The sequence below is a fragment of the Nicotiana attenuata genome, unplaced genomic scaffold, assembly GCF_001879085.1.
Source record: "Nicotiana attenuata strain UT unplaced genomic scaffold, NIATTr2, whole genome shotgun sequence".
Lineage (NCBI taxonomy): Eukaryota > Viridiplantae > Streptophyta > Magnoliopsida > Solanales > Solanaceae > Nicotiana > Nicotiana attenuata.
This window is the reverse complement of record NW_017672999.1, coordinates 41,192-113,280: the sequence shown is the minus strand read 5'-3', so window position 1 is coordinate 113,280 and position 72,089 is coordinate 41,192. Positions and strand designations below refer to the sequence as shown.

Sequence of the window (72,089 nt, the reverse complement as noted above, 5' to 3'; positions counted from 1 at the left end):
ATTATTCCCATCCCCTAAGGTTCGTTCGTGCATACTGGCATCATCAGCCATACCAGATCAAGAGGTCCTCCACCTCCTCCTCCTCTAGATGATCCTAAAGGCAAAGGAAAAGCCAGAATAGATAATACAAGCGATGACATGGACTGTAATGCAATAGTTGAGGAGGATGAGGAAGAAGACCTCACCATTCAGACCATGGAGAAGGGAGTTGTTCTCAAGAATTGGACTGATGCACCATCCCGGGCCCGTCGAGTTCCTGGGTAGCCTGGCAATTAGCATGATATGTTTTTAAAAGCCATTTTAAGCATTTAAGATATTTCCAGTATTTTTTTTAAGACGCATTTTGTTTTGAAATAATTGCTCGAGTCATCGAGTCGTACCTGTTTTGATGTTTTCGAGATTTAATTAATGCATTGTTATTTTAGTATTTATTATTATCCATAAGTTGCCTACCAACCCAATGTGTCCGCCGGTGAAGCAGAAACTCAGAAAGTTCAAGCCAGACATGAGGCTAAAAATCAAGGAGGAAGTCACTAAGCAGACCAAAGCCAAAGTCCTCAGGGTAGTTGAATACCCAACCTGGTTAGCCAACATCGTACCGGTTCCAAAGAAGGATGGGAAAGTCAAGGTGTGTGTTTACTATCAGGATCTAAACAGAGCAAGTCCCAAGGACGATTTCCCACTACCAAACATACACATTCTGATTGACAATTGCGCTAAGCATGAACTCCAATCATCTGTAGATTGCCTCGCGGGTTATCATCAGATTTGGACGGATGAAAAAGACGTAGAGAAAGCAGCTTTCATTACACCATGGGGGGTGTACTGCTACAAAATGATGCCATTCGGTCTGAAGAATGCTGGGGCCACCTATATGAGGGCCATGACGACCATCTTCCATGATATGATACACAAGGAAATAGAGGTATATGTTGATGATGTCATCATCAAATCCAAGAAAGCCACAGATCACATAGCAGACTTGAGGAAGTTCTTTGACCGGCTACGGAAGTACAATTTAAAACTGAACCCCGCAAAATGTGCATTCGGGGTTCCTGCTGGAAAATTATTGGGATTCATCGTCAGCCGCCGAGGAATCGAGTTGGACCCGTCAAAGGTTAAAGCTATCCAAGAATTGCCACCACCAAAGAACAAGAAGTATGTGATGAGTTTTCTAGGACGCCTCAATTACATCAGCCGCTTCATAGCACAGTCCACAGTGATATGTGAACCAATTTTCAAAATGCTGAAGAAAGATGCTGCGACCAGTTGGACTGAAGATTGTCAAAAGGCTTTTGACAAAATTAGGGAATACCTGTCCATGCCACCAGTCCTAGTCTCGCCGGAGCCTGGGAGATCTTTACTACTCTATTTGTCCGTACTAGATGGGGCTTTCGGCTGTGTTTTGGGACAACATGTCGAGACGGGAAGAAAGGAAGCCATATATCACTTGAGTAAGAAGTTCACACCTTACGAAGCACGGTACTCCCTGCTAGAACGCACTTGCTGTGCTTTGACATGGACAGCTCAGAAATTGAGGCATTACTTCTGTGCCTATACCACATACCCCATATCAAGGATGGATCATCTAAAGTACATCTTCCAGAAGCCTATGGCTACCGGGAAGTTGGCCAAGTGGCAGATATTGCTAAGTGAGTTCGATATCATCTATGTAACTCAGAAGGCAGCCAAAGGACAAGCGTTGGCAGTCCATCTTGCTGAAAATCCTGTAGGAGGAGAATACGAACCACTAAAAACGTATTTTCCTGACGAAGAAGTGTCATTCGTAGGAAAGGACATTGCTGAAGCCTACGACGGCTGGAGGACATTTTTCGACGGAGCTGCAAACTTCAAAGGAGTGGGTAGTGGAGCAGTCTTGGTGTCAGAGACAGGTCAATATTATCCAGTATCTGCAAAGCTTAGGTTTCCATGCACCAACAACATGGCAGAATATGAGGCTTGCATCATGGGGCTCAATTTGGCCATCGACATGAATATACAAGAGTTGCTGGTAATTGGTGATTCAGATCTTCTGGTACATCAGGTTCAAGGAGAATGGGCTACGAAAAACAACAAGATATTACCATACCTGTATCATGTGCAAGAACTGATGAAGAAGTTCACAAAGATACTATTCAAATATGTTCCAAGAATCCAGAACGAGTTCGCAGACGCACTGGCTACTTTGTTTTCCATGATACAACATCCGGATAAGAATTTCATCGATCCCATTCCAGTAAGGATCCATAGTCAGCTAGCTTATTGTGCTCACGTTGAAGAAGAAACGGACAGAAATCCATGGTTCCACGAAATCAAGGAATATTTAGCGAAAGGAGAATACCCAGAGCAGGCGAACCATACTCAGAAATGCACACTGCATAGGCTGTCCAATCATTTCTTCCAAAGCGGAGAAATTTTGTATAGGAGAACACTTGATCTAGGACTATTAAGGTGTGTCGACGCCAAAGAAGCTTCCAAATTGCTCGAGGAAATACATGCCGGAACAGACGGTCCACATATGAATAGTTTTGTTCTAGCCAAGAAGATACTCAGAGCTGGATACTTTTGGATGACTATGGAAACAGATTTCATCCGGTATGTCCAGAAATGCCACCAATGCCAGATACATGCAGATATGATACGAGTGCCACCGAACGAACTCAACGCAACAAGTGCACCTTGGCCTTTTGCTGCTTGGGGAATGGATGTCATTGGTCTAATCAAACCCACTGTATCAAACAGGCACAGGTTCATTTTAATGGCCATCGATTACTTCACAAAATGGGTAGAGGCTGCATCTTACAAAGCTGTAACCAAGAAAGTCATCACAGATTTTGTCAAGGATCGTATTGTTTGTCGATTCGGGGTTCCCGAGTCCATCATCACTGATAATGCTGCCAATCTCAACAGTGATCTGATGAAAGCCATGTGTGAAACTTTCAAAATCAAGCACAAAAACTCCACAACATACAGGCCTCAAATGAATGGAATCGTGGAAGCTGCCAACAAGAACATCAAGAAGATACTAAGGAAAATGGTAGAAAATCACAAGCAATGGCGCGAGATGTTACCATTCGCCTTATTGGGATACCATACCATAGTCCGCAGATCAACTGGGGAAACTCCTTATTTGCTGGTTTATGGTACCGAAGCTGTCATTCCCGCCGAGGTAGAAATTCCTTCTTTGAGGATCATACAAGAAGCCGAACTCAGTGATGCAGAATGGATAAAGAGCTGCTATGAGCAATTAGCCCTCATAGTTGGAAAAGGGATGAATGCAGTGTGTCATGGTCAGCTTTATCAGAACAGAATGTCCAGAGCTTTCAACAAAAGGGTCAATCCAAGATAATTCACACCGGGGCAGCTAGTGCTGAAGTGAATCGTCCCGCATCAAGATGAAGCCAAAGCGAAATTTTTACCGAACTGGCAAGGTTCTTACATGGTTCATAGGGTACTAACAGGAGGAGCGCTCATACTTGAAGAGATGGACGGAGAAGTCTGGCCAAAACCTATCAATTCAGACGCAGTCAAAAGATACTATGTTTAGATTGTTCATATTTCTTCATCTGATATAACTAAACTACGCTTGACCTGATTCCCGTTTAAGAGGGGATACGTAGGCAGCCCTGTGGGTTCGGTCACATCTTAATAAAATCATCATTTTCACAGACCAGAAACTGGGGCAGAATTTTGAGGAGGACCCTCAAAATTTCGGAGCAAGTCCACCCGACGTCATCATATGTAAGATAGTCAGAAAATCAATTAAGTAACTGGGGTGGAATTTTGAGAAGGATTCTCAAAATTCCGGAGCAGGTCCAACAAACTTCGTTACATGCAGAACGACTGAAGAATCACTTACTAAACTGGGGCAGAATTTTGAGGAGGACCCACAAAATTCTAACTCAAAGAAGCCGCAATGTCTCTAAAAGTGTCGCAATCAGTAGTTCATCTAATTTACTTGATATTATATACCACTATGTTTTCTAAAATAACTCTATTTCATCAAATAAGTGCATATTTTTCGAAAACTTTATTTCTATGGAGGTCAGGTGATACCCAGGGTAACTCGAACAGGATCTCCAGAGCAAAGCAAAGCAAAACAAGTAGACAAAGACATGAACCAACCTCCCCCGCAAAAACTCACAATTTTTCTTTGGGTGCAGGAACAAGGAATAGCCACAAGTACGTGCGCCTCGAAATCAATACCTTCATAAAAACCAGACCGCCAAGCGCAAATATATCTCCAGCTAAGAAATATTCTGCTGCTATTTGCTATTTGCCCATCGCATGAGACTAAGCCCAGTCTCACATCTTGCATGAGGCTAAGCCCTGCATCCCTATTCGCATAATGTTAAGCATTGCCTTCCATTGCATGAGACTAAGCATTGTCGCCCCTATTTGCATGAGGCTAAGCCCTGCCTCCTTATTCGCATAAGGCTAAGCATTGCCTTCTATTTGCATGATACTAAGCCCGGTCTCAAATCTTGCATGAGGCTAAGCCCTACCTCCCTATTCGCATAAGGCTAAGCACTGCCTTCCATTGCACGAGACTAAGCCATGTCTCAATTCTTGCATGAGGCCAAGCCCTGCCTCCCTATTTGCATAAGGCTAAGCACTTGTCACGCCCCAAAATCCGAGGAGCGCAACCGGCGCTCAACCGAGTAAACCCGACCGAGCAAGCCTGTTAGATCTCATTCTACCCAAACTAACTCATGAATAAATAGGAGATGGACTCCATTAATCAAATTCTATAAACATATTATTAACAATATCCATTTTGATTTTCATTAGCAACTTCATTCGCAATATTAAAGGTATTAGAAGTTTTATACATCATTGCCAAACATCAATATTTCAATTTTTAAATCCCCATGCGCGACACTACCCACAACCTGTCTACGGAGCATCTAAATACAATTGAAGAATAATATGGAAATGCCGGCAACAAGGCTCCGGCTATACCTTACACAAATACCAATATAAACTCCGGAGGAAAGGCGGCATGAGCCACGTAGGGCCCCGAGAGGAAAGGGGCTCACCAATACAGCTGATGGAAAGTGGAGGAGGTGCTACTGTCGGTGGACTAGAGTACCTGCTATAGAACCACCTACAATCATAACACGAATGTAGCGCCCCCGGCAAAAGGGACGTCAGTACATTTGAATTGTACTGGTATGCATAAACAAACTTCACCCCAAGTAAAATCAAATAACACACACAAGTAACAGACATCAATAGAATCAACGATCAAATGCACGTGAAAGAAACAATCAAAGCCAAACAAGTTTTACAATCTCTCATTTTCCCCTTCACCATCATCACATCAATGATATCACAAATTTCTCATACTTTCATTTCAATAGTGATTCGATCACTTTCCACCCTTATCACCTCGGCCACCCTTATCACCACAACCCACACCTTATTACTTCGTGTTGCGGCGCGCAACCCGATCCCACCGAACAATCACAATTCACAAACAACACACAACAACAACAATTCACAAGAACAACAACAACAATTCTCAAAGAACAACCACAACAATTCACAAGAATTTCCATAGCCATCAATACCACTTCATCATATTCAACAACTCATATGCAATTTAAGTCACCACAATAATTACCCACAACAAGCCAAATATGTTACTACCACAATTGTTCCAAGTGCATCATTTACGATTTCCTTCCATCATTTGTTTCTCAGTTCTTACCACATAACACTTTCACAATCACACACCCACGTTTGGTTTGTTTCCATTTACTTGAACCATCGTATCGTAAGACTTAACCAACAACGTTGAAGGCACATAAATCACAAGAATTCACAAATAGTTCACATAAGTAAACACATACTTCCATGTCGACATCCTCAAGCTTTTACAAACTTTGCACATAACAAGATAGGCACATCAAATCACTTCTCACAATCACATATAACTTGGTGGTATGGAAATCAACTAAGGCAATCAATTCACATATTCTCATACAAGGTACACATACCGTATGCTCGTCACAACAAGGGGGATTCTACAAGAGTTAAAGTTAGCCATACATACCTTTCTTGAGCTTTCCTTTAATTACTACGATATTCCGGAAATTCTAGCAACTTCAATATATTTTGGGAAATAGCAAAATTGAACACAAATTAGGAAGACATTCATAATTCTAGCTCATTTGAGCATTTTATCAAATACTAGTTGAGTATCTTGATTTCAAATCCCCTTTTCAAGATTTTCTTCATTCCCTAACCCAATCTTTACTTATTTATGTTAAACGGTCTTCCCATAAACCTAAGTTGTACATGCATGTATACATAATAGCATTACACCCAATAATCATACCTCAATACCCCATCTTATACTCCAAACTCGAAATTAAAACCTAGGGTATAGAATCTTACCTCTTAGATGAAGAACTTGTGATTGGGTTCTTTGATTCTTGAAGATTGATGCAAGGTTTGGATGATCTAAATGTTGGGTTCCTCCTTCTCTCTCTAAAATGCTCTCACCTCTCTCTAAAATCAGTAGAAAATGACCCCAAATGAAGCCCCAAAGGCTATATATTGAAATGGGGTCGGGTTATAAAAATTAGAAAATTAACCCTCCGATGTGAATTCTGCTATAGCAGAATGGACCGCAGAACGCGAATGCTGGCCGCATAATGCACCGCAAAATCGGCGCCCAAAACTGGGCTACACTGGCCCAGTCTGCGACAGAAATGCGACCGCAGAGTCAACAATGCGACAGGAATGCGGTCGCAGATTTGACACAGGATAGCATTTTCCAGCCTTTGGTAATTTGATCATAACTTTGCGTAGGAATGTCCAAATGATGAACGGTTTGAAGCGTTGGAAACTAGACTCAAATACCTTTCATTTGATAGGTTATTCATCACATAAAACATTATACATATTTAGATGTGCTTGTTCAAAGTAGGGACTAGTGCAAGATCGTTGGGAATTTTTGCCTATTATGGACTTTTCCAATTTTTCTTAGACTTTGGCCTTTCCTTGGACCCCAAATTACTTACTATAAGACTTATACACATATTTACCAAATCCAATGGATGTACACCATGTTAATAGCACATAAAAATGTTATAATAAGCCTACGTGACACCACGAAATCCTAAATTACTCAGCGAAAATTTCTAGGGCCTTACAGCACTACCTTCCATTACATGAGACTAAGCATTGTCTCCCCTATTTACATAAGGCTAAGCATTGCCTTCTATTTGCATGAGACTAAGACATGTCTCAATTCTTGCATGAGGGCATGCCCTGCCTCCTATTTGCATAAGGCTAAGCATTGCCCTCTACTTGCATGAGACTAAGCCCTGTCTTAAATCTTGCATGAGGCTAAGCTCTGCCTCCCCAATTGCATAAGGCTAAGCTCTGCCTTCCCATCGCATGAGACTAAGCATTGTCTCCCCTATTTGCATGAGGCTAAGCCTTGCCTCCTCAATTGTATAAGGCTAAGCACTGCCTTCCATTGCATGAGACTAAGCATTGTCTCCTCCTCTTTGCATAAGGCCAAGCATTGCCTCCCTATCTGCATAAGGCTAAGCTCTACCTTTCCTTGTCTAATGACTTACCCTATCTAAAACCTAGCACTATTTTTCCTTTTCCGGGGCTAAGCTCTGTCCCAATCCTATACAAGACTAAGCTATGTCTTGTTTTGCTCATATACATCACCATGTCTCTGTCCGAAGGCGTCATAGTCCGAAGGCATCATCCTCATAGCCTAAAGACACCATGTCATGGCTTGAGGATCTCTCAATATCGCACATCATTATTCAAAGGTGTCATAGTTCGGAGGAACCATTCTCATGGCCCGAGAACACCATTTCATGGCCTGCGAATCCTTTATCTCATGATTCATGGACCGGGACGTCATGGTCTAAGGACGTCATCCTCACTGTCCAAAGACAACCCTCATGGTCCAAAGGGAATCTGCATCATGTTTAAATTCTTGCAGTAATCCATATATATTTGTATGCTTTGTGTTTTAAGTTTTGTAGGTAATTTAGAAGTTAGCCGTTCTTCAACCAGGAGCAACCTTCGCTCCGGTTTCTGCTCATACCATTCACACCCGGCCACTATTTCAAACATAACCAACTCCCATCAATTACTTGCCCTTACTCTATGACCGTTCAGGTATCTGCCATGTAATACATCCGTTACGCTTCAAATTCACATTCATAACTCCGCATAAATCCATCCGATAATATCCTTCTCAAAAGAACCCTTTCCGAAACATACGACTACTCCTATAACAATTCTATCGGTTTCATTCACCATTGGGTCTAGAACTACACACGTCCTGATACCTGTAAAACCAGGGATATGTAAGCGGCTCAGAAACCAGGGTGCGGCCTATATTTTCAAAACACCCCATTCGGTCAAAATTGGTCATCATTTCTTTACCCGACAACTCTTTCATCCTTTTCGGGTAAAAAGGGGCAGCTGTTGATACCCAATTTTTCTCTCATCCATCTCAAATACACATATATACCTTCAGAATAGCACATGAGCATCACCAAGAATTTCTCCATGATTTTCTATAATTTTTAAAGCTTTTAATTAATTTATTCCTGTATTTTTATATAAATAATTATTAATTAAATCACAAATAATTTTATAATGATTCATTATTTAATTTCCCATCATTTATATCCATATTAAGCTTTAAATATTTTTATATATGCTTATTTTGCATCCTTAGGCTAAAATTGCATATTTTGCAATAATAACCCTTATATATGCATAATTACATTATTTACACAAAATATGACTTTTTATTTTAATATAATGTAAATCATTTTCATGCACAAGTGATATTTTTGATATTTATTAATCACTTTTATAAATTATTTATTTAATAAATGTTGGGTATTTAAAAACTAGCCCTAAATTACTCCTATTTTCAGACCTAAAACCACCCAATACTCTAAGCCCAACACCTTTACACCAGCCCAATAGTGCCTGAGCCCAAACCAAACAACCCTTTATTAAACCCGGTTGGTGCTCATTTTTATACGACCCGCCCTGTTTACCTTTAATCCTAGCCGTTGATCTCTCAAGATCAACGGCTCCCATTCACCCCACCTTTTTAAGCCTAACGAGACCCCTAACCCTAATCACTTTACACCCCCCGCCGTCCCAGAACACTCTCGTCTCTCACCTCTCAAAACCCTAGCGCCGTCACTCAAATCTCTCTGATTCCAACCCCAAAAATGGAATCAATCCATGATTCCTTACCTTATTTGGCCCCTTCTCCTTACTGGCTACCCGTTTTTGGTATTACACAATGGCTTGCCTAGAATGGCAAGCAAATCTGGCAAAAATCGAACCAAATTTGGTTTAAAATCTTTAACCTGTTGCTTATTCCGCCTGTGTTCATCATTTTTCTTATCTTTGAAAGTACGAATCTTTCTGTATCTCTCACTGATTCGACTTAACCCTAAGGTGAGGGTTTCAGATCTTCTTTACTTGAACCAAATCTGGTTCGATTTTATGTTTCTTCTAAATAACCTCCTGTCTATGTTCATTCTATTAAAATATATGACCCTTTGCCTTTATTTTTTATCGATTTTATGGTTTACCTAAAATAAGGGTTCAGATCTTTCTAGATCTAATCTGGTTCTTGATTTTTTAATTATTTTTCCCTTAATCTTTCCGTCTATATGTGTGTGTATCTTATTATAACTCTCTTCGTTAATTTTTGACTAATTTTTTCTTACCCTAAATTAGAGATTTTTGATTCTGCAAAATCAAACCAAATCTGTTTGATTCTTTAATTATTATGTTAAAATCTCTGTCTATATGTTTATACGCATCTCTTTGCTTGTTATTACTGCCTATTTTGTATATTTTACCTAAAACTAGGGTTTGAGACTTTTACTCTTTTCTTTCTCGTATGATACTGATACTTTCCTTATTCAAAGTCAATCTACCATGCTTCTATTATTGCTTACCTTATTTTCCGTGATATTTTCCTTTTCTAAGTGCTACTCGCCTGATTGCACGCTATTATGCTCTGTTAACTTACTGAACTCAATACAATTGATTCTGGGTTTAATTTCTTTCTTTATTTGTGTATGTTTGATTTCTTCCCTTATTTGTTTGCCTAATTGAATACTATTTAAACCCTTTCCCCTCTCCCCTTTGAACAAGACTCGACCTTTATAGACTAACACTAAAAACTTAAAGTTTCTGGTTCTATACTCTCTTTGTTCTCTCGCTTACTACTGGTCTTGGCCGGCTGAAAGCGAAGGCCAAATATTCTGGACTCTCAACTTTGTGGTATTATTCTGGTTTTGCTCGCTTAACTAGTGAGTGACTATCCTTTTTCATACCATTTTTTATATGTTCCTGATCTGTATTTATAACCCAGCATGTCTAAGATCCCTCTCAAAGCATGATTCTGCCTGTTTAAATGGTTTTCTTTTAACCCAATGGTTAACACTGTTAATTTAGATTAGTTGTTTTGAATAATATGAATCCTCTTAAAAACTAGCCTAATGTTTAACTTGTCCATGCACACTGCTTGCTAATCTTGCACCTGTTTTGAACTTTGCATTTTTAGGGTACTATCAACATGTAATTAGTTAATCTATCCTAACTTTACAGATTAGTTACTTAATTCATATGCCCTGTCAATTTGTTGCTAACATGTCCGGTATCCCTCTGAATTCATGTGATACCGTGACCGTTTTGCCTAATTGCTTCTGTGACAAAATAAGGTTATCCTAAATGCTAGTAGTGAATATCTAGCTTAAGTAGACTGCTAACCAAACTTCAACTCAATTGAACTGTGTGTTTGAGCATGAACCTTGTTTGTTTTCTAGGTGCAAATTCTGTCTATGTGACGACCCAGCCAGTCGTCTCATGAGTTACCGCTCCGTTTCCCCCTTTTCTGCTTCTTTATGCTCTGTTATCTGTGTTGTTATGTGATCAAGTTGATTAGTTTGCGTTCGGAGTGGTTTTGGTAAGAAATGAGGCACTTAGTCTCTTTTAAAAAGGTTTAAGTTGGAAAAAGTCAATCGAATTTTGACTTCTGTGTTAGAGGGCTTGGATGTGAGTTCCGATGGTTCGGTTAGCTTTGGGAGGTGATTTATGACTTAGGAGTGTGATCGAAATTGGTTTTGGAGGTCTGGTGTAGAATTAGGCTTGAATTGGCGAAGTAAGTATTTTGGCGATTTCTGGTTGGTAGGTGAGATTTTGATCCGGGGATCGAAATGGAATTCCGAGAGTTTCTGTAGCTTCGTTATGTCATTTGGGATGTGTGTGCAAAATTTCCGATCTTTCGGACGTGATTTGGTGAGGTTTTTTATCAAAAGCGTGTTTCGGAAGATTTTTAGAAACTTAGGCTTGAATTCGATGTAATTTGCTAGATTTGATATTGTTTGAGGTGTTATGATGATTAGAACAAGTTTGAATAAGGTATTGGGTCATGTTTGTGCTTTTGGTTGAGGTCCCGGGGGCTTCGGAGTGGTTTCGGATGGTTAACGGGAAGAGTTTGGACTTGTGTAATTGCAGAATTTTCTGCTACTTCTGGTGTTTTCGCACCTGCGGTTTGGGGATCGCAGGTGCGGCGTCGCAGGTGCAAGAGTGGAGGCCGCAGATGCGGAATTTTGGGCTGGAGAGCAGTTTACGCATAAGCGGTCAAGGTGGCCGCATCTGCGAAGCCGCAGATACGGAAAATCTATCGCAGATGCGGTTTGGTGCTTTAAGTGAAGAACCGCAGAAGCGGTTGTTTGGACCGCATATGCGGTACCGCAGAAGCGGGTTTTGGACCGCAGATGCGGAAAAGCCTGGGCAGAAGGTATATATTTCATCCTTCGCGATTTTTGAAGGGTTTAATCATTTTTAACTTCGGATTGAGGGCTTTTGGGCGATTTTGAAGGGAGATTTCAAGAGAACTTCAATAAGGTAAGGATTTTGGACTTAAAACACATTTCTATGGTGATATTTCATGGATTGGGACTGAAATTAAGGAATTAAAGGACTAAAAATGGAGGTTTAGGGCTTGAGTTTAAGAGAGCTTAAAATTAAGGATTTGAGGGGTCAATTGAACCCCGATTCTTGTGTTTTTGATATGTATGAACTCGTGGAGTGATAAGGAACCCGTTGATGTGAAAATTTTTGAGTTTCAAGAAGTGGGCCCGGGGCTCGGGTTTTGCTAATTTCGGGATTTTTGATACTTTTCGATTGTTTTCGCTTGGGCTTTGTTCCCTTAGCATATTGTGACGTATTCGTTCTGATTTTGGTTAGATTCGACGCGCGTGGAGGCCGATTCGAGAGGCAAAGGCGTCGCGAGCTAGAGATTTAGCCGGTTCGAGGTGAGTAATGATTTTAAATGATGTCCTGAGGGTTTGAAACCCCGGGTTTGCACATTGTAGTGCTATATTGAGGTAACTTGCGCGCCGGATAGCGAGCGTGGGGTAGAGCACCGCTGGGAATTGTGACTTGGTCCCGAATAATGATTTTACCGCGTATTAGACTGAAACTTATTTGTTATCATCATGATTTGGGAAGATTGCCATATTTGGGGCTTCGTGCCAACTATTTGAACCCTTCGGGGATGTTGGCTGATCTTTCCTCACTTTACTTGTTGAAAATCATATCCTCAGTCATGTTTCTATCTGTTTTAAACGATTTGAGCCGGTTTTATCATTTTATTTCTAAATAAGAGGAATGTGTGAGCTGAGATCCCTATCTTCTATTATTGTACCCGAGGGGCTGTGAGGTTAATGACTGAGAGGGGTTGAGGACCCCACGGTGAGGATATTATATATGTTATGGATCGGGCTGCATGCCGCAACAATACTTATATGGATCGAGCTGCGGGCCGCAGCAACATTGCGCTTGGGCTGTAGGAGCCCTCCGGAGTCTACACACCCTACGTGAGCGCAGTCGACTAATCTAAATAGATCAGGCTGACGCGCCGCAGCGAATGTACGGATCGGGCTGCACGCCGCAGCGGTTATTTTGATTTCTGCTATTGTGAGGGATATGAGTCGAGTGCTAAGAATGGGTACTAAGTGAGTAATACTGTGCCCGAGGAGCAGTATTTCTACTTGTTATTTACCTGTTAAATTACCGGTTTAGTTGTTTTAAAGAGATTTCATTCGACTTCTTCACTGGTTTACTGCTCTAAGTGATTTTACTGCTTTGATATAGAATTGCTTTGTGCCTTTACGTGTTTTCATTCTTTCAGCCATTATTTATAATTATTACTTACTGGGTCGGAGTATTCACATTACTCCCTGCACCTTGCGTGCCTAGATTCAAGTGTTCCAGAGGCTGAGTGAGAGCTTTCCCGTCGATCAGCATTTGCCGGAGTTATCGAGGTAGCTGCATGGCGTCCGCAGACCCGATTTCTCCTTTTATCTTATTATTTTTCGTATTCCTAGACATTTCTATATTAGGTTGTTCAGACTTGTGATAGAGGCTCTTGAGTTGTGACACCGGATCGGTGGGCTATGTAGTGGTATTATCTTTGACTTCCGCATATTTAACTTACTGTTTCAGACTTTTATTATGCTAAATTGGTATTTAAACTATGTTGGGTGGTAATGAACTTTATAAGAAATGGGTTGAGATTGATAGTTGGTCAGGCTTGCCTAGCAATGTGTTGGGCGCCATCACGACCNGGCCGCAGCTACTTCACAGACCGGGGGAGGGATTCAGACCCCCGTTGCTCGCACACCTGATCAGGTTGTGCAGGGACTCCAGACACCGGGGGCACCTCCAGCCCAGCCGGTTGCACCAGCTCAGGAGTTTGTAGTACCAGTGATGCCGGATGATGAGCAGTGTCGACTTGAGAGGTTTGGTAGACTCCAGCCTCCGACATTCAGCGGTGTAGAGGGCGAGGATGCCCAGGGGTTCTTGGATAAGTGCCAGAGGATGCTTCGTATAGCAGGGATTTAGAGACCAGTGGTGTGGCATTTACCACCTTTCAGTTTTTCGGGGCTGCCTTCACTTGGCGGGAGGCGTATGAGAGGCGTAGGCCTGCTGGAGCAGCGCCCCTTACATGGCAGCAGTTCTCTGTTCTCTTTCTAGAGAAGTATGTACCACAGTCGCGCTGAGAGGAGCTGCGTAGGCAGTTTGAGCAGCTGCGTCAGGGGGAGATGACGGTGATGCAGTATGAGATGCGATTCTCTGAGTTAGCCCGACATGCAGTTTGGTTGGTTCCCACAGATCGAGAGAGGATCAGGAGGTTTGTTGATGGCCTCAATATCAGCTCCGTATTCTCATGACCAGGGAGAGGGTTACTGGTGCTACATTCGAGGAGGTTGTGGATATTGCCAGGGAGATTGAGTCTGTCCGTCGCCAGGACCGAGAGGAGAGGGAGGCCAAGAGGCCTCGAGGATCTGGCAGCTACAGTGGTGCTCCTTCGAGGGGCCAGTTTCAGCACGGTAGAGGCCGATAGTTCCGACATGGACAGTCTGATCGCTAAGGTTATCGTGGAGCTTCGTCGGGTCAGGGTTCCCACAGTTCGCACCAGGTTCATTCATCACTTAGTGCCCCTGCCAGCTCAGAGCTCAGCCCGTGCCCATCTGTTCAGGGGCTCTTCTATGCCGAGTTCATCTGCCGGTCACTATGGTGCGAGGGGGTTCCCCTTCAGGTCCCCCATCTCCAGCACCGGGGAGTTGCTATGAGTGCGGGGAGTTTGGACATATGAGGAGGCAGTGTACCCGCCGTGTTGCTAGTTCATCCCAGCAGAGGGGCCAGTCATCAGCTTCAGCTCCAGTTGCTCCACCACCACCCGCCCAGCCAGCTAGGGGTGGGGATCAGTCAGCCAGGGGTCGCCCCAGAGGGGGAGGTCGATCAGGGGGCGGTCAGGCCCGTTTTTATGCTATGCCAGGCAGATCCGATGCCATTGCCTCTGATGCTGTCATTTCAGGTATTATTTTAGTCTGCCACAGAGATGCCTCTGTATTATTTGATCCCGGTTCCACCTATTATTATGTGTCTTCGTACTTTGCTCATTATTTGGGTACGCCAGGGAGTTTCTTGCTTTACCTGTTCATGTATCTACCCTGGTGGGCGATACTATTATCGTAGACCGTGTGTACCGATCCTGTGCGGTGATTATTGGGGGTCTGGAGACCCGAGTTGATCTTTTATTGCTGAGTATGGTGGATTTCAATGTCATTTTGGGCATGGATTGGTTGTCTCCGTGTCGTGCTATTCTAGACTATCATGCTAAGACAGTCACTTTGGCTATGCCGGGTGTACCGCGGATCAAGTGGCGTGGTGTGACTGATTATGTTCCTAGTAGAGTGATCTCTTTCTTGAAGGCCCAGCGTATGGTTGGGAAGGGTTTTCTTTCATATCTAGATTTCGTGCGGGATGTTGAAGTTGAGGCTCATAGTATTGATTCTGTTCCAGTTGTGAGGGATTTTGTCGATGTATTTCCTGCAGACCTGCCGGGCAAGCCACCGGACAGGGATATTGATTTTGGTGTTGACCTGGTGCCGGGCACTCAGCCCATTTCTATTCCACCATATCGTATGGAACCAGCGGAGTTGAAAGAATCGAAGGAGCAGCTTCAGGAACTCCTAGATAAGGGGTTCATTTGGCCTAGTGTGTCACCTTGGGGTGCGCCAGTTCTGTTTTTGAAGAAGAAGGATGGCACAATGAGAATGTGCATTGATTATAGGCAATTGAATCGGGTAACAATCAAAAACAAGTATCCCTTGCCTCGCATTGATGATTTATTTGACCAGCTTCAGTGAGCGAGGGTGTTCTCTAAGATTGATCTCCGTTTGGGCTATCACCAGTTGAAGATCAGGGATTCAGATATTCTTATGACTACTTTCAGGACTAGATATGGTCACTACGAGTTTCTTGTTATGTCTTTCGGGCTGACCAATGCCCCAGCAGCGTTCATGCACCTGATGAACAGCGTGTTCCGGCCTTATCTTGATTCGTTTGTTATAGTCTTCATTGATGATATTTTGGTATATTTGCGTAGTCAGGAGGAGCACGCGGAGCATTTGAGGCTCGTGTTGCAGCTTGAGGGAGTAAGAGCTTTATGCAAAGTTCTCCAAGTGCGAGTTTTGGCTCAGGTCAGTAGCATTCTTGGGACACGTGGTGTCCAGTGAGGGGATTCAGGTTGATCCAAAGAAGATAGAGGCAGTGCAGAGTTGGCCCAGACCGTCCTCAGCCACAGAGATTCGTAGTTTTCTTGGTTTGGCAGGCTATTATTGCCGGCTTGTTCAGGGATTTTCATCTATCGCATCGCCCCTGACCAAGTTGACTCCGAAGGGTGCTTCATTTGTATGGTCGGACGAGTGTGAGGAGAGCTTTCAGAAGCTCAAGACAGCTTTGACCACGACTCCAGTATTAGTTTTGCCATCAGCTTCAGGTTCATATACCGTGTATTGTGAAGTTGTGATCGGTTGTGTATTGATGCAGGAGGGTAGAGTTATTGCGTATGCTTCTTGCCAGTTGAAGCCCCATGAGAAGAACTACCCTGTTAATGATTTGGAGTTGGCTGCCATAGTTCATGCATTGAAGATTTGGAGGCATTACTTGTATGGCGTATCTTGTGAGGTATTCACCGATCATCGCAGTCTTCAGCATTTGTTCAAGCAAAAGGATCTTAATTGAGGCAGCGGAGATGGTTGGAGTTTCTTAAGGATTATGATATCACCATATTGTATCATCCGGGAAAGGACAATGTAGTGGCCGATGCTTTGAGCCGAAAGGCAGTGAGTATGGGGAGTCTGGCGTATATTCCACTTGGGGAGAGACCCCTTGCAGTTGATGTTCAATCCTTGGCCAATCGGCTTGTGAGGTTAGATATTTCGGAGCCTAGTCGGGTGTTGGCTTGTGTGGTTTCTCGGTCTTCTTTATATGATCGCATCAGAGAGCGCCAGTATGATGACCCGTATTTGCTTGTCCTTAAGGACGGAGTTCACATGATGATGCCAGAGATGTGACCATCGGTGATGAGGTGTGTTGAGGATGCAGGGCCGGATTTGTATGCCCAATGTGGATGGGCTTCGGGACTTGATATTGGAGGAGACCCATAGCTCGCGGTATTCCATTCATCCAGGTGCCGTGAAGATGTATCAGGATCTTAGGCAGCATTAATGGTGGCGGAGAATGAAGAAAGATATTGTGGGGTTTGTAGCTCGGTGTCTCAATTGTCAGCAGGTGAAATATGAGCATCAGAGACCCGGTGGATCGCTTTAGCAGATGGTTATTCCTGAGTGGAAGTGGGAGAGGATCACTATGGACTTTGTTACCGGACTTCCTCGGACTTTGAAGAAGTTCGATGCTATTTGGGTGATTGTAGACATGCTAACCAAGTCCGCGCACTTCATTCCTATCTGTACTACTTATTATTCAGAGCGGCTGGCAGAGATATATATATTCGGGAGATTGTTCGGTTGCATGGTGTCCCAGTTTCCATCATATCAGATCGGGGCACTTAGTTCACTTCCCAGTTTTTGAAGTCTGTTCAGCGAGAGTTGGGTACCCAGGTACAGTTGAGCACAGCTTTTCACCCTCAGACGGACGGGCAGTCCGAGCGCACCATTCAGATATTGGATGATATGCTACGCGCCTGTGTTATTATTTCGGAGGGTCATGGGATCGATTTCTATCGCTTGCACAGTTTGCCTACAACAACAGCTACCAGTCGAGTATTCAGATGGCTCCGTATGAGGCTTTGTATGGGAGGCGGTGTAGATCTCCAGTTGGTTGGTTCGAGCACGGTGAGGCTAGGCTATTGGGGACAAATTTGGTTCAGGATGCTTTAGATAAAGTGAAGGTAATTCAGGAGAGACTCCGTACGGCGCAGTCGAGGCAGAAGAGCTATGCGGACAGGAAGGTTCGAGATGTATCCTACATGGTTGGTGAGAAGGTCCAGTTGAAGGTTTGTCCTACGAAGGGTGTTATGAGATTCGAAAAGAAAGGGAAGTTGAGTCCGCGGTTCATTGGGCCTTTTGAGGTACTTCGGAGGATTGGGGAGGTGGCTTATGAGCTTGCCTTGCCACCCAGCTTGTCGAGTGTGCATCCGGTTTTCCATGTTTCTATGCTCCGGAAGTATATTGGAGACCCGTCCCATGTTCTGGATTTCAGTACGGTTCAGTTGGAGGGCGATTTGACTTATGATGTAGAGCCAGCAGCCATTTTGGAGCGTCAGGTTCGAAAGTTGAGGTCAAAGGATCTTGCTTCAGTGAAGGTGCAGTGGAGAGGTCGGCCCGTGGAGGAGGCTACCTGGGAGACCGAGCGGGAGATGCGGAGCGGATATCCTCACCTATTTGAGGCTTCAGGTATGTTTCTTGACTCGTTCGAGGACGAACGTTTGTTTAAGTTGGGGAGGATGTGACGACCCGGCCAGTCGTCTCATGAGTTACCGCTCCGTTTCCCCCATTTCTGCTTCTTTATGCTTTGTTATCTGTTTTGTTATGTGATCAAGTTGATTACTTTGCGTTCGGAGTGGTTTTGGTAAGAAATGAGGCACTTAGTCTCTTTTAAGAAGGTTTAAGTTGGAAAAAAGTCAACTGTATGTTGACTTATGTGTTAGAGGGCTCGGATGTGAGTTCCGATGGTTCGGTTAGCTTCGAGAGGTGATTTATGACTTAGGAGTGTGATCAGAATTGGTTTTGGAGGTCCGGTGTAGAATTAGGCTTGAATTGGCGAAGTTAGTATTTTGGCGATTTCCGGTTGGTAGTTGAGATTTTGATCCGGGGATCGGAATGCAATTCCGAGAGTTTCTGTAGCTTCGTTATGTCATTTGGGATGTGTGTGCAAAATTTCCGATCTTTCGGACGTGATTTGGTGAGGTTTTTTATCAAAAGCGTGTTTCGGAAGATTTTTAGAAACTTAGGCTTGAATTCGATGTAATTTGCTAGATTTGATATTGTTTGAGGTGTTATGATGATTAGAACAAGTTTGAATAAGGTATTGGGTCATGTTTGTGCTTTTGGTTGAGGTCCCGGGGGCTTCGGAGTGGTTTCGGATGGTTAACGGGAAGAGTTTGGACTTGTGTAATTGCAGAATTTTCTGCTGCTTCTGGTGTTTTCGCACCTGCGATTTGGGGACCGCAGGTACGGCGTCGCAGGTGCGAGAGTGGAGGCCGCAGATGCAGAATTTTGGGCTGGAGAGCAGTTTCCGCAGATGCGGTTTGGTGCTTTAAGTGAAGAACCGCAGAAGCGGTTGTTTTGACCGCATATGCGGTACTGCAGAAGCGGGTTTTGGACCGCAGATGCGGAAAAGCCTGGGCAGAAGGTATATATTTCATCCTTCGCGATTTTTGAAGGGTTTCATCATTTTTAACTTCGGATTGAGGGCTTTTGGGAGATTTTGAAAGGAGATTTCAAGAGAACTTCAATAAGGTAAGGATTTTGGACTGAGAACACATTTCACTGGTGGTATTTCATGGATTGGGACTGAAATTAAGGAATTAAAGGACTAAAAATGGAGGTTTAGGGCTTGAGTTTAAGAGAGCTTAAATTAAGGATTTGAGGGGTCAATTGAACCCCGATTCTTGTGTTTTTGATATATATGAACTCGTGGAGTGATAAGGAACCCATTGATGTGAAAATTTCTGAGTTTCGAGAAGTGGGCCCGGGGCTCGGGTTTTGCTAATTTCGGGATTTTTGATACTTTCGATTGTTTCGCTTGGGCTTTGTTCCCTTAGCATATTGTGACGTATTCGTTCTGATTTTGGTTAGATTCGACGCGCGTGGAGGCCGATTCGAGAGGCAAAGGCGTCGCGAGCTAGAGATTTAGCCGGTTCGAGGTGAGTAATGATTTTAAATGATGTCCTGAGGGTTTGAAACCCCGGGTTTGCACATTGTAGTGCTATATTGAGGTAACTTGCGCACCAGATAGCGAGCGTGGGGTAGAGCACCGCTGGGAATTGTGACTTGGTCCGTCCCGAATAATGATTTTACCGCGTATTAGACTGAAACTTATTTGTTATCATCATGATTTGGAAAAATTGCCATATTTGGCGCTTCGTGCCAACTATTTGAACCCTTCGGGGATGTTGGCTGATCTTTCCTCACTTTACTTGTTGAAAATCATATCCTCAGTCATGTTTCTATCTGTTTTAAACGATTTGAGCCGGTTTTATCATTTTATTTCTAAATAAGAGGAATGTGTGAGCTGAGATCCCTATCTTCTATTATTGTGCCCGAGGGGCTGTGAGGTTAATGACTGAGAGGGGTTGAGGACCCCACGGTGAGGATATTATATATGTTATGGATCGGGCTGCATGCCGCAGCAATACTTATATGGATCGGGCTGCGCGCCGCAGCAACATAGCGCTTGGGCTGTAGGAGCCCCTCCGGAGTCTACACACCCCTAGTGAGCGCAGTCGACTATTTAAATGGATCGGGCTGCGCGCCGCAGCGATGTACGGATCGGGTTGCACGCCGCAGCGGTTATTCTGATTTCTGCTATTGTGAGGGATATGAGTCGAGTGCTGAGAATGGGTACTAAGTGAGTAATACTGTGCCCGAGGAGCGGATTTCTACTTGTTGTTTACCTGTTAAATTACCGGTTTTACTTGTTTTAAAGAGATTTCATTCGACTTCTTCACTGGTTTACTGCTCTAAGTGATTTTACTATTTTGATATAGAATTGCTTTGTGCCTTTACGTGTTTCCATGCTTATTATTTATAATTATTACTCACTAGGTCGGAGTACTCACATACTCGCCGATGTGAATCACTTAGACAATATGCAAATAGGACTTGATAATAACACCTTTCCTTCAAGGTAATTTCGAGCCCTTACCCGATCTATGGTGACGCAAACTGGTATAACATGAGTTATCTGCTCTAGGTTCCCTAACGCACCTTAATCCGTTAGGTGGCAACTCTAACCAATTCCTTTTTCCCTACTCTCTCAAAGGAGTCATCAAAATGTCAAAATCCGATTTCGCGAGAAAAAGGGGGCGCGACAACACTGCTCTAGATACTTAATTTTTTATGCGTAAAATGGCCAAATATACCCCTATTGTCACGACCCAAATGTACCATGTCGTGATGGCATCTATCGGGGTACTAGGCAAGCCGACACATTACCAAAACCAATCAGTTTCATTTTTTTGATAAAATCAAAGCTATTTAACAATAAACCTTCATAATGTGTTTAAATCACTACAACAGTGCGAAAAGAAAGCCCGACATTGGGGTGTTACTAGTCATGAGCATCTACTAAGAACTGTCCGATAATACTAAGACCAATACAGTCTGGAAACCAGCTAATAACATCTGTAGGAGGATAGGAGGGAGAAGAGTAGGGCTGCGATCGCCATGCAGCTACCTTGCTAACTCCAACAGATCCGCGACAGATGAAGACAACACTCACAAGCATGTCCAGCAACCCCCTGGATCTGCACACAAGGTGCAGGGAGTAATGTGAGTACGCCAACTCAGTAAGTAATAAAAGTAAATAAAGACTGAGCAGTAGTGCGAGCAATAAAACATATACAGTTCATATCATGAAATCTCAGTAGGATACAGCAGGCTTTTAATTCAGGGTTTTGAATCAACTCAGCTCATTTATATCCATTTTAAGTAAAACCATTTAAAAAATCTTTCAACAATTTTCAAATAAAGTGATGAAACAGTGAGTAAAAAATGATGAAAACATAATCAGCCCCTCGGGCAAAACTCACTCGTATATAGCCCCTCAGGCAAACATGAATCACATACAACCCCTCAGGCAAACATCACTGTCACTCATATACAGCCCCTCGGGCATACCTCACAATCACTCGTAAACAGCCCCTCGGGCACAACATGAATCAAGAATAGCCTCTCGGGCAAAACATCATATCACTCACTCAGGGTACCCACGCTCACTGGGGGCCTGCAGACTCTGGAGGGCTCGTACAGCCCAAGCGCTATAACAAGCCACCTCGTGGCATAAATCAATCTGGCCCTCAGCCTCACATAATCATGAATCAGTACAAAATGCTGCGGCGCGCAGCCCGATCCTATAATATCCTCACAAGAACAGGCCCTCAGCCTCACTCAGTCATAAATCTCTCAAGCCACTCGGGCTATCAGTAAAAATCAGGGTTCTCAGCCCAAAATAACATTTTATATGCATCAAAACAGTGTAATAAAGACTGAGTTATGAAATCAGTAAACATAGCATGAATGGGTATAGATTTTCAATCAAAAAAGTGAGAGGATAATAAGAAAAGTCCCCTAAGGGTCCAAACAGCTTTGGCACGAGGCCCAAATATGGCATTCCGCCCAAATTTATAGGAATTCTTTCTAAAACACATAAGTATCATATAGTTTCAGTCAAATACGCAACTTAATAGTTGCTACGAGACGGACCAAGTCACATTTTCCAACGGTGCATGCCCACACGCCTGTCACCTAGCATGTACGTCACCTCAAAGTAGTAAAACGACGCAAAATCTGGGGTTTCATACCCTCAGGACTAGATTTACAATAATTACTTACCTCAAACCGGTCAAATCCCTACTCCACGATGCCCTTGCCTCTGGAATCGGCAAACGTCCCGAATCTAACTAAAAGCAATACAATGGAATCAATATAGGCCAAGGAACCAATTCCATACGAAAAACTATCAATTTAGACCAAAATCCCGAGATTCACTCAAACCTGGCCCACATCTCGGAATCCGACAAAAATCAAAAAACTAGAAAGCCCTTTCACTCACGAGTCTATCCATACCAAATTCATCAAAATCTGACATCAAATGGTCCCTCAAATCCCCAAATCAAACTCTCAAATTTCCAAGCCATAACTCCTCATTTTCACCCCTAATTTCTACTAATTACATGCTCAAACAACAAAAAATTACCATAATCACGAGTATTGAGCTCAAGTAACTTACCTCAATGAAAACCCCCTTGATTCCCTCTTCAAAACTCTCCAAAAAGTTCCAAGTCTGAATAAAAATGGTGGAAGATAACCCAAATTACGCGAAGCCCTCTATTTATACTTTCTGCCCAGCAAAACCGTACCTGCGGTACCAATTTTCGCATCTGCGGTCTGCACCTGAGGACAAATCTCCGCTTCTGCGGATTTTCATTAACCAGCCAAACTCCGCTTCTGCAATCGCCTAACCGCACCTGTAGTCACGCAGATCGGGGACCAAGCCGCACCTGCACCTCAAGACCGCTTTTGCAAAGCTTGCACCTGTGGTTCCCAATCTACAGGTGCGGAAACACCAGCAACAGTAGCTTCAGCTGCACTTTCCAAATTCCGAACTCCCCGATGACCATCCGAATTCATCCCGAGGCCCTCGGGACCTCAACCAAAAATACCAACAAGTCACATATCAACATAGAACTTAGACGAACTTTCGGAACACTCAAAACAACATCAAAACACCAAAACACCCTCGGATTCAAGCCTAAGAACTTCTAAACTTCCAAATTTCGCAAACGATGCCGAAACCTATCAAACCTCGTCCGAATGACCTCAAATTTTGCACACACGTCACAAATGGTACCGCAAACCTACCCCAACTTCCGAAATTCCATTCAGACCCTGATATCAAAATTTTCACTGCCGAGCGGAAATCGCCAAATTTCAAATTTCGCCAATTCAAGCCTAATTCCACCACGGACCTCCAAATCACATTCCGGACGCGCTCCCAAGTCCAAAGTCGCCTAACAGGGCTAACCAAATCATAAAACTCCAAATCCGAGACCGAATTCTAGAAAGTCAAAACTTGGTTAAACCTTTCAAATTTAAAGCTTCAAGTTGAGAATCATTCTTCCACATCTATTTCGATTAACCTGAAAACCAAACCCGACGATTTACATAAGTCATAATACATCATACGGGGCTAGTCATGTCCGAGAACGTGCGAGCCAAGTGCAAACGCTCAAAACGACCGGTCGGGTCGTTACACCTGTATTATGAGAAAATATTTAAATATACCCCTCGTTATACTTTCAGTTCAAATATATTCATGCCCTTATACTATTGGTTTAAATATATTCATCATCCGTTAAGGTTATCCAAGTTGGACATCTAATGCTACGTGACAATGACATTTAATAAGGTGAATGTCACATGGCATCTCAACTCAGTGCCCCTAACCCTTTTTACCCCTCACCGCCTCCGTGACCATCTCTATATCTGAAAAAGACGATTTCGTACAATTGAAACAAAGGGAAATTTAGTGCTACCTAAGATATTTAACGACTTCATCGTGTGAGTTAATTAAAACGAAGTCCTACAAATAATTCCTCAAAAAATTCACTGTTTGGATCAACTCATCATTAAGCTTTAAAATTCATTCGGCCATATTGGCATAATTTACCGTATCTTTTCTTTTTTTTTTTCCCTACAAACCTTTCTCCCACGTTGTCCCCAAAGAGCTTACTTTTCATTTTCTCGAACACAATTTCTTGATATGTAGGCTGAGGAAAAGCATATGTGTTTGAATCAATATTACAACAATTGGGTACACTGTTATAATTGGAAACCCATTTAGCTCATCACTTTTTTGCCTAAAAATCATCAGCTTTTCTGGAGTAAGCTTGCCCTATTTTTCTCACAGGTCAATCATAAAAACTACGTCATGGTGGCGGTATTGGTGGTGGAGTGGAACGAAATTTTAATAGTGGAAGAACAAATAGAGAGAAGGGATAAATGGGTTAGCGGCGTTCAGGTGGTATGTCACGTGACATCCACCTCATCAAATGTCAGTGTCAAGTAGGATTAAGTGTTCAATTTGGGCAACTTTAACGGAGGAGGGATATACTTGAATTAATAGTATAACGGCATCGATATATTTGGACTGATAGTATAATGAGGGGTATATTTAAATATTTTCTCATAGTACAAGGATATATTTGGCTTTCAGCCCTTTTTTATTTGATGTCATTACAATAATTGGCTCATTTGATCACATCTTTAAATGTCGACGCTGCTAACAAAAAATCTTGCATACGCTCCTGCTAGTATTTCTCAGACTTAATTGATATCTGAGTTCCGTTGTTTTTTTTTAATCTTAAATTGACATTGTGGGAAACTTCTCTCTTATGTAGAAAATCCTAACCGATCGAAGAAAACAACTGCAAACTAAACTTGAAAACCTCATAAGAGAATTTTATTTAGCAAAAAGTGAGCATGATATAAGGAAGAAGTCATACTTTTGTGTGACCTAGAAAAGATGGAAATGAAAAGTTGAATAATTTTCATAGGAAACATAAATAGTGAGTCTATTACTCAGATAGTCACTAAACTGTCTGAAATTATGGATAAAAATTACTTTTTTGTATTTGCAATAACAAAATCATTCAATTATTTTTATTGCACCCTGATAATCAGATTTTCCGATGAAAAATTGCTGACCTTGGCATCCACATAGATTTTATTTTTGGACCATTTAAAATATTTTATACCCAAACAAATCATAGAAATCCACCCATACACCCAATTTCTATAATTTGTTTGAGTATAAGTAATTTAAAATGGTCTAAAATATAAAAGTCTATGTGGTCTGTTAAGTCAGCAATTTTCCACCGAAGAAATCAATAAATCAGCTTGGGTGATCATCAAAGTGAGATAGGGACAATTGAGTAAGTTTGTTATTACAATGAAAGAAAAGTGATTTTCATCCATAATTTCATATAATTCGGTGACTATCTGAGTAATGGACTCCATAGATAATTGAGTGAAAATATCAGTAGGTTTGATGCAAAGAAAAACGTATTTTGCAATAGGAATAAAAAACTTATCGAAGTCGAAAATTAGATAAGAGAATTTCATGTCTCAAGGAGAAAAATAGCGGAAAATCATGTGAATGTTTTAGTTAATTCAAAAATATATGGTAAATTAATCAACTTCAAATTTATGATTTTTTAAGTTATATACGTTGTGTTTGAATTAAGTTTGTATTCTCTTTAAGCAATCAAAGGAGTTATCTGGAGAACTAGGAGACTCACACTAAGAAACAATTAATTGTGGATTGATTGTTTTAGTTATATAAGTTTGACTGACAGAGCTTGATTTTAATATACCCAAAAAAAAAATCTATGAGTTTCGTTGTTATTGTATCCATGCTTTATTTATTTGAATTGGTTGTTGGCTTGATAAATGAACATTTTATTTGCAGTAATTTTTGTACTTAGGATTATTTATATTGCATGTTGAATTGGTGGCTATTGGATTGATTGGTTGTCGAATTTGTGTTGGATTTCATTATGAGTATCGATTATTTGATTGGTTGCGAGATGGTTGTATATATCTGATTGTTTAAATTATGGTTGGGATTGGTAAAAGTCAGTAATTTCCTCAGTTATTGGCTTTCTTCTTTTGAGACTTGTTGAATTGGTTAATATGGCTGATCAGTTAGTATTTGTATGGGTAATCAAGTCTGGCATACGAAGATGGTTGTGCAGTTGTGCTATATAATTTAATTAGAAAAATATTGGATGGCACTGAAAAATGCAGAACTCCGGAGGCAGGTACCCGTACTAGTACATGTATACACTAAACCATACTAATATATTATGTGTTAAATTAAAGTGAGAATGCGTACAAATTAACTATGATTTATTGACAATCATGTTTGTACATATATCACATATTTAATAAATTAGTGTAAACACGCGAATAAGTATTTACCCAGATTCATTGCAGTTGAAGGGGCAATTGTATCGATTGCACCAAGATGCTGCGATTCTAAAAGAAAATGAAAGGTAAGAATTCTTTTGATTTCCCGTGTAATGATCTCATCAAACGTGGTAATTATTGTAGTAACACAAAAATATAAAAGGTTAAGGAAAACAGTTTTACAAAAAGAAAAAGAAATGGCAGTAAGGCTAACCCTTTGTATCTTGCAATATCTTGAATCATATTTTATATTTATCCATCTTTATGTGATTCAAGCTAGCAAGACAAAAACGTAGACGTGAATCTATTTTTTTCCACTTTGAGATAGTACAAAATGGGATCCAACATGGCAGTAAGACACACAAACTAGAGAATTCCATTTCCCTAATTCATTCAAACATTGTTGTATGGAAATTTGTCTTCACTTTTCTCAACATGACAGAAAAAATGAAAAAACATTCTCTTAATCAACTAAACAACATTTTCGTCCTATATATATATATATATATATGATGCTGGACTTCCTTCTAAATTATGAGTATACACAATTCTTGAAATTATGTTAAGGCTACTAATCAGTCTTGTCTTGCTTAATCAATTCTCAGTTCTATTTGTTGAATCCTACAACTTTTCATTTCCTTCATTTGATGTTGGAAGTTGCAATGACAGAAACTTAACATGTCGGGGATCTGAAATGAAACTCTTAACCTCAAAACTAATCAGCCAAAGAACAATTCCAACAAAGTTGGAAGAATCTTGTTTAGTCAGTCCATACCTATATGGCATGCTTCTTTTTCCACCATATTCACTATAAGGATTTTGACAAATCAATCAATTTTTGGTGATGGAATGACATTCCTCATTGCTCAAGATGATAAGCCTTCCCCACCGGATAGTTATGGCTCGTTTATTGGAATTCTTGATCCATCAACTCAAAGTCAGCTCCTAGTACATAACTTGACTTAAAGTTGGTTGTTTTTCAATTCTTGATCCATCACTTCTCAGACTTTCTACTTTTAATATGCAGGGCGCGGACTTCATCAGCTGGCTATGGAGTTTGATACATATAGAAATGAACGCAAAATTGATGGAAACCATGTTGCTATTGTGACTACAAATATGGAGAGTCCTGTAGCAGTTAAAAGTTTAAACGATATTGAGATTGATCTAAGGAGTGGAAGAAATATCACAATCAAGATTGATTATGATGGATGGACTAAAGTTCTTGATATTTCTGCAGCATATGCAAGACAAACTCCAGTGAAATTTCTAAGCCAAGAAATCATCATGCAAGAAACAGTTCCACAAAATGCTTATGTTGGATTTTTAGCTTCCACTGCTTATTTCTCAAAGTTCCATCAACTTCTTAACTGGAATTTCACATTGTATGAATTACCAGAAAGATCTCTAAAGTATGGGTCTGATCCAGAAAAGGAAAAGATAGCTCTACTGGTTGCTATTCCTATGGTAGTTGTCTCGTTAGCTTTGGCTGTGTCGTTTCCCATTTCAGCTCGTAAGGGTAGAAAAGAAAGACTTCAGAGGAAAGAGGACATCGAAATGCTAACAAGAACTGCAGCCAATGCTCCACAGGTTTTTTACTTACCGGAGACTTTCCAAGGGTAAAAACTTTAGCAAAGATAACCTATTGGGAACTGGAGGCTTTGGAAGTATTTACAAAGGGATGTTTTCTGATCCTCCTTCAACTACCGCTGTTAAACGAATCAACGCGACATCTAACCAATGTTTGTTTTGCATTAAGTTCCCCTAATGTGAGACACTATTATTAAAAATTTAACATTTACCTAGTAGTTATAAAATGTAATGGTTTTTATACTAGGTGAGAAGGAATATTTGGCTGAATATGTACAACTGGGCATCTAAGGCACAAAAACTTGGTGCAGTTACAGGGCCGGTGCCATGACCGCGAGAAACTTCTATTGGTCTATAAATACATGCCTAATGGAAGTCTTGATAAATACATAGGCAAAATCTTTCTTGATTGGGATACCAGATTCAAGATTTTTATCAGGATTGGCATCAGCACTAGTGTATATTCATGAAGAATGTGGGAATCCTATTGTACACCGAGATGTTAAGCCAAACAATGTGATGTTAGACTCCGAGTATAATGCTCACTTGGGTGATTTTGGGCTAGCAAGATTACTACAAAATGACAACTTTGTGACAACAATGGTGGTTGGCACTCCAGGATAGTTAGCCCCGAAAGTTAGGTACACGGGAAGGGCTACCCCGGAATCTGATGTCTATAGCTTTGCAATGGTTGTTTTAGAAGTGGTTTGTGTACGACGATCAAAAGAGATCATAAAAGAGAATAGTTTGGTGGTGTGTATGGAGTTCATATGAGAAAGGTGCATTATTGGAATGTATTGACCAAAAACTTGAAGGAAATTTTGATAATGCAGAAGCTATGAGGTGTTTGATCACTGGATTAGCATGTTTACACCCCGACAGAATTCTCCGACCTAAAATGAGAAAAGTGGTGCAAGTGTTCATGAACCCTGATGAGCCTTTGATGAAATTACCCGAGTCCCGGCCAAGTGTTGTTTGTGTTTCTTGGCATTCTTCACCGTGTTCAACAATGACGATGACAACAACAACAGATTTTGCTCCAGTTGGAGTTAACATGGAGATGGTTCCTGATGATGTGACAGTCTCATATGAATATGCTTGTGAAACAAAGAAGAAAAATTGGCATCCTATAACAACACATAATAGAAATTGATAATTTTTTAGCCTTATATTAGGTTTGGCAAAGATAGCCCCAAACAATTGGCATTATATATCCAAATCTTAAAAAAAAAAAAAAATCTCTTTTTTATATTCTCTCTAAAAAAAAAACTACACGCTTATTTCGGCTTCCTTCCCCCTTTCTCTCCTTGTATTTCTTCTTCTATCTCTTCTTTTTTGCTCTCATAGTTTAGCATCTTGCAAATTTGTACACAAAAAAAATCACTGGGATGAAAAGGTATGGTTGATCTCACATCAGAGAAAATTAGAAGCAAAAATTAAGAAAGAAAAAATATATTTCAACTTTGTTTTTCATCTCTCTTTTTTCTTTTGTTGGATTGAATGAGTGGGTGTGATTGAAATTGGTTGAAAATACCTAAACGAGGCTATATACAAAATTTGAGCAAGATTAGCAAAAACCAAGAGAGAAAAAATATATTTCAACTTTGTTTTTCTTCTCTCTTCCTTTTTTTGGTTGGATTAAATGAGTGAGTGTGATTGAAATTGGTTAAAAATACCAAAACGAGGCTATATACAAAATTTGAGAAAGATTAGAAGTGATTTAGACTGATTCAAGTGAAAAATCAGACCTAAAAATCCACCTACGACATGTGTATATCACGTTGTATATCGTGTACATCAGTGTATATCACACAGAAGTTATTAAGGACGTCTGTATATATCACTTTGTATATCGTGTATACAACACAATTTGTTATGGACGCCCGTGTATATCACATTGTATATCGTATATATAACCCAAATTTTCATGGTTATACACAGATACACATAATATACATGAGATATCACTGATGTGCATAGAGCTATACACGGGTTACAATAGAGGATACATATGTGGAGTTGTCTTGAACTTGAGTTTTCAATCTGAAATGTGTTATACAAAGAAGGAAAATAAAATTCAAATGACTTTTTTTTATATACACATTATTATTATGTTATACACTGTGATACACAAATAATATAATTATTAGTTTTTTAATCAAAAAAGGAAAATAAATTTTTGATATAGTATGTTTAAGCAAGTTCTAAAATATAAAAATAATAAATATAATTGTGGGAGTAAATAATATTTTGGTATGCAAAAAAAATTAATTTTTATATACACAAAGAAGAAAAATAAATTTATGATATCTATTTTGTTATACATGTGTCCGATGTGCGATACACTGTGATATACAAATAATATAATATTTTTATTGTGATATACATTGATATAAAGGCAGCAATAACTATATATATAATTTTATATTATTGATATACAAAGAATAATCTTATTTATATACAAAAAATAAAAATAACATTTTAATATACATGTTGATATAGAAAAAGAAGAAAAAAGAAGTTGTAATATACATATTATTATTTTGATATACATTTATTGGCTATTTGATGCCAATATTTATAACTAAGGCTATTTTCCGCCAATTATATGGGTATGTTGTTATACCATGCCAAAACCCCAAGAAAGCTTATGGCCCATGTTTACGTGAGTCAACACTTTATGGCCCATTATATATGAAAATTCCTTATTTTTATGAGACATAACTTCATGATTACTGGTCTCAAAGATCCAAGGAACATTGTAACTATGTTATGTAATATGGAAAAGCTGCTGATACAGAAAGTTGACAAGTTAAAAATTCAGCCAGATAACCATACCATAAAATTAAACAAAATGCGTTTGCCGGGAGTCGAACCCGGGTCTATTGCTTGGAAGGCAATTATCCTAACCGTTGGACTACAAACGCAGGGATATCAGTTAGGCTCCTAAGCGTTATTAATATTTAGTTATTTATCCGATTACATAAGATGATACACAGCTCGTTTTGCCGAGCTTCCAAAATCTATTATCTAATCACAAAAGGCACTTAGTCAAAGATTTTCAAAAAAATATTTAGGAAATTAGTCACATGTGTTGGACCAATTCATTTAAGAAATACTGTTTTCAGTATTAATAAATTTATGACAAAATAGTAAAATTACCTTTCTGTTTATTTTGAAAAAAATTCAAAATTACAATTTTATTTATATATGATTATTTCAATTATATGTAAAATTCATAATAAAAAAATTATTATAATATTACAGTAGAAAAAAATATACAAAGATGGAATAGAGATAATATGAGGATATTCAACATTGAATTAATTGAAAAAAATAAAATAAATTAAGTAGATAATGCAAAAATATTTTTTAAGAAGTAATAGTGGAAATGATATTAAGCCAAGTGATACGCTAATAAATTATTATATTAATTCTATAATAATATTAAATAACAAAATAATAATATAGAAAAACAAGAAACAAAAAAGTTATACGATGACTAAATAATTCATTTTCTTTAATTTCATATAGTTTAGTTAATGAAATATTGTATTGAGAAATAAGATGCAATTTAAATTGTATTAAACCAACAAAATATAATATACTAAAAAGACAAATTATAATTAATATTCTTTAATATTGACCGCACAATGCGTGGGGTTCCAATACTAGTTCATTTAAGAAACTGTTTTCGGTATTGGTCTATTAGAGAGACAATTTATATTTAACCAATCTTTCCAAAATAATAATTTTGAGAATTATTTAAATAGATAAATATGTTAAATATTTAGTGTGAAAGACTTTTATTAAGTTTTTCTAAGATTTCATCTAATTGTGAAAAGTAAAATCATAAAGTCATTAAAAATTTAATCAATATATGATATATCTATAATTACACCAAAATATTGGACATCTTAAAAATTACTTAATTATATGTGATTTTTTTTTTGGTCAAATATTAAAACTTTTATTTAACCAGTAATGAATTTACAGCACCTCTACCTCCTTTGGACTTAGGAGTTAGACTCAAATAACATCTAGAAACAAAAGACTATCAAAAAAAGACAGCTATCCTTTACATAATAATAGTTCCTCTACTTCTACATTTCATAGAGGGAAACTATCTACTCCTTCTAATATCTTCTTCCATTTTATCTTCTGTTGTCCTTTGGTATGTAGTTGAAGAACAATGTCACGTATAATCTTTTTTGTATTTGTCTGTTTCCCCTGAAACCTACGCATATTCCTTTCTATCCACGTATGGTATATCACTGCTGCATAGAGAAATGCCAAGATGCTATTCCGGGGTCTGCCATTTTTTGTTCTTTTCATCAACCATAATACTTCCTCATCCCAGGTACCAATTTGATGTCTTTCTCCCATCCAGTTTAGCAGTATGTTCCACATATTCCTTGAGAATTGGCAATCAAAGAATAAGTGAGACATTGTTTTTTCTTTTCCACTGTTGCATAATACACATCTCACATCAACCTGTATTCCCCATGCTGTCAACCTATCCACTGTGACCAGCCTGTGGTGAAGTGCTAGCCATAGAAAGAAGTTGTGTCTAGGTATGGTGGTGCATAACATTAAGGCTTTCCATCGAACCTTTGGAAACTGAGGTATCGATAAGGTGTACATCTTTTGAATATTGAATTACCCCTTCCTGCAGAATTTGTTCATGTTGGCAAATGAGTCTATAGTTAGGTACCATTCTCTAACATCAAACACCTTTCTTACTAGCCAACAGGCTTGATTAGGAGTACTCATTGTAAGGAAGTCCTGCCTTTTGATGTAGATAGAGTGAATCCATTTGATCCAGAGAGCATCCTTTTTTTGTATGTATTGCCCACATTAGTTTGCATACTGCTGCTTTGTTCCACCATGTAAAGTCCATGACATTTAGACCACCAGCTGAAGTTGGCATATAAATACTGTCCCAAGATATCAAGGCTCTCTTTGAAGGGATCTGGCTACCAGTCCATAGAAATGATCTGCACACAGCATTCACCAATTGTATAATCTTCTCTGGCAGCATAAACACTTGTCCCCAGTATGTTTGCATCTCAAATAGCATATTTTTTATCAGTTGAACTCTGCCACTATAAGATAGGAATTTTGAGGTCCAGCACTTTATTCTGTCGGTGATCTTCTCCACCAATGGCATGCATTGCTGTATTGATAGCTTCCTTAAGGATAAAGGGACTCCCAGGTATTTGAAAGGTAGAGCTTCCAGCTTGAACTGATAGTCAGTGTTGATCATGTCTTTGAAATCCTGAGTAACTCCAGCTACATAGATAGAACTTTTCTCCAAGTTAGCTATGACTCCTGTCACCTTTGAGAAATGATTGAATTTGTCCAGCATTAGTTGAATAGAGATTTTATCAGCTCTGCAACACATAATCAGATCATCTGCAAAACAGATATGAGTTAGGTTTAATGTGGCACATTTTTGGTGGAAGTTGAAGTCTGGGATGTCTTTACGAGTCTTCAATGTTCTACTCAGATACTCCATCACTAAGACAAACAGGTAAGGGGACATGGGATCCCCTTGCCTCAGTCCTTTCCTTGCTTGAAATCTATTGGTAAGCCACCATTTATCAGAATTGAGTAGTTCACATTGGTAACACACTCCATAATCCACCTTACCATCCTGTTTGGGAAACCATATTCCTGCAGAACCATTTCTAAGAAAGGCCATTCAACTGAGTCATAGGCCTTCCTTATGTCCACTTTTATAATGCACCTGGGAGAGACTCCCTTTTTGTTATATCCCTTAACCAATTCATGAGCAATAATCACATTATCCAGAATACTTCTTCCTTCTATAAAAGCTGACTGAGCAGGTCCAACTATGAGGTTCACCACTGTTTTTAATCTTGATGTGAGGATTCTTGCAATGAGCTTGTAGATAGCTGTGCAACATGCTATAGGTCGAAATTCCTTTACATATGAAGGGCTGGATACCTTTGGCACCAAAGTGAGAGTAGTACTGCTGATATTCTTCAGTAGCTTCCCAGATTCAAAGAACTCCTTGATTGCTTTTATAACTTCCTCTCCCACTATATGCCAGTATTTCTTAAAGAACTCAACTAGGAATCCATCAATGCCAGGAGCTTTATCATTTAGCATGCCTTTAAGTTCTTGCACAATCTCTGTATCAGTTACACTTTTGACAAGTTGTTGTTGTTGTTCTCTATTAAAACAAGATCCATTCCTGGCAATATTCACATCAAGGCAGGGTAATTCAGTAGCCCTTGTTCCTAGCAGGTTTTCAAAGAAAGCTATGAACTCCTGTTCAACCAGCCGGGGGTCAGTTAGCTTATTCCCAAGGTCATTACATATAGTAGAGACTCTATTTCTAGCCTGCCTTGCTTTTAAATGAGCATAGAAAAATCTTGTATTAGAGTCTCCTGCTGATATCCACATAGCCCTAGATTTCTGCCTGTACACCTTCTCTTGAATACCTTCCCATTTCTCTACTTGTAGTAATAGTTCTCTCTCCTTCAGGAATAGTGATCTACTGAATAAATCATCATCTATCTCCTTTTGAACTTGTTGCAGTTGATCCTTTAGGCTCTCAAGTCTTTTATCCACTGAGTTGAAAGCTTGATTCATCCCTTTTGCTTTGTGCCCTAGGTTCTGCAGCTTCTGCCATACTGAGTACATCGCATATCCACTGATTTTTTGGCTCCACACCTCTTGAACCATCTTGGTAAATTCATCCTCCTGCATAAGTACAGTAAGCAGCCTAAATGGTTTAGGCAAAGCGTTTCTTTTGACCTCAGTATACAATAAAATGGGTGAGTGATCAGAAACTCCATAATTCTCATAAATTACCTCTATGGTGTTATACTTCATGAACTAGTAGGGGTTCCCTAGGGACCAATCAATGTTGCTATATATTCTATCATCAGCATCTCTTTTATTACACCATGACCATTGGCACCCCTTTCTATTTAGCAGACCCAGGCTTGTATCCTCAACACAAGTTTGGAAGTCTATAACCTCACTTTGACTAATAGGATTTCCATTGAGTCTATCATTTACAGACAACATAGTATTGAAATCTCCTAGCACAATCCAAGCCTCCACCATATTACTGTTAATCTGTTTCCATATTTCCTGCCTTTCTGTGATGGTGTTGTATCCATAAATAAAAGTTAACCAACAGTGGAAAGTTGAGTTTTTGTCTCTAACTTCACAGTGTACCATTTGAGCTCCAGCTTGAATTATGGTTAGGTCTACTTGTTGTGCCTTCCATAGTATCCATATTCTCCCATTAGGGTCATATGAATAGTTTGAAAATATGTCCCACTCCCCAAACTTCCTTCTAATTTTCTCCTTATTCTTTATCTTAACTTTTGTCTTAAGGCATCCTAAGATGGTTATTTTATTTTTCAGCAGAAAGGCCTTGAGTTCTTTCTGCTTAAAGGGCTTATTTAGCCCTCTAATATTCCAAGAGCTAATGATCATGGGGGATGGGCAAGGGGTACTCTTCCTTCCTTAGATGTTTGGCTAACATCCTCCCCTTCTTGAATTCTTAGGGCCTTAAATCTGTTCTGATGTAGGAAACTTTCAATGGCCTCATCAGACATACATCTGATTGATGTTTCTGTTTCCCTTTTGATTTGGCTACCTGGAATTCTTCTTTTTCATTATGCTCACTCCCTATAGTAACTGCTTCTTGTATTGTTGTAGTCACTTGTTCTTTGTTCACTTCTTTTTCCTGTACTTCCACAGCTGGTTTAGGTTTGGCAATCCACTTAATCTGTGGTTTCTCTCCCCTTCTTTGCTGGATTTCTCTCTGACCTTTGGGTATAGGGCCAGGCTGCTTCATCACCTCTACTGGAGCTCTACATTCCCCTGTCCCATGACCAATCACTAAGCAATCTTGGCAAAAAGTAGGCTGTCACTCATAGCTTAGTCTTTGTTCCCAATTTTTTCACTCAGCCATTTCTATCAATATTGTCTCAGGTAATGGTTGAGACACATCCATTTCAATCAGCATGCGGGCATAAGATATCCTTGCTTCCTGAGCTGTCAATTTGTCAGTGCAGATAGGATTCCCAATTGAGCTTGCAATTCTTCCTAAATTCTCCACTGTCCAGTATTTTATAGGCAATCCAGGGAAATTAACCCATACTGGGATATTTTTTGTATTCTCCTTGCTCATTTGGAAATCTGGATCCCATTTCTTCAAGATCATTGGTCTATTATTGAAGGTATATGGTCCATTGTGAAGTATTGCATCTCTATCCTCATCAAATTCAAATTTGAAGATGAAATAACCTTCGTCATGGATTAATACCTGAGGGGTCGTAACAAATTGCCATACCCCATACACGAATTTCAACATCTCCTTGAATTGAGGGGATCCGCCTATGACATAGCCAATTAAACTTGTGCTCCATCTTCGACTCTATTCCTCCACTTCTACTTGGTATAGTCTGATAATTTTTCTTCCATCCTTGATAATAGGGGGGTAGTAATTCAACTTCAATCCTTGCTGAATAGATCTATTACCTTGGACTATCTCAGCTAACGTTGGTTTTGCCGTTGCTAGGCTTGACGAGAAGGTTAGCTTCCTTGCTGCTGTCGCCGTATCAGCTTCATTGAGTGCTAGATCTGCAGGTGACTCCTCAATCTGAGTTACCAGAGCTTGATTCTTCACCGGCTCCGTCAGATCCTTCTTGTCCTGTCTATGCATAATCGATGGTGCACTACCCATGCCTTTCATCCAATGGAACAGTTGCACCGACCCAAGTGTTTGGGGGATCCCTGTTTCTGGTGTAACCAACCTACCATCTTCTTCTTCGGCTTTCTCATCCTCTTTCGTGTTCTTCACCTTAGCTATGGAGTTCCTCTTCTTCTGTCTAGCCATCCCTAGCGGCGTAGGTTAGCAGTCCTTGCTTAACGTGCGCCCCACGAATGTCCAAATTGAAATATATCAAAGATCCCGAAGAGAGAAACGGGAGAAAAGACTGTTAGTTTGATAAATATAAAATTTATGGATATCTTTTTCTTGAAAAAATTAATTATTTGCTTCTGCTTTCAATGTAAATTTCTACTCAGAAAAATTATTTTTTCCCAGATATCGATCGTGCTAAGACTCTCCAAAATAAGTACTTTAAAAATATGCACTTTTAATTCTCTAAAAACAGGCTAATAGTTGAAAAGTGAAAACAAATTCACTTTGATTTGAAGCAGGACAGGAACCGACGAGTACTCCTCAATTTCTAATTAGTATTAGGTATTCTGCCTGACATTCAGCTCCCTTGACTCAAAATCTCTTTTATTTATAATATCTTTTTAATAAAAGAATTTAAAGAAAAGATTATGTGAAACAACAAAAAGATTTATAAATAAACTTATACGCTATTAATGCTTAAAGGACATGTCTCATCGACAAGTATTTTCCTCTTTCCAAGGTAATTTCAATTTAATTAGAGAAGTTTCCTTTCTTCTTCTATTTTTATTCCCCCTCTTTTCACCATTTTTATGCCAATCTGAAGAAATCAGCTAATTATGGAGCTCAGCCATGGACGTGAGCTCAAGGTCTATGCTAGCTGTGGAGAAGAGAGGAAATTCTGACGGAATGTTCTAGAAGAGTGGAAATGAAAAATGCAATCCATCAATTCTATTCTTACAAGTGTAACCATACACATATATATAGAAGAAGAAGAAGAAGAATTAAAAACTAGCTACTGCTAACTCAACTCTAATGTTAACTCTAGTTACACTAACTCTACTCTAGTGTAAGTTAATTATAACTAACTATAGGAACCTAACCACCACTAGCACTACTAGTCTCAGCACTCCCCCTCAAGCTGACGGGTAAGAATAGGTTTTCAACCCCTAGCTTGTTAAGCAAAGAGTAGTGCTGGACCTTGCCTAGTCCTTTAGTGAGCATATTTGATAACTGAGCTTTGGTGTTGATATGGTGAGTTTGAATGAGACCTTTCTGCAACTTTTCCCTCACAAAATGACAATCAATGTCAATATATTTTGTCCGCTCATGAAAAATAGGAATTGCAGCAATATGAATGGCTGCTTTACTGTCACAATGCAGGGCAATAGGCAGCTGAATGTGGACTCCCAACTCTTTGAACAACCCTACTAACCATGAAACCTCTGCCACTGTGGAAGCCATGCTTCTGAACTCTGCTTCAGCTAAGCTTCTGGAGAATGTGTTTTGCTTCTTAGATCACCATAAAATCAAAGAGTTTCCAAACTTGACTAGATAGCCTATAACAGACTTCCTGGACTGAGGACAAGAGGCTCAGTCTGAGTCACAAAAGGCTATCAAGTTATCAGATTGCTGTGAAGGTATTAATAAGCCTAATCCTGGTGCAATTTTGACATACTTAATCACCCTCAGAGCTGCATCCATATGAGACCTTTTAGGCTTATGCATGAACTAACTTAGAACCAGAACAACATAAGTTATATCAGGCATGGTCATAGTTAGATATAGTAGCCTGCCCACTAAACATTGATAAGGTTCAAGATCAGGCAACACACAGTCCTTGACCTTTGTACCTGTGCCATCATCAGAGCACAAGGCATCCTCATCAAACTCTGCTGTAGTTAGCCTTTGATTGCACTCTAATGGGATAGATACTGGCTTAGCTCCCCCTAGCCCAGAGTCAGCAATCACCTCAAGTGCATACTTTCTCTGATTCATTAAAATTCCAGACTTGTTGCGAGCAAACTCTATGCCCAAAAAGAATCTGAGTTCCCCCAAATCTTTCATTTTGAACTTCTTCTACAAATTGGCTCTAGTAGACTGAATTAGTTGAGGATCATTACATGTGACTAGGATATCATCTACATGGACCAAAATAACCACCAAGGCTGAACCTTTTGTTGTGTAAATAAGGAGTAATCAATATGACTTTTAACAATTCCTAGATCTCTAAGAGCTTCAGTCAATTTTAAGTTCCATTGTCTGGAGGCTTGCTTCAAACCATAAAGTGACTTCTTTAGCTTGCATACTTTGTTCTTGGATTCCCCCTTGATGTTGTATCCTTCTGGGAGGTGCATGTACACTTCCTCAAATAAGTCACCTTGCAGGAAAGCATTGTGCACATCCATTTGATAAATGTGCCAATTCTTAGAAGTTGCTACTACTATGACTGATCTAATAGTGACCATCTTGGCCACTAGGAAAATGTTTCTTTGTAGTCCAGGCCATCCTTCTGACCGAAACCTTTGGCCACTAACCTGGATTTAAACCTTTCTATGTCCCCATTAGCTTTGTATTTCACTTTATACATCCATTTGCACCCTATAGAAACCTTACCAGCAGGCAAATCAACAACATCCCAAGTGTTATTTTCTTCCAATGTTGTAACTTCTTGTTGCATAGCAGTTATCCACCTTGCATCTTTTGAAGCCTCATGACAATGCTTGGGCTCCACTATGGTGGATTGAGCTGATAGACACTTAACATAGGAAGGTGACAAACTATCATATCTTAGATAGTTTGACATAGGATATACACAAGATGTAGACAAAATCCTGCATCCACTTTGGTGGAGCTGTAGTTCTGGTTAGCTTTCTGACTGCAATGGGCAATGCATCGTCTATATCCTACAAATGTGAAGAATCATGTTGGATCTGTGGAGCAGCATTAACTTCATCATCAGCTGGTAATGGAGGAGCATCAATGAAGGCTTCTGTTGCCTCAGAAAATGCATTAGAACCCGGTACAACATCAGTGTCATGAGCTGCATCATGGTCTGCTACCTGATCTTGATACAATGCCCGTGTAGTATCTGGAAAATCAGTTGGCTCAAGTGCTAGAAAGACTAGAACGGATGACAACTTCATTTGTTTGAAAGGAAATACATGTTCCTTAAAGACTACATCCCTGCTGACAATGAACTGCTTAGTCTGCAAGTCCTATAGTCTATAGCCTTTCTTAGTTGGGGAGTATCCCATAAACACAACAGGTAATGCTCTAGCTGAGAACTTATCCTGCCTCATTACATTTACAGCATAACACAGACATCTAAAGACTCTCATGTGATATATGGAAGGTTGAGTGTTAAACAGCTTTTCATATGGACATTTTCCTTTTAAACTTGTGGATGGCAATCTGTTTATAATGTGTACTACAGTAAGAACACAGTCACCCCAAAATCTTAGAGGGACTGCAGGCTGAAACCTTAAAGCTCTTGCCACTTCTAATATGTATCTGTGCCGTCTCTCAACAACACCATTTTGTTGTGGACTATAAACGCATGTTGTTTGGTGAACAATTCCTTGTGACTCTAGAAATTGATTCATATCTGAGTTGAAAAATTCTGATCCATTGTCTGTTCTTATAGTTCTAATAAAACAATTAAACTATGTGTGGATCACGCAAGTTAGCCTTTTCATCAGCCAATAAGTCTCATATTTGGCATTCATCAAAAACAATCAAGTAATCCTAGAGAAGTCATCAACAACTGTAAGGAATAATCTTTTATTATCATGAGTAGACACCCTATAAGGCCCCCATACATCTGAATGTAAAAGATAAAAAGGAGCCTGAGCTCTGCTAGTACTAATAGGAAATCGCAGCTTGGTTTGCTAGCTAATAGACAAACAAGACAGTCTAGACATGCAGTCTGTGAGCTATCCTTCTTGAAATGCTGCTTGAGCTTGTCAATCCTCTTAATTGCTTCCATAGAAGATGTCCAAGCCTTTGTTGCCAAACTCTTAGATTTATTGAGCTTTGCTTATTTTGTGTTGAAGTCTGCATAGCTATGGTATTTACAACTGGTGTAGCTTATTGTTTCTTATGAAGACGGCTCCTAAGAATGTATAGCCCATTGGCTTAACTACCAATCCCTAACATCTTGCCAGTGTAGAGGTCCTGAAATACGCATAGATCAGGAAAGAATCGAACCATACACTGCAATTCCTTAGTAATATTTGAAACTGACAGTAGGTTATATTTAAAATTTGGAACATGAAGCACATCACTAATTTTGCAGTCCTTGAATATGTTAGTTGATCCACTTTGAGTGATCTTAGCTAAATCTCCATTTGGCAGGTGAACTGAACTACTACTGCCAAAGGGACTTGGATTATTGAGTAGTTCAATCTTTGAGGTCTTGTGATTGGAGGCTCCACTATCTATTATCCAAATTTCCTGATTCAGAAAGGTCATTAAGGATGTGATATTACGTGACTCCAGATCTGGTGCATTAGCTATAACTTTTGTGGGCTTACTATTTAGCAGCTGCAAAATCTACTGGTATTGTTCTGGCGTGAAGGTTGGTGCAGTGGCAGTGGAACTGAATGCTACAGGTGCAGTTTGCTCAATTGTCATATTAGCTGTTGTCTGAGTGTTATACTTCTTCTTGAACTTGTGATCATTTGGATATCCCACTATTTTGTAACATGTTTCCTTAGTGTGCCCCTTCATCTTGCAAAAGTCACAGAATAGGTTGTAGTTCTTCCTCATTTTCTGTTGATTTCTAGCTCTATTTGCCATCAAGGAATTCATTTCAGCATTATCCATCATTATCCATCATCTTCTGTTGATTTCCAATTCAATTTGCCATCAAAGCACTCATTTCAGCATTATCCATGTTAGCAGAAGCTTTGACATAGTCCTTTGGCTTTTACGTTCCATAAGCATAGAGTATGTTTTGTTTACAACGTTCCCAGAGATCAAGTAAATTTGTACCGTAATTCTCCCTTTTGCATGTGCCATAAATTAAACCTAGCTTATTTCGACCTAGGATTGCAATCCTCATTGCCCGGCTCCACACAAAGTAAGTTTTCGATCCTCTTAGTTGCAATGAAATAAACACAGCTCCTGAATTGTCATTTGAATTCAGGACAAGTGGATGTGATGGGTTTTCAATGTCTTTGCCTTATGCTTCTTATGTTTTGATGATCTAACAAACTTATAGTTAAGAACCAGATAAAGAACCTGACTCACTTGGTATACATTTCAAATGAACAATGTCCAGTCTGATCTCCAGCAAATGAGTGAACAACCACAAGGAGGAACACCACAGGACCTGGTCCCTATGGGTTCTCTGACAGAAGTACAAGTCAACTGTAAAGCTGGAACGTGACTACAGAAAGTGATTGTCCGCAACTGTTACGAAGAGGAACACAATAGGGACCTGGTCCCTTAGGGTTCTCTAACAGAAGTACAAGTCAATTATACAGCTGGAACACAACTGCAGAAAGTGAGTGTCCGCAACTGTACACGAGATAGTGCAGCAGTCACTTCTCATTGGGAAGAACCGTGTACCAAGAATGACATCACCATTGTGATGTCTTTTGTAGTATAACAACCTGGTGAAAGGCACAACATATTTACTTGTGCATTTAGTGACATTCTCTTAAGCATTAAAGTGTTCATCCGGCATTGAAGTCACTGGTGTGTCAAGAACAAGAAGACAACTCCACTAAAGGATCAGTTTCACAATGGCCTATGTGTATCCGTAGTTGAGTTGTAATCTTGTTATTTGTTCTTCATTGTAACTCCTATCTTGCTTTCTTAGAAGCTGTTTTTTAGGAAACCCAAAATTCGTAAACTCTCCGAGTTTATGTTATGACTAGGTTTAGTCATAAGTTAAAGTTTGTGTAACTAGAGGGTAACAAAGTGGGTTGTGGTAAGAGTATCACAAGTTAGTTAAGTTGAAGAGTTTGTAATAGAGTTATTACAAAGTGGCTTGTAACAGTGAGATTACAAGTAAGTGAAATTGAAATCCTACAAGTGTAGGTCGTGGTTTTTGTCCCCTTGAGTGGGATTTTCCATGTAAAAATCCCTTGTCTCTTTTACTTACTGCTTCATAAGTATTCTCAGCAGAAACCGATAGAGGATCAAGTGTTCTATAGTTTGGTGGACTCATATAAGCTATCAATTGGTATCAGAGCGGGTTCTTTCTAAAAGGTTAACACCTAGAAAGGATCTCAATGGCTGCTCCACCCAATTTTGAGGAAGGACAATCAACCTACAGACCTCCTAGATTCAATGGTCAGTACTACGGCTGGTGGAAGACTCGCATGCATGATTTTATAATGGCTGAAGATTAAGAACTGTGGGACATCATCTGTGATGGTCCACATGTTCCTATGAAGAAGCTTGAAGAAACTGGACCAATGGTGCTGATCGCTGCCAACTCCGCACTACTATAAAGTAGCGAGAGAGGGTCGCAATAGCTTTTACCCAATTTTAGGTCGGGATCGATATCCACAGAGAGCTAGAATTTGGAATCGAGTATCTATCTAGTGTAGAATTGTGTATGTGTTCTTAATTACACTTCTATTCATTTTTGGGATTTTTGTTTACTTCTACTATTATCAAACTACAAATGGTAATTGCAACTAAATTATGCTAAGAGTTATAATGCTACAAGTTGTTCAAATAGGTTTAAAAGGCACTAGGGTAGTGACTACCGCCTAGGTGGTCAATTGACGGGTACTTGAATCTAAGGCACGATTGACACATTTAGGGAGTATGTTATAACCATTGCACAAATTTACCCACTCTACACCTCTCGGTGGTTCGAGTGATTTTTCCCGAATTGGCTTTCTCAAGACCAATTGGGTATGCAATTTCGCTCAAGCAACTGGGGTTCAATTCGGATATTACTCTCTCGAGGTTTAACCCTTTAATTGGGGCTATCAATCTCTTGAGTACGCCCTAATTCATTGTTGGACCAATTTCGGAGACTTAGGCCTTCTTTCTTAAGAAGAGCTCAAGTCAACTCAACACAAACTAGTGTTTGCAACCACTAATTCAGAAATTAACCATGAAATTGGCCCAAATAACAAACACCCTTAGTCAAATTAGCGCTAGAATACAAGACCCATCAATTACCCACACTAGGGTTGAGCCACAACCCTAGCTATGGGGTCTAGCTACTCATATTCAAAGAAGAAAAACAAGAAATAGAAGAAGATAAACACATATTAATTAATTGCTAAGCTAAATACAAAGACTAAATGATGAAAAGTAAGTAAAAATGCCCAAAATGGCTAAGAAAAGTCGACCCACGAGCGCAGCTGATGTAATACAATATCTGATACCCTAAAAATGGAAAAAGAAGCTATTTATACTAGGCTGAAAAATCTGGACAAAAATGCCCCTACGGGGTTAGTGCGGACCGCAACAAAATGGACCGTGGTCCGCACTGGGCTCTTGACTTCAAAAATCTCATTCTCTGAACTTGGGCTCCGCGGACCGCACAAAATGGACTGCGGCCGCGGAGGCTTCTAGTGCGGTCCGCACAAACTTGACTGCGGACCGCATTGGCTTGAAAACTTCATTTTGCAGCTTCTCTGAATCTTGGCTCTGCAAACCGCATAGAATGGTAGTGCGGCCGCATTTTCTTCAGTGCGGACCGCGCAAAACCTAGTGCAGCCGCACTGCCTTAATGCCTGAAATACCAGTTCTCTGAATCTCCCAGTGCGGCCCGCACAAAGTGGTGTGCGGCCGCACTGGGCCTGTTCTGCCTGAGCTTGACTTGTCTTTGGCACTTGTGCAAGTTTCACTCCTTTTGAGCCGATCTTTGACATTTTGTCACTTTGTTGATCAAACCTGCAATCAAGTACAACTCGTGAGCCTTTTGGGACTATTTTGTATGAATTTCTAATCAAAGCATACGCAAGAAGGAGTATAAAATGCGTCAAAATCCTTAGTTATCAACTCCCCCAAACTTAAGCTTTTGCTTGTCCTCAAGCAAACAAAATAAGACCCACCATTTAAGAGAATGTCCAAGAAAAATTTCAGCTGTCCAAAAGTGACCTGAACTAGCCTCAATTGGGACTAACAATTGCCCTCAATACAAATGAATAATTAACAACATTTACTCTTTGAAAACACCATGGATCAAGTGCGACACAAGAGCATCAAGAATTGACTCAACACATCAAAGAACTCTTTTCTATTACTTTAGTCATTGTGGAACCCAAACTCACACATCCTCAACTCTCCCTAAGCAACCCTCACCTTTAAGATAGTGGCACTCAGAACGAGGATAATGGGAATTCACTCATCTCTCTCAAGAAAAAGCCACAAGTCCGGCTCTAGGTACCATATGCTTGCCCCTTATGTGAGTATCCACTAATGTAAGCTTCATTAACCTCAAGATCATATAGGGCTTTTGTGGAGACATTGTGAAGGCTTTTGGTTCAGGGTAGGAAATGTTTTGGTCTAAGTAGGTTCCATCTTCCCTTAAGCACTTCTTTTGATTCATTTGGCATCCATTCACTTGACTTTTTGAGTCATTTCACTTCTTTCTAAGGGGTTAGAGAGACACATTGTCACTCTTTCTTATGCATTTCATACCTTTTCTCCTTTTTCAACTTTCCACACCTTTCATTCTTTGCTTTTCTTTGAATCCCTTTTTATTCTTTTTCATATTGAACTTTCTTTTTGTCTTTTTGCTTTTCTTTCTTTTTCATTGCCTTTCCTTTTCTTCATTTTTGTGCCTTTTTACCACTTTGTTGCAATCCTCATCTCTCCCCCCAAACTTATACTTTTGCCATGTGCTAAAGGAAAGATCGGGTGCCAAGAGAGGGCATCTTTTAAAACGGGTATAGGCTTGTACCATGGTTATTGAAGGAAAAGGTCTAAGGCTCAAAAGGGTTGACTAGGGATCTTATCATTGGTAGGTTATGGAAGTGTTCAAGCTATCATTTGGACCAAGGAGAGCCTATAATCATGTCCCAAGTCAAAATTCACTTAGGATTTCGCCTCAACAAACATTCAGGGAAGTTCTAGACCAATGGCTCGGGACATGGACTTGCAATAGGATTACTCACCACACAAGCTATGGGATTGCTAAAGACACAGAGTCGGGGGCCCACAACGACCTTAGATAAGATTTAAGCTCACAATGGTCCTGAAAAACCACTTGATGATTATCGGCCAACACAAGAGTCTCAAGGTCACAACTTTCACCATCCTAAACACAACAATTTGTTTTTGACCATAAGATCAAAGGCAAATGTGCTAGGCGCAAGTGAAGCTTTGCTTGAGGCACCTTTTAACTGCTAACTACTAAAAACAAAAAGAAAAACGGACTCAAACCCTTAAGAAGGTTGTCATGCCATCCATCATTGAGAAGAGCCACCCGGTTCACACAACACTCCACCTTTGGAAAGAATTGTGGCATTAAGAAAACCAAAGGCTTATTGCAAACTTCGAAAAACGAAAATCTACAAATCACAAATAAGAAGCTAAAAATGAAAAATTTTGCGGAAAATAGAATGAATATGTACAAGAGGGGATTTGAATATACAATGGATGGGATGAATATATACAATATGATATAACTTTATGTACAAACCTAAAGTGAAATAAAAATGCGATAAATGTAACGAAATATCAAAATTATATACAGACCAAAGATAAAAAGATAAAGAAAGCATAAAAATGTATCAAATATATATACAATCATCCAAATGAATAGTAGGGCCTACCCCCTCAAATGAAAGCTGGCATTGTCCCCAATGCCAACTAGTCAAAATAAAGCATCAAAAGATAAAAGGGAAAGGATATAGAAGACCCCCTAAGGCCCGTCTGGCTGCATAGTGTCATGTGTGTTCCCTGGGTCCTCTGTGTGCTCGGAAACCTCAGACTGGTCCCCTGTGGCCTGCTGCTCTGCTACTGGGACCTGGGCCTGGACCTTGACAGGCTCTGGAACTGGTACATCCTGTGGCTGACTGGAGGAAGTCTCCGGTGGGTCCGCCAACTGGATGATAGCATCATCAGCTCTAGGAATCATCCTCCTCCTCTTGGGAGGCCTCTGAGATTGCTCCGGCTCCGGATGAACTGCTGGGCCTGGGTCCTAGAGCAATAAATCTAAAGGCAAGTTATCTGCCTTCAGTTTGTCTATATCTGCTCTCAACTCCTTCACGGACTCTTTGGAGGCCCGTGTCTTCCTTAGCTTCTTGTACTCCCGAGCAAGCTCCTTGAGAGCCTTGTTATGTGAATCAACTGCCTTAGAGAGGATCTTCTTCTGGTTGTCAAGTATCTCCTTGAGAGCATCCTCAATCAACTGTGGAACCTGCGGAGCTGGAGGTGCCGATTGAGCCTCTACCTCAGTGGTGAGTGAGGACAACTTAGATGAGGCAGTCTGCATCCAGTTGTTTATGCTATGAAGCCCCTAGCTCTGTCGGTGAGCAGTAATAGGATGGGCCCGGGAAGATGGGATCTCCGGGCCTGCTGAGGTGAATGGGCCACAAGGAATGGCTGTGGATGTGGATGGACTGGGAGGGATATCTGTGGAAGTGGAGGTAGGCTTAGTAGGAACCACTACCACAACTGGCTCTTCAGACTAGCCAATTGTAGTAGTAGCTGTACCCTTGAAGCTCTTGATTTTGGGGTTGTCATCCCCCTGCATGCTGTACCACGAGAAAGGGGCCTTCGCTTTGACTTTGACATCGAAGGGCTTCTTGTCCACTTTCAAGTCCCGGAAGTACATAGTGAGGGTGCTGGGGAAAGGATAGTTTCGGTCATGCTCCGCACCCACTATAGAAATAATTCTGGACATCTCATTCCCCACGTTGATGGGGTACCCTGCCATGATAGAAGCAACCAACACAGCTCGGTGGAGAGGTAGGGAGTTGTCATGAGTGGTAGGGTCCAACCGGCTGCAAACAAAAGTCTCCCACCCCCCTGCCTCAAAGTTCAGACTCCTTCTCAGAATTTTCACGCCAGCAGTCAACCGGTCTGGGGTGGTACCTGGGATTGCCAGGTATTGTGCCAACCATGGACGAACCTCTTCACCCATTGCCATCTTTTCCATGTATAAGGTCTCGTCCTCCTCACTGAAGCCAAGGTATTCGTTGAGGTACTTCCCTTCAAATAACACTTTCAGATTCCTAACCTTGGTCACTTTGGAGCCCTTTTTGATGTGGGCCACATTGCAGTAAAACTCTTTGACCATGTGTTCGTTGGCATCCACACACTCTTCTAGAAAATGTTCCCAGCCCACTCTAGTCCTAAACTGTCTCTGCATGTTGGGGTTGTGGGGTAATAGATCTCTATCAATGAAACTCCTCTCCAGAATCAGCTTTCTCACCGGCCACCACTCCCGAAATTTGTGGTACGCCACCTCACTAACAAATCTATCACGCCAAACCTCCGGCTTCCTAGTTCTATCAACACCCCCAACCCTTGGCTCTCCTCCTTCTGCCACTGCCTCATCTCCCTCTACTTCCTCCTCATCTCCTACTGCACCCTCTCCAAATACTGAAGCTGTGGGAGAGGTGGAGTATTCCCCACTACCTGCGGCTGAGCCCTCAGATGACTCAAAAATCACATGTGTTGGTGCTTGGGCAGTGGGTGATGGCGGAGGAGTGTCTCATATCCTGGATCTCTCCGGCCGGTCTTCAACATATTCTGGCACGGAGTCTAAAGAAATGTCCCGGGAGGGCTCATACTCACTCCCCGAGGAATGTGAAGCAGCTCTGTTAGCAGCTTTGATCAGCTTTCTTGTCTTCTTAATGCTTTCCCGAACTTGGGGAGCGAGTTTGATCATTTTCTTCTTCCCTCCACGGGAGGATTCAACTCTGCCCAATTGTTTTGAGCCTTTTCCTCGTTGTCTCACCATTGTCTGCAATCATAGTTCAATCAACTTGTTAGTATCAGTGTAATCAGTTAAGAACAATGTTGCAGAAGCAGGGAAGAAAAGTTGCAGACAGATTGCAGAAGTTGCCCAGTGCGGACCGCACAAAATGGTGTGCGGCCGCACAGGGGCCAGTGCGGACCGCACAAAATCAACCGCGGTCCGCATAGGTGTGGGCTTCAGAAACCCATCCTCTGTATCTTGGCAGTGCGGACCGCACAAAATAAACCTCGGCCGCACTACCCAAAGTTCAGCTTCCCAGACTTCATCAGTGCGGTCCGCACAAAATGGTAGTGCGGACCGTACAAGGGCACCGCGGACCGCACAGAATTGACTGCGGTCCGCACTGAGTGCCCAGTTGTGGCACCAAATTAGGGTTTCAAGATTTATGATTCTAAGCTCAATTTTTGCCCCTAATGTATGTTCCTACATGTTACTCATTGTATTCAATAATCAAGTCCATTCTAATTAGAAGATTAACTACCCTAATTTGGTCTATGAAAGAAAATAAGAAAAAAGAAGGAAGAAAAACAAGGAAAACAACAATTTAAACCAAATTAACCAAATTAAACAAGTAAACATGATTATAATGTTACCAGTTATGAGACGAAAGGACGAATGATGGATCTAAGCAGTTACTTACGAGTAGAAACAAGGATGAACAGTGTTTATGAGCTTCTGAGAATCAAAGTTGCGAAAAGGGTAAAAGAAGGCCCTCAGAGACTATTTATAGAAAAGCCCCTGGGGCCCATTCTCACCTATCAGTGCGGACCGCACAAAAATGGACCGTGGTCCGCACTGCACTGTTTTGTTCAAGTTTGAGAAGGCAACACTCTGCGGTCCGCACAAAATGGACTCCGGTCGCAGAGGTCCAGTGCGGACCGCACAAAATGTAGTGCGGCCGCACTGGCAAACTTTAGAGAGGCTACATTTTACCCTCATCAGTGCGGTCAGCACAAAATGGTAATGCGGCCGCACTGGCAACTTCAGAGACCTGTGCATTTTCTCAATTATGTCCTGCACTACATCAACTCAATCCTGTAACATCTCACAACCAGTTAGCCCAAAAATCAATCCTACACTACAATGAAAATCAAATAAAAACAAGAATGAAAATCACATGGGTTGCCTCCCAAGAAGCGCCTGATTTAACGTCGCGGCACGACGCATGTTACCATCCAATCATTTGAAATGAACAACAGCCACCACATGGCTATCATTAAACTTCCCCAAATAGTGCTTGACCCTATGCCCATGCACTCTAAAAACTTCCCCATTTTTGTTCTTCAAATCAAGAGCACCAAATGGGGTCACACACACTACTTCAAATGGTCCGCTCCACTTTGACTTCAGCTTTCCCGGGAACAACCTTAGTCGAGAATTGAATAAGAGCACCAAATCTCCCACCTTGAACTCCTTGCCCCGACTGTATTTATCATGAAGGTATTTCATTTTATCCTTATACAGGGACGAACTAGAGTAGGCATGGAACCTAAATTCATCAAGCTCATTGAGTTGCTCCACCCGAAAATTAGCAGCTATATTCCAATCAAGATTCAACTTCTTCAAGGCCTACATGGCCTTATGCTCCAACTCCACTGGTAAATGACATGCTTTCCCAAACACCAACTGGTACGGTGACATACCAATTGGGGTCTTGTAAGCGGTCCAGTAAGCCCATAGAGCATCATCTAACTTTTTAGACCAATCGATCCTATTGGCATTGACGGTTTTGGACAAAATGCTCTTGATCTCCCTATTAGACACTTCAACCTGGCCATTTGCTTGAGGATGATAAGGCGTAGACACTTTGTGGTTGACACCATACTTGGAAAGCAAGGCATCAAAAGCTCTATTACAAAAATGCGATCCTCCATCACTAATAATTGCCCGAGGCGTGCCAAACCTTGTGAAAATGCTCTTCTTTAGAAATGCCACCACACTCCTAGCTTCATTGTTGGGCAAGGCCACGGCCTCAACCCATTTTGAGACATAATCAACCGCTACAAGAATGTATGTGTTTCCACACGATCTTACAAAAGGGCTCATAAAATCGATACCCCATACATCAAAGATATCAACTTCGAGAATGGTGTTGAGAGGCATCTCATCTTTCTTGGAAATCCCGCCCGCTCGTTGACATTGATCACACCTTTTTACTAGGTCACTTGCATCTTTGAACAAGGTTGGCCAATAAAAACCACAACTCAGAACTTTTGAAGTTGTCCTCACCCCTCCATGATGGCCACCATAGGAGGAATGACAAGCCTCTAGAATGCTAAATTGCTCATCCTCAGGTACACACCTCCGGATCACTCCGTCGGTGCAAATCTTGAACAAGTATGGCTCGTCCCAATAGAAGTCCAGACTATCCCGTTTGAGCTTCTTCCTTTGGTTAGAAGAGATCTCACACGGGATGATGCCAGTCACAAGGAAATTAGCAATGTCCGCAAACCATGGCATATCACACATCGACACAGAAAGTAGTTGCTCATCTGGGAATGTATCATTGATCTCTAGGCCATCACACGGCCTGCCTTCCTCCTCCAAGCGGGACAAATGATCCGCCATTTGGTTTTCACTACCTTTCCGGTCCACTATCTCCAAATCAAACTCTTGAAGTAATAAGACCCATCGCATCAGTCTAGCTTTGGAGTCTTTCTTTGTCATCAAATATCTAAGAGCTGCATGATCGGTGCACTATGACTTTGGCTCCCATAAGATATGGCCGAAATATTTCCATGGCGAACACAATAGCCAACAATTCCTTCTCAGTCATCGTCTAGTTCCTTTGAGCCTCGTTCATGGTCTTACTCGCATAGTACACTGGATGAAACATTTTGTTCATTCTTTGACCCAAAACTGCCCCAACCGCAACATCACTCGCATTGCACATGAGCTCGAAAGGCAAGCTCCAATTGGGTGCGGTAATGATCGGGGTGGTGGTCAACTTATGCTTGAGTAGTTCAAAGGCTTCCATACATCTCTCATCAAGCACAAACTTTGTATCCTTTTCTAGCAACTTGCAAAGAGGATTCACTACCTTCGGAAAGTCCTTGATAAATCGCCGGTAGAACCCCGCATGCCCAAGAAAACTCCTCACTCCCTTGACAGAAGTGGGGGAAGGAAGCCTTAAAATCACCTCTATCTTGGCTTTGTCAACTTGAATCCCATGCTTTGAAATTTTATAGCCCAACACTATGCCCTCCTCAACCATGAAGTGGCATTTTTCCCAATTTAGCACAAGATTGGTGTCTTCACATCGGGCCAACACTCTATCCAAATTTTCCAAACACTCTTCAAATGAATCACCAACCATATTGAAGTCGTCCATGAACACCTCTAATATATCTTCCACCGTATCGGTGAAAATGACCATCATACGCCGTTGGAATGTTGCCGGTGCATTGCACAACCCAAAGGGCATCCGAGAGAAAGCAAATGTGCCATATGGACAAGTAAAGTTTGTTTTCTCCTGATCCTCTGGAGCTATTAAAATTTGATTGTACCCTGAATAACCGTCCAAGAAACAATATAAGGCACGCCCAGCAAGGCGATCAAGCATTTAATCCAGGAAAGGCAATGGGAAGTGATCCTTGCGGGTCACTTTGTTCAGCTTGCGGTAGTCCATGCACACCCTCCATCCGATCACTGTTCGGGTTGGAATAAGTTCGTTGTTAGCATTGGTCACCACGGTCATACCACCCTTCTTCGGCACACATTGCACCGGAGAAGTCCATGAGCTGTCAGAGATAGGATACACCACGCCGGCATCTAACCACTTGATCACCTCTTTTTTCACAACTTCTTGCGTTGCCTCATTGAGCCTCCTTTGATGTTCCAAGGAGGGTTTTGCATCATCCTCCAGAATAATCTTATGCATACAGAATGCGGGGCTTATTCCCCGAATATCAGCTAGAGTCCATCCAATTGCCTTTTTCCACTTTTTGAGTACCGCCAATGTGGCGTCAACCTGCATGTTAGTAAGATAAGAGGAAAGAATAACTGGTTATGTTGAATTAGATCCCAAGAATTCATACCTGAGGTGTGTTGATACCCAATTTTTCCTTAGATATTTTTTATACTCAAAATACTTTTAAAATAACATATATATATGCAAATATGAGCATAACCAAGAGGTTTGCTACTTTTTCCAAAATTTAAATGATTTTTTAAACCAATTTATTGCCTATTTTAATACCACAAAATCCAATAATTATTTCCCAAATTATCATTTTGGTGAATAACTTATTTCATTCTCATATTTACACCAAAATATAATTAAGGTGATTTTTGGACATTTTTACAAATTTATTTGGTATTTTTAAAGCTGAATTGCGTGTAATTGCAATTATAGCCTATTTTACGGTTAATAGCATTTTATAACTACAAAAATTATTTCCAGTATTTTTAAATTAATATTTATATAGTATTTGTTGGCCCAGTATTTTTAATTTGCTTTTGAAATTATTATTACTATTTTTATAAAATAAAAAGGGGAAAATTGGCTATTTAACACTTAGCCTATTTCTATTCCAATAACAGCCCTTCCCCCTTTCAATTGTAGCCTTAATCTGGCCCAATTCCGCCCCCAAATTAAACGACCCAATTCCTAGAATACCCAACCCACGACCCGTTCTCAAACCCGCCCGGTTTTTCTTTTAAAATCCAACCCGTTGATCATTTTGATCAACGACTGATATCCTTCCTTCCCTTTTTTAATCACCTAACCCCTCTAACCCTACCTCATTTGCATAGAGACGCCACCTCTAACTCCCTTCATCTCCCTCAAACCCTCTCTAGCCTCTTCGAAACCCTAATCACCTCCCACCTTATCTCACCTCGTTTCCACCGGAATCCATGGCATCTCCTGCCATAGATGGCTTGTACTCACCCTCTCTCACCCCTAAGCCTGAGCTACTCGAAGTTTGGAAGCTTGACCTTGATGGTCCTCTCTTAGATTTGTCTCAGATCTATAGATCTAGGGTTCTCCGGTCACGCTCCGGCATGTTCAAGCACTGGAAGCTTGATTCCTTATCGTTTCGACTCAGGATCTGATCTTGTTCTTCCAAGCCTTTCTCGTTTCTAGGGTTTCTCTGAAACCCTGAGCCATTCGAAGTTCTTTCACCATTATTTGTTTAGATCTGTACTATGTCTATGCTTTTCTTGACATTTTGAGTGTTTTCCCCAAACGTTTTTGTCAAAATCATTTCTCTCCGATTTTTTAGGGTTTCCGCAAGGATTTTTGAAAAATCTTTCTGATCCTTTTCTTCTTTGCTTTATGTGTGTTTGTTTATACCTTGCTCGTATGATTTCCTTTATTTTTATGCATATATGGTCTTTTACCCTTTACTTTTCTCATGTTAATTTCTGCTATGTCTTCATTACTCTTCTGCTATATGTGCCTACCGTTAAAGTTAATTTTGACTATGCTCACGTTCCTACATGCTTCATCTGCTTGTGTTCAAGTTTGCACTGTCTCTTTCTTTCTGAACTCGTTTATGTTCTGAGTTTCTCGAATATGTTCTTCACGATTTTTTCTTTCCTTTGTTGTTCAAGCATGCTGTCATGACTGTTTTGTTGAGGCTCTGAAAAACAAACAACCTGCTTTTCCACTTCATGTCTGATTCAATTTTGAAACCCTAGGGTTTTGGGGTTTCCCTTGACGATGTGGATTTTTGTGTTCGAGTTAAGGCTCCACTTGGGAACCCTGAACTCTCAGACTCACTAAGAGTCTGCAAATTGAACATGTATCTCTATGCTTATGATTCTGAACATCTCCTCGATTGAACTCTGTTCTAAATAATTTGACTTTCTCTTCTTGATTCACATGATTGTGAGTTTTATATATAAGAACTCTTCTTTCAAAAAGGTTTTGACAGCTACTTGATTGATCTTGGACTCCTTTGATGGGGTCTCGACTGATTGCCACTGATTTTCTTTGTTTGAGCCCTCCTCTACCTATTTCTGACTGGGTCCATTCGAATTAAACCTGTTTACTTTGATTTTTATTAGTTGTCTGATTGATTCACTTTCCTTTTCTCTACAAATCAAGTACCGTTTAATTCTTTCCTTAAATAAACCTTATGTATTTTCCCCTCTTATGCTGGTGTGAAAGATTTTACTGAAATTCCCTTTCCTTAGTTACATTTTCCCGTTTGAAATTAAATCCCTTGACTGAAGGGAGAATATTTGTGACTGATTTTAAAAGGTTTTCTTACCTTTCTTACTTGTTTCTCTACACTATAAAAGGGGATGCCCTTCTACACTTTCAACACACGATCAATTCTGATCACTTTCACTGAATACTCTCAAATACACTTAGAATTTTCACAAACACTCAAGTTCTCTGAACTCACAAGCATAAAGTATTTTTCTCTGATTGTGGCTTTGCTTGAAGACTTCTGCTTTCTTTTGCTTGTCTCTTTCTGAAACTGGTATGTCCTAGTTTTAATTCTAGCATCAACTCTAATGTGTTTATTTACCAATTCTCCTGTCCATGCTTACTTTACTGCCTGTAGAATTTAACCTTTGTGTAATGTGCTTATATCTTGTTTGTGTCTTGCAATGAATCCCATTCCCCATGTCCCCCTATGTGTTTGAGCTATAGTTTAGAAAACATGGCAATATACAAAGTTATTGTCCATGGATGTAAACTGGACCCTTTGGGTCCTAAGCTCTTTCAGTTTCCCATCCCTATTCCCTTATGTGTGTTTGAGTTAAGGTTTGGCCTGGCAGCATTCAAATTGCTGTCCAGAGTTGAACCTGACCTTCAATAGGTCCTAACTCTCCAATGTTTGGCTAGTGGGCTGGTCAGGGGTGTGCCAGCATTTTATGTTGCTGGGCATGACCACCAGCCTGCCTTGGCATCCCTTATATCCCTCTACTGCACTTACACTTGTTCCTAGACTCTAAGTTCTGCCCCCTCCAATGAGCCTTGCCTTGGGACCTTGAGCTCCCTCTGAACCTGGACATTGGAGGGCTGGCCCTTCCACACTGCACTTTCATTCAGTTCTGATATCTGGGTGTGAGCATTGCCTGGAGTTCTTGAAATTCCTTGGAACTTTGATACATCCCAGATAAGAGAAAGGCTTTGGAACCTGATCCTGGCAGTTGGCTCATATCATATTGTTAGACCTTGGGTTTGAATTAGGCTCCTTGGATGCAGCTTAAGAGTTCTGATTGTAATTTTATTTCCAGTTTTGATTCATCTTGGTCTGTAATAAAATTTTGTAATAACCTCTGGGGTGATTAGTGAAAGGGAAGGGTAACCATGCATGCAAAGGGGTAGATATCATGCTCATAGGGAATTACCACACTTCTGTACTCATGTATCTTGCCTACAGCTTTGCACATTTGCATATCACACGTAGATACCATGTCTATAGGTTTATGCATCCACATAGATATCATGTCTATAGGTTTATGCATCCATATAGATACAATGTCTATAGGAATTTTGCATCTCCATATGGATACCACGCCTATAAATAACCAGAAATCAAGACTTTACGCATGCATTGTTCACTAGGCAAACCTATTTATAGGATTAAAAACTAACAGTACTCAGATACCATGCTTATAGTATTTCTGCGCTTTCGCTACGCCTATAAAAAGTGTTTAATTTATCGACGCTAGAAAGCATGCCTATAGGAATTATCAATCAAATGTGAATCACTCGTTTTAAGATTAGCACTAATTACATAACTCGCATCATTCTGTTAAAACTGGCAACTTTTTTAATCAGTTTGTTTCTTTATTCCTGAAACCAGTAGATGCCATGCCTATAGGCCATCACATAGGCAAACAAGTATGTAGTTAATTAATTGCACTGGTCTTCGATAAGTTGCAGCCAGACGAGCCTAATGCGAACTTCTTGCCTGAAAATATGTAATGAACCAGCCTGCCTAACGTTAAGCATAATTTCGACCTAATCAATACATGTAGGACATGCTAAACTACATGATTTTCTGTGATTAAAGGAGGTTTATCTGAGCCTTAATTATTTTTTTGTGCTCCCCACAACTACTTTCATGTGTTTTGTTTGACGCCTTAGTATTTTTAACCTTTTTAAACCTCTGAAAAGCCAAGCTTCTTCCCTTTAGGATTAGTAGTCCTAAAAACCTCCAGGACTGATAGGTGGGACGGGTAATAGCATGCAATAAGTAAACGAGACTATTTCGCGCTTAATACCTTAACGGGGTGGGAAGGGTAGACATGGAGATGATGATCACACGATAACACTACGCGTACAATTGACTACCGGTGTTGTGTGGATGATCCATGTGATTTACAAACCTAGGACCCCTTTTTTTATACAACTTTGTTTAATATCAATAAAATCCTGTCTTTTCAACTACTCAAAACCCTCCTTAATTTTACTGCATTATGCCTTTTCTTCCAAGTTTTCTTCTTTGTTTATTCAATATATTGATTAATTTTCTGCGTTTAGATCATCTAGACCTTGATCCCCACATACTTGTCACGTATTTATTTGCAGCCCTTATGTGTAAAATCCTTTGTGTATCTATTTGCATTTAAAGTCACAACATAGCATGGCCGGGAACCACACTAGTGGATCTTGAGGGGTGCCTAACACCTTCCCCTTGAGATAATTTCTAGCATTACCCGAACTCTGGTTTTCTAACTCAAAACCCTTCTTAGTGTCCTAATGCACTCAATCATTAGGTGGCGACTCTTCAATTCCAAAAACCCAATTCCCAAACGGGAATGGAGTTGTCTTCCCGAATGTCGTAAACCCAATTTCGCGAGAAAAAGGGGGCGTCGACAGCATGGCGACTCTGCTGTGGATTCTTTAGGCTTTTACCACTTCATGTTATATGTGACTTTATTGTTTTATTTACTGCTTTGTTTAATACCTTTATTCGAAACTGACTTGTCTTTTGTTTCTTTTTCTTTAACGCTTTCATTTACTGCTTTCCTTCAATACCGTTGTAATTTCTGAGCAATTATTGTAATCATTATGAACGTGAAAATACGTGACAATTTGTTTCATTCTTGTAATTGCATCTTCAACATCATATTCCACTCGTGCCAAACAAATACCATAGCAATGCTTGATGAGTTGTTACGCTCTTCCGATATTATTACCCCCTAAATTTGGCAAAGGCATATTTGCGGTAAAACTAGTCGATCAGCGGTGCAGTCAATGGTTCCGTGCCTTTCCCTCTTGAGTTGTCCGCTCAAGGGTACCGGTCTAGCACCCCATAGAAACCCTATTCTACTTAATTGTTCATGCATCACTGTCAAACCTAGTCGAGTCAGTTATGTTGTCAACATAATGACTCTTTAGGATAGCCTTATCCAAAGACCACTGGGTTCCCCTGGGACCCAAACGGACAACACCATACTCTGTGCATTTATTTGGAGAACTAAATGCTGTTAAATGCTAATTATTGATTTAAATAGTCGAGTCCGACGGGGGTGAGGAACTAACGCTTTGTTTTGCAGAAAATGAGGCACGAAGTCCCCAAATTCGGCATGGTAACCAATATTCATCTGAGGTTGCTAAGATGGTGGGAGGACCTTCATTCCAGTAACCGGACTCTCGTCCACAAGTATTTGGGAAACTTACCCTCTCTTTTGGAAATTCAGCCGGACAACAAAATCATAGAGGCTGCGACCTTATTCTGGGACCAAATAGTTAGAAGTTTCTTTTCTTTGAAATGTAATAAGGCCAATGGCTATTAATGATATTTTTACTTTACGCAATTTTAGTGTCGTTTTGGGATTTGTCTTGTTTTTATCAATAAAATGAGGCATTTAGCATTATAAGTTCTCCAAATCAATTTGTCGCTAGGCCTACCTCAAGCACAACGAGGCACCCAATTTATGACACGATTTATATTCTTGCACTATGTGTTTAAATGTTGCAACATTTTTTCTCAGAATCCGCACTAACTTGTTACCTTTTGTTGTTTTTACTTTTATTTTTATTCCCCTCCCCAAAAGGTTAGTTCGTGCATTCTGGCATCATCATCCTACTCCACAAGATCTAAGGGCCCTCCACCTCCTCCTCCTCCTCCAAGTCCTATCAAAAGCAAGAACAAAGCAAAGATGGAGAACGTGAACAACATCAGAAAGGACGACTCAGCTGAAAGGGTAGAAGTTCCTCAGGGTGTTCAGGTATCCAAAGAAAGTGCCGCGCAGCTCGAACAAAAGCTACTGAAATTTCAAGAAGAGCTAGACCAAGTTCGGAACTTGGCAAGTCTGTCATTCTCCCTCACTACTCCAGATGTCAACTTTCCCAATGCTCAACACCCCATCCCAAAGCCGCAGAAACAGCCCACTACTCATTGCAACACACATCCCAACAACACTCCACTCCTCATCCCTGAACCATCAAATGATCATCCCCACCACACTCCCATATATGTGGAAACCTTGCCACACTACACCAAACCCATTACAAACACACCAGAGTCTGATGACAAGGACTCTCTCATCAAGAACTTGGCAGCTGAGCTCAAAAAGTTGACTAGCCGGGTCCAGGGCGTGGAAGGAAACAAAGGCATTGAAGGGTTGAATTACGAGGATCTTTGCATCCAGCCGGATGTTGAACTTCCCGAGGGGTAAAAACCTCCCAAGTTTGAAATGTTTGACGGCTCAGGGGATCCTAGAGTCCATCTGAGGACATATTGTGATAAACTGGTCGGTGTAGGAAGAGACGAGAAGATTCGCATGAAACTCTTCATGAGAAGTTTGAAAGGCGATGCGCTATCTTGGTACATTAGCCAAGATCCCAAAAAGTGGACAAGCTGGGTAGGAATGGCGTCCGATTTCATGGACAGGTTCAGGTTCAACACAGAAAATGCACCAGATATCTTCTACATCCAGAATCTGAANGCAGATCTCCATCCTAGCTCTACTGCAAAGCTCCGAGACACACAAGAACGCTCTGATGAAGATACTAAGCGAGGCGTATGTACCCAGCAATATAACTGGAGGAGAAATGGAAAACATGGTCGCGCAGGTATTGGAGAGTCATAAGANCAACACAGAAAATGCACCAGATATCTTCTACATCCAGAATCTGAAAAAGAAACCCACTGAGACATTCCGCGAGTATGTTACTCGATGGAGATCCGAGGCTGCTAAGGTCAGGCCGGCCTTAGAGGAAGAACAGATGAATCGATTTTTTGTCCGAGCGCAAGATCCGCATTATTATGAGAGGTTAATGTTGATAGAGGGCCAGAAATTCTCCGATATCATCAAGCTAGGAGAAAAGATTGAAGAGGGCATTAAGAGCGGAATGGTCACTAATTTTGAGGCACTGCAGGCTACCAACAAAGCCCTACAATCTGGTGGCGCGTCCAAGAAAAAGGATGTGAGTGCCGTGATGGTTGCACAGCGAACCAAGTCCCCAGTAAAATACCAGGCCTACGCGGTACCCCCTATCACATACCAGCCTATTCCCAATTACCAAGAACCTCCGCCCTCTTACCAATTTCCATCACCTGCTTACCACTCATCTCCTACCTCACCAAAATATTCCCAACCTGCACCCGTCTACCCAGCCTATAATGCTCACTACCAATCACCTCCCGCCCGCCAAAATTTCCCCAGGCCACGCCCTAACTTTGACCGCAAACCTCCCAGGCAATACACCGCCATCGCCGAGCCAATCGACCAGCTATATGAAAGGCTCAAAGCTGCTGGTTATGTCACCCCAATCCCTTCCATAACTCCAGATAATCCTTCCCAGTGGGTCACTCCAAATAAAACTTGTGCATACCATTCAGGCATGAAAGGGCATACCATTGATGAGTGTCGATCTCTAAAAGAAAAAATCCAAGCTCTAATTGACAACAAAATCATCGTGGCCAAAGAACCTGCTCCTAATGTTCGAGACAATCCCTTGCCTGATCATAAGGGTGGTGGTGTGCATATGATTGAAGTGGAAGATGATTGGGACCCCAAGGGGTCAATTGGATTAATTGCCGATGGTGACGAGCCCAAGAAGCCAACCGTCACACTAAATCCAATTGTAGTCCAGATCCAGCCCTCTGGGGATGCTGAAGTAAACATGTCTGTGCCTCTCGAGTTTGAAACACCGTTATCCAAAAGGACCGCAGAGCCGATTGAGGTGGAGTTTGGGTCTCCGAAAGTACCATTCGAAGTTGCTGTATTGCCACCCAAAACGAGAGTGCCCATTCCTGTAGCAATATCAGCCGTAACGTCGTTCCATACACAGGCCATACCTTGGGATTACACCATTGAGGCAAGAAGGAAGGGAAAGACTAGGTCCGGAGAAGCAATTGCAGCACAGGGTATGACCAGGACCGGTAGGGTTTATAATCCAGAACATTTGGTTGAATCAAGTAAGCAGGCCTCTGGACGGCCTATTGAAACTGGACCTGATGATCTCTGGCAGAAGATACAGGCGAAAGAATACTCAGTTGTTGATCAATTAAATAAAACACCAGCACAGATCTCCATTCTAGCTCTACTGCAAAGCTCCGAGACACACAAGAACGCTTTGATGAAGATACTAAGCGAGGCGTATGTACCCAGCAATATAACTGGAGGAGAAATGGAAAACATGGTTGCGCAGGTATTGGAGAGTCATAAGATCACTTTCCACGAGGATGAGTTACCCGCTGAAGGTTTAGGACACAACAAAGCGTTGCACATCACCGTGCAATGCGAGGACTATTTCATCACCAGGACTTTGATTGACGAGGGGTCCAGCCTCAACATTTGTCCATTGGTGACCCTCAGAACGTTGGGGAAAAGTCTGCATGAGATCAAGGATGGGTCTATCAACGTCAAATCTTTTGATGGTTCCCAAAGGTCCAATATTGGGGAGATTAGTTTATGTCTGCAAATGGGGCCAACTTGGTTCGATGTTGATTTTCAAGTAATAGACGTCCCAGCATCCTATAACTTGCTACTGGGACGACCTTAGATCCACGCCGCTGGAGCTGTAGCATCAACCCTGCACCAGGCAGTAAAGTTCGAGTGGAATCACCATGAAGTGATTATTCATGGTGACGGGAGTAATCCCATATACAGTCCCCAAACCATCCCAGCAATTGAAGGAAGAAGGAAGCTAGGAGGAGAAACTTACCACCACATTGAGCGAGTCAACGCCATGACAAAGATAAGTGGTGGGATAACAAGATAGAGAGTATACTAAACTGGAGTGGGTATGAACCTGGCAAAGGGCTCGGCAAGAACCTTCAGGGAATCACCAAGCCTATCAAACTGAAGAAGCATGGCACCACTTTCGGGTTAGGGTATGGATATACTTGGCAGGAATTCAGGAACTGGTCGCCACCATGGCGCGGCCCTTACTATCCGCTGGAGCACCCTATATCCCGCCTGGAACAGACTTTCCAGCCGGCCGACATCATATATGGGTCAGAGGAAGATGAAGCATTAGCAGCAATGAAGAACCTGTTCTTGGAAGATGACAATATGGACTGTCACGTCATTCTCGAGGAGGAAGGGGAGGAAGGCCCTTCCATACAGGCAGTGAACCGAGGAGAGCACCTCAACAATTGGTCCGTCAGAACCACCAAGGCCCGGAGAGCTTCGGGGTAGCAAGGCTGAACAAAGCATTATGCATTATCTTTTATTTTTCTCTAGTTGATTTCCCTTCAGTATTATCTTTGAATTTTGAAAAGAGCCCCGATGTTCAAAACAATTCTTTTAGCATTTATTAAAGCATTTCAGTTTTTATAAATCTCATTCTTACTATCTCTTTTTCTCTGCCATTTACTTTACTTTACACAGCATTATTATTACTTATATTGATGAACCGATGAATGTGACATGCGAAGAGGTAACGCAACAAATGGATATAGACTCAGAAGAGGATGAGATACCAGAAGAGATCGTCAAAGAGGTCGAGGACTTTGAGAATAGACCTAAGTCTAACCTGGACGAGACTAAGGTTATCAGCATGGGGGATACAGAGAACGTCAAGGAAACGCGCATCAGTGTTCACTTGTCACCGTCAGAAAAAGAAGAGTACACGGAGTTCTTAAAGGAATATGAGGATATATTTGCCTGGTCATATGATGATATGACCGGTTTCAGTACATCTATTATAGCTCACAAATTGCCAACAGATCCGACATGTCCGCCGGTAAAACAGAAGCTCAGAAAGTTCAAGCCAGACATGAGTTTGAAAATCAAGGAAGAAGTTACCAAGCAAGTCAAAGCCAAGGTTCTCAGGGTAGTGGAGTATCCAACATGGTTAGCCAACATTGTACCAGTGCCAAAGAAGGACGGGAAGGTCAGAGTCTGTGTCGACTACCAGGACCTCAACCGGGCCAATCCAAAAGACGACTTCCCCTTGTCGAACATACACATCCTGATCGACAACTGCGCCAAGCATGAGTTGCAGTCATTTGTCGATTGTTTTGCTGGGTATCATCAGATATGGATGGACGAAGAAGACGCGAAGAAAACGTCTTTCATTACACCGTGGGGGATGTATTGTTACAAGATGTCGTTTGGATTAAAGAATGCTGGGGCCACCTACATGAGGGCCATGACTACTATTTTCCATGACATTAAGAAATATTTGTCAACAGGAGAGTATCCAGAGCTTGCAAACACCACTCAGAAGCGCACACTGCGGAGGTTATCCAATCACTTCTTTCACAGCGGAGGAATCCTGTATAGCAGGACTCCCGATTTGGGATTACTAAGGTGTGTCGAGGCAAGGGAAGCATCCAGGTTGTTGGAGGAGGTTCACGTAGGGACCTGTGGCCCGCACATGAATGGTTACGTCTTAGCCAAGAAAATACTCCGAACCGGTTACTTCTGGATGACCATGGAGACAGACTGCATCCAGTATGTCCGAAAGTGCCACCGCTGTCAGATACATGCAGATATGATAAAGGTGCCTCCTAACGAGCTCAATGCAGCTAGCTCACCATGGTCGTTCGCCGCCTGGGGGATGGATGTCATTGCACCTATCGAGCTCGCCGCATCAAATGGGCATAGGTTCATACTAGTGGCGATTGATTATTTCACCAAATGGGTTGAAGCAACATCATATAAGGCGGTAACCAAGAAGGTTGTGACAGACTTCGTTCGCGACCGTATCATTTGTCGGTTCGGCGTCCCAGAGTCAATCATCACTGACAATGGTTCCAATCTCAACAGTGATCTGATGAAAGCAATGTGTGAAACCTTCAAGATCAAGCACAAGAATTCTACAGCCTACAGGCCTCAGATGAATGGAGCCGTAGAAGCGGCCAATAAGAACATTAAGAAGATACTAAGGAAAATGATAGAGAAACACAAGCGATGGCATGAGAAGTTATCATTCGCTCTACTGGGATACCGTACCACAGTCTGCACATCGATTGGGGCGACACCCTATATGTTGGTTTACGACACCGAGGCAGTCATCCCAGCCGAGGTAGAAATTTCCTCCCTGAGAATTATGCAGGAAGTAGAACTTGAAGATGCAGAATGGGTAAAAAGTCGCTACGAGCAATTAGCCCTTATAGACGGAAAAAGATTGAATGCAGTTTGCCATGGTCAGCTTTATCAGAATAGAATGACCAGAGCTTTCAACAAGAGAGTCAGACCAAGACAGTTCGCGCCAAGGCAGTTAGTACTGAAAAAGATTTTTCCGCATCCAGATGAAGCCAAAGGGAAATTCTCTCCCAACTGGCAAGGTCCGTACATGGTTCACCGGGTTCTAACCGGGGGAGCCCTCATACTTGTAGAGATGGACGGAGAAGTTTGGCCAAAGCCGATCAATTCAGATGTAGTGAAACGATACTATGTGTAACTACTATTGATTCCTTTATGATGTAATTTTAACTATGCCTGACCTAATTCCCGTTTAAAAGGGGATACGTAGGCACCCCTATGGGTTCGATCACAATTCAATAAAATTTTTATTTCCCCCCACAACTGGAAACTGGGGCAGAATTTTGAGGAGGACCCTCAAAATTTCGAAGTTGATCTCCGTCAATCACCGGCGCAGCCGTCAGAGGCACCGGCCCAGTAAAGTGGGGCAGAATTTGGAGGAGGACCCTCAAAATTTCGGAGCAAAAGAGGTTGCGATATCTTGAACCGTGTCGCAGTCGTCTGTTCATCTAAAAATGTTTTATTTATTACGTATTTACATCATATTTTGTTATTTTGCTAAATCATGCATAAATACTATCAGAACAGCTTTGTCAGCAACGCTACCCCAGTGAAAGCAAGAGCCGAGTAGGACGAGCGCAGTCCGCGGGAAGACGAACTAACCTTCCCCCTTGACAAAACTCACAATCTTTCTTTGAATACAGGTACCCCAAGACATAGAATCATCGGATACGGTTACAAACTCATACTTTTCAGGAATACAAATCCCAGAATCATTACCTATTTTCAAGTGTTACTTGCACGCAACATCCCCAGCAGCCACAGTGACAATCAACTAGCAGCTATCGTCTCTCAGCTAAGAAATTTTGTCACTCTTCACCTCTATTCTCGCACACTGCATAAGGCTACTTTTCTGCCTTTCGAGACTAAGCATCGTCTCCATCTGCATTCTCTGCATTGCATAAGGCTACCTTTCTGCCTTCCAAGGTTAAGCTCTACCTCCATTATGCATTTTTCTTGCATTGCATAAGGCTACCTTTCTGCCTTCCGAGACTAAGCATTGTCTCCACCTGTCGGCTGAAATATCGCCAATTTTATTTAAATCCTGCATGGCTGAAATATCGCCAATTTTATTTAAATCCTGCATGGCTGAAATATCGCCAATTTTATTTAAATCCTGCATGGCTGAAATATCGCCGAATTTATTTATATCTCTACATGGCTGAAATATCACCAACTTTATTTAAATCTTTGCATCGGCTGAAATATCGCCAACACTATTTGAATCTTTGCACCGGCTGAAATATCGCAAACTTTATTCAAATCTTTGCATGGCTGAAATATCGCCATTTACATTTCTTCTTCACATCGGCTGAAATATCGCCAACTTTATTTTGATCCTTGTCGGCTGAAATAGCGCCATTTATATTTATGCCTTACATCGGCTGAAATATTGCCATTTTACATTTCTTCTTCACATCGGCTGAAACATCACCAGCTTTATTTAAATTTCTGTCGGCTGAAATATCGCCATTTACATTTCTTCTTCACATCGACTGAAATATCGCCAAATCCTGCATTTCATGGGCTAAAATATCGCCAAATCTTCCATTTCATGGGCTGAAATATCGTAAAGTGTGGGGTGATTGGTTTGGCTTTTGAGTGGAACTAATGAAATAAGGAGAAAGGTGCACTGTTTTGAAAAAAGTAAGAGCCACTTGAATTGAAAAAAAAAGAGAAAAAAAAAGAAAAAAAATAAGTTCGATTGTTGTGGAAAAAATAAATATTCCTTGATAAGTGGTGGCTCTTGGTGCAATTGTGCTTAAAGAAGTATGGGGTAATATACATTGATGTGAAGGTGGAGTTTGGTTTGACATAAGTATGGGGTTGAATGTAAAGTATATGTATTAAAGTGCTTAGGGAGGTATAGTCACTCTTATATATCTAAATGTATCCTACCCGTCCCGTAGCCTACATTATAACCAAATAAAGTCCTAATTGATCCTAGATTGAATGAACTTGATTAGTAGAGTAGTACACTACGTGCAAACTTATGGTGCATTNTCCATCCGATCACTGTTCGGGTTGGAATAAGTTCGTTGTTAGCATTGGTCACCACGGTCATACCACCCTTCTTCGGCACACATTGCACCGGAGAAGTCCATGAGCTGTCAGAGATAGGATACACCACGCCGGCATCTAACCACTTGATCACCTCTTTTTTCACAACTTCTTGCGTTGCCTCATTGAGCCTCCTTTGATGTTCCAAGGAGGGTTTTGCATCATCCTCCAGAATAATCTTATGCATACAGAATGCGGGGCTTATTCCCCGAATATCAGCTAGAGTCCATCCAATTGCCTTTTTCCACTTTTTGAGTACCGCCAATGTGGCGTCAACCTGCATGTTAGTAAGATAAGAGGAAAGAATAACTGGTTATGTTGAATTAGATCCCAAGAATTCATACCTGAGGTGTGTTGATACCCAATTTTTCCTTAGATATTTTTTATACTCAAAATACTTTTAAAATAACATATATATATGCAAATATGAGCATAACCAAGAGGTTTGCTACTTTTTCCAAAATTTAAATGATTTTTTAAACCAATTTATTGCCTATTTTAATACCACAAAATCCAATAATTATTTCCCAAATTATCATTTTGGTGAATAACTTATTTCATTCTCATATTTACACCAAAATATAATTAAGGTGATTTTTGTACATTTTTACAAATTTATTTGGTATTTTTAAAGCTGAATTGCGTGTAATTGCAATTATAGCCTATTTTACGGTTAATAGCATTTTATAACTACAAAAATTATTTCCAGTATTTTTAAATTAATATTTATATAGTATTTGTTGGCCCAGTATTTTTAATTTGCTTTTGAAATTATTATTACTATTTTTATAAAATAAAAAGGGGAAAACTGGCTATTTAACACTTAGCCTATTTCTATTCCAATAACAGCCCTTCCCCCTTTCAATTGTAGCCTTAATCTGGCCCAATTCCGCCCCCAAATTAAATGACCCAATTCCTAAAATACCCAACCCACGACCCGTTCTCAAACCCGCCTGGTTTTTCTTTTAAAATCCAACCCGTTGATCATTTTGATCAACGACTGATATCCTTCCTTTCCTTTTTTAATCACCTAACCCCTCTAACCCTACCTCATTTGCATAGAGACGCCACCTCTAACTCCCTTCATCTCCCTCAAACCCTCTCTAGCCTCTCCGAAACCCTAATCACCTCCCACCTTATCTCACCTCGTTTCCACCGGAATCCATGGCATCTCCTGCCATAGATGGCTTGTACTCACCCTCTCTCACCCCTAAGCCTGAGCTACTCGAAGTTTGGAAGCTTGACCTTGATGGTCCTCTCTTAGATTTGTCTCAGATCTATAGATCTAGGGTTCTCCGGTCACGCTCCGGCATGTTCAAGCACTGGAAGCTTGATTCCTTATCGTTTCGACTCAGGATCTGATCTTGTTCTTCCAAGCCTTTCTCGTTTCTAGGGTTTCTCTGAAACCCTGAGCCATTCGAAGTTCTTTCACCATTATTTGTTTAGATCTGTACTATGTCTATGCTTTTCTTGACATTTTGAGTGTTTTCCCCAAACGTTTTTGTCAAAATCATTTCTCTCCGATTTTTTAGGGTTTCCGCAAGGATTTTTGAAAAATCTTTCTGATCCTTTTCTTCTTTGCTTTATGTGTGTTTGTTTATACCTTGCTCGTATGATTTCCTTTATTTTTATGCATATATGGTCTTTTACCCTTTACTTTTCTCATGTTAATTTCTGCTATGTCTTCATTACTCTTCTGCTATATGTGCCTACCGTTAAAGTTAATTTTGACTATGCTCACGTTCCTACATGCTTCATCTGCTTGTGTTCAAGTTTGCACTGTCTCTTTCTTTCTGAACTCGTTTATGTTCTGAGTTTCTCGAATATGTTCTTCACGATTTTTTCTTTCCTTTGTTGTTCAAGCATGCTGTCATGACTGTTTTGTTGAGGCTCTGAAAAACAAACAACCTGCTTTTCCACTTCATGTCTGATTCAATTTTGAAACCCTAGGGTTTTGGGGTTTCCCTTGACGATGTGGATTTTTGTGTTCGAGTTAAGGCTCCACTTGGGAACCCTGAACTCTCAGACTCACTAGGAGTCTGCAAATTGAACATGTATCTCTTTGCTTATGATTCTGAACTTCTCCTCGATTGAACTCTGTTCTAAATAATTTGACTTTCTCTTCTTGATTCACATGATTGTGAGTTTTATATATAAGAACTCTTCTTTCAAAAAGGTTTTGACAGCTACTTGATTGATCTTGGACTCCTTTGATGGGGTCTCGACTGATTGCCACTGATTTTCTTTGTTTGAGCCCTCCTCTACCTATTCCTGACTGGGTCCATTCGAATTAAACCTGTTTACTTTGATTTTTATTAGTTGTCTGATTGATTCCCTTTCCTTTTCTCTACAAATCAAGTACCGTTTAATTCTTTCCTTAAATAAACCTTATGTATTTTCCCCTCTTATTGTGAAAGATTTTACTGAAATTCCCTTTCCTTAGTTACATTTTCCCGTTTGAAATTAAATCCCTTGACTGAAGGGAGAATATTTGTGACTGATTTTAAAAGGTTTTCTTACCTTTCTTACTTGTTTCTCTACACTATAAAAGGGGATGCCCTTCTACACTTTCAACACACGATCAATTCTGATCACTTTCACTGAATACTCTCAAATACACTTAGAATTTTCACAAACACTCAAGTTCTCTGAACTCACAAGCATAAAGTATTTTTCTCTGATTGTGGCTTTGCTTGAAGACTTCTGCTTTCTTTTGCTTGTCTCTTTCTGAAACTGGTATGTCCTAGTTTTAATTCTAGCATCAACTCTAATGTGTTTATTTACCAATTCTCCTGTCCATGCTTACTTTACTGCCTGTAGAATTTAACCTTTGTGTAATGTGCTTATATCTTGTTTGTGTCTTGCAATGAATCCCATTCCCCATGTCCCCCTATGTGTTTGAGCTATAGTTTAGAAAACATGGCAATATACAAAGTTATTGTCCATGGATGTAAACTGGACCCTTTGGGTCCTAAGCTCTTTCAGTTTCCCATCCCTATTCCCTTATGTGTGTTTGAGTTAAGGTTTGGCCTGGCAGCATCCAAATTGCTGTCCAGAGTTGAACCTGACCTTCAATAGGTCCTAACTCTCCAATGTTTGGCTAGTGGGCTGGTCAGGGGTGTGCCAGCATTTTATGTTGCTGGGCATGACCACCAGCCTGCCTTGGCATCCCTTATATCCCTCTACTGCACTTACACTTGTTCCTAGACTCTAAGTTCTGCCCCCTCCAATGAGCCTTGCCTTGGGACCTTGAGCTCCCTCTGAACCTGGACGTTGGAGGGCTGGCCCATCCACACTGCACTTTCATTCAGTTCTGATATCTGGGTGTGAGCATTGCCTGGAGTTCTTGAAATTCCTTGGAACTTTGATACATCCCAGATAAGAGAAAGGCTTTGGAACCTGATCCTGGCAGTTGGCTCATATCATATTGTTAGACCTTGGGTTTGAATTAGGCTCCTTGGATGCAGCTTAAGAGTTCTGATTGTAATTTTATTTCCAGTTTTTGATTCATCTTGGTCTGTAATAAAATTTTGTAATAACCTCTGGGGTGATTAGTGAAAAGGGAAGGGTAACCATGCATGCAAAAAGGGGTAGATATCATGCTCATAGGGAATTACCACACTTCTGTACTCATGTATCTTGCTTACAGCTTTACATATTTGCATATCACACGTATTTACCATGTCTATAGGTTTATTCATCCACATAGATACCATGTCTATAGGTTTATGCATCCACATAGACATCATGTCTATAGGTTTATGCATCTATATAGATACCATGTCTATAGGAATTTTGCATCTCCATATGGATACCACGCCTATAAGTAACAAGAAATCCAGACTCTACGCATGCATTGTTCACTAGGCAAACCTATTTATAGGATTAAAAACTAACAGTATTCAGATACCATGCTTACAGTATTTCTGCGCTTTCGCTACGCCTATAAAAAGTGTTTAAATTAACGACGCTAGAAAGAATGCCTGTAGGAATTATCAATCAAATTGGAATCACTCGTTTTAAGATTAGCACTAATTAAATAACTCGCATCATTATGTTAAAACTGGCAACTTTCTTAATCAGTTTGTTTCTTTATTCCTGAAACTAGTAGATGCCATGCCTATAGGCCATCACGTAGGCAAACAAGTATGTAGTTAATTAATTGCACTGGTCTTCGATAAGTTGCAGGCAGGCGAGCCTAATGCGAACTTCTTGCCTGAAAATATGTAATGAACCAGCCTGCCTAACGTTAAGCATAATTTTGACCTAATCAGTACATGTAAGAGATGCTAAACTACATGATTTCTTCTGATTAAAGGAGGTTTATCTGAGCCTTAATTGTTTTTTTGTGCTCCCATAACTGCTTTCATGTGTTTTGTTTGACGCCTTAGTATTTTTTACCTTTTTAAACCTCTGAAAAGCCAAGCTTCTTCCCTTTAGGATTAGTAGTCCTATAAACCTCCAGGGCTGATAGGTGGGACGGGTAATAGCATGCAATAAGTAAACGAGACTATTTCGCGCTTAATACCTTAACGGGGTGGGAAGGGTAGACATGGAGATGATGATCACACGATAACACTACGCGTACAATTGACTACCGGTGTTGTGTGGATGATCCATGTGATTTACAAACCTAGGACCCCTTTTCTTATACAACTTTGTTTAATATCAATAAAATCCTGTCTTTTCAACTACTCAAAACCCTCCTTAATTTTACTGCATTATGCCTTTTCTTCCAAGTTTTCTTCTTTGTTTATTCAATATATTGATTAATTTTCTGCATTTAGATCATCTAGACCTTGATCCCCACATATTTGTCACGTATTTATTTGCAGCCCTTATGTGTAAAATCCTTTGTGTATCTATTTGCATTTAAAGTCACAACATAGCATGGCCGGGAACCACACTAGTGGATCTTGAGGGTGTGCCTAACACCTTCCCCTTGAGATAATTTCTAGCCCTTACCCTAACTCTGGTTTTCCAACTCAGAAACCCTTCTTAGTGTCCTAATGCACTCAATCATTAGGTGGCGACTCTTTAATTCCAAAAACCCAATTCCCAAACAGGAATAGATTTGTCTTCCCGAATGTCGTAAACCCGATTTCGCGAGAAAAAGGGGGCGTCGACAAGGTGTGGAGGTAATGGCTTCAACTCCAACACCGGTGGTTCCTCAATTGAAGGCTTTGTTGGAGGCATTTTTCTATTTTCCAGATCCAAAGAAAGTTTCCTAGGCTCGTAAGAATAAGAGCCCATTCCATGTAAAGCATTCACGCACTCCACTTGGCCCGCATCATCATTGACATCCAAATTCAACAATACGGCCTCCAAAGGGTCCTTAACATTGATCATTGCACTAGTATCATCAATTATCACAAATGTGACTAGATCCACAAATGAGCACACTTCGGTACAATTGGGCTGCTTCATTGACTTACACACGTGAAAGACTACCTTTTCATCAGCCACCCTGAAAGTGAGTTCCCCTGCTTCCACATCCACTAGAGCCTTCCCCATAGCAAGGAAAGGTCTCCCTAATATGATCGGGACCTCATAATCTACCTCACAATCCAATATTACAAAATCAGCTGGCAAGATAAATTTGTCCACC

The 72,089-nt window shown here is 40.8% G+C and overlaps 1 protein-coding gene and 1 non-coding gene across 2 annotated transcripts; one reads left to right on the top strand and one right to left on the bottom strand.

The window, feature by feature from the left end:
• The first annotated feature begins 27,443 nt into the window (after positions 1-27,443).
• LOC109215143 (probable L-type lectin-domain containing receptor kinase S.7) lies at positions 27,444-28,808 on the top strand. The gene is made up of 4 exons (XM_019379164.1): positions 27,444-27,531; positions 27,622-28,184; positions 28,432-28,506; positions 28,578-28,808. Exons 1-4 carry the CDS (start codon positions 27,444-27,446, stop codon positions 28,806-28,808), a joined length of 957 nt encoding a protein of 318 aa, XP_019234709.1.
• Positions 28,809-31,039: 2,231 nt separating this feature from the next.
• On the bottom strand, positions 31,040-31,111 carry TRNAG-UCC. Its single transcript has one exon. It is a non-coding gene; the product is annotated as a tRNA-Gly (tRNA).
• Between the last annotated feature and the right edge of the window lie 40,978 nt (positions 31,112-72,089).

Coding starts and splice junctions, on each gene's coding strand:
- LOC109215143 (XM_019379164.1), top strand. CDS start 27,444: ATGACATTCCTCATTGCTCAAGATGATAAGCCTTCCCCACCGGATAGT. Junction 27,532..27,621: donor TCTTGATCCATCAACTCAAA/GTCAGCTCCTAG, acceptor TTTAATATGCAG/GGCGCGGACTTCATCAGCTG. Junction 28,185..28,431: donor CTGCAGCCAATGCTCCACAG/GTTTTTTACTTA, acceptor TTTTTATACTAG/GTGAGAAGGAATATTTGGCT.